The 72,089-nt window shown below is 36.3% G+C and overlaps 2 protein-coding genes across 3 annotated transcripts in view; one reads left to right on the top strand and one right to left on the bottom strand.

Moving 5' to 3' along the window:
• Mad (mothers against decapentaplegic homolog 1) overlaps positions 1-8,286 on the top strand; it is a 47,594-nt gene extending 39,308 nt beyond the window's left edge. The window contains exons 8-9 of the mRNA XM_089094174.1: positions 3,884-4,124; positions 6,456-8,286. Of these exons, the coding sequence (XP_088950300.1) occupies positions 3,884-4,124; positions 6,456-6,615 (401 nt within the window). The 3' untranslated portion in view covers positions 6,616-8,286. The remainder of the gene's footprint in view (positions 1-3,883; positions 4,125-6,455) is intronic.
• Positions 8,287-16,374: 8,088 nt separating this feature from the next.
• Mon1 (vacuolar fusion protein MON1 homolog) lies at positions 16,375-43,782 on the bottom strand. Of its 2 annotated transcripts, none has more exons than XM_089094864.1 (2): positions 43,649-43,782; positions 16,375-23,690 (listed from the first exon to the last, which is right to left on the bottom strand). In XM_089094864.1, exons 1-2 carry the CDS (start codon positions 43,692-43,694, stop codon positions 22,291-22,293), a joined length of 1,446 nt encoding a protein of 481 aa, XP_088950990.1. In that variant the 5' UTR covers positions 43,695-43,782; the 3' UTR covers positions 16,375-22,290. The 2 variants fall into 2 exon arrangements, with proteins under 2 accessions (XP_088950990.1, XP_088950992.1); XM_089094866.1 differs by having other exon boundaries at positions 43,733-43,776.
• Positions 43,783-72,089: the final 28,307 nt, after the last annotated feature.

Below are 72,089 nucleotides of genomic sequence, written 5' to 3'. Positions count from 1 at the left end.
TTTCCGTCTAACTGGTCTAACACACGGAGCAAAAATACTCCGAAGGCAGTGGCAGGGTCGCTCGCGCCTAGCCTCCCGCCGGTTGGATCTAACAACACACGCAACTCCCCAAAGACATGCGTTTCTCGTAAGCATTCACAAAATGTTTTGCTCGTTTAGCACGTCCCAAAAATAAACCCAATAATCATGATTCGTGCAGTGTCGGATTTGAACTTTAGATAATGTGATAAAAAGAAAGTAAAAAATGACGGCGTATCCGATTTTTTTGTTTTAGCGTCGGCCTTAGTTGAATCATTCACAAAAAAGGGTCGTTTGCACGATGGATGAGAGGGCGCCAGAAAATTTTGGGGGGGGGGGGGCCCGGGCCTCCCCGGCCCCCCTGGATCCGCCGCTGATTGTTGGAGCCAGAAAGAGGCCGGGGGAGGGGGGATAGGTTAATACTTTCTGCCGAACTATGTCTGTTTGCAAGATTCATCTGAAATTATTTAATCTAATAATCCTACTTCTTCTATTGATTTATAGTCACATCGGTGGCGTCAATAGGGCGTCACATCAGTGACTGAAAAATGGCTTTTTTCGGAAGTTCCATTGAAATTTTTTTTACAGAAAATTTCCCCCCCGCTCTCTAATTTCCGTAAATCGACGCCGTTGATTTGTATGAGAATGGAAAAATAGTCTCAACTGCATTTTAGAATGAAATAAGTCAAATTGGTTTCTGAAAATAATTTTTTGTGCATTAGAGTAAAGTGATAATGATACATTGAGTGTTGATCATTGTTTTTGTTGAATATATCGAATTGAAAAAATAAAAATGTTTCTGCTACAATTATTTTTGACTAAATTAGCCTATTCTTACAAGTGGCATAGCCAGATAGTGAATTTGCGGTCAGTGGCGGTTCTAGGCCTGAGCAGGGCGGGGGGCTCGCTCCCCTCCCCCAGTTTTTCTAACGTCTGACATCAACTTTTTTTTTGTATTTTGACACTTCTATGCTGTATCCCCCCCCCCCTCCGGATTACGAGGCCTAAAACTGCTACTGATTGGGCTATGCTTTCTGCAGAATCTGGTCCTTTTGTAAGACCTCTAACAAACTCAAATTGTTAAACATGAATACGTTTTAAAATGGACTTGGTCTTATTTACTTCTAAAAATAATTTTGTGTATAGTGGCGTAAAATTAATATGACATTTTCTGGTATTAATCCCTACTTTCAGCGATTAGCCTTCTGAATGTAAAAAGTTGAATTGGTGAAGAGTTCAATTCATCAAGAGAGTCAACCACCGTTTAGAGGATACATCTGAGGAGATAAATTTGAGAGAGATAAGGGTAAATCCCTGTCTCTGAGGGATAGGGATGAATACATCAGAGAGGGATAGGGATAAATCCCTGTCCCTGACGGATGAGGATAAATAAATCTGAGAGGGATAGGCATAAATCCATGTCCCTGAGGGATAGGGATAAATAAATCTGAGAGGGATAGGGATAAATCCCTGTCCCTGACGGATAGGGATAAATAAATCTGAGAGGGATAGGCATAAATTTATGTCCCTGAGGGATAGGGATAAATAAATCTGAGAGGGAGAGGGATAAATCCCCGTCCCTGAGGGATAGGGATAAATACATCAGAGAGGGATAGGGATAAATCCCTGTCCCTGAGGGATAAGGATAAATAAATCTGAGAGGAAGAGGGATAAATCCCTGTCCCTGAGGGACAGAGACAAAAAAACTGAGAGGGGTAGGGATAAATCCCTATCCCTGAGGGATAAGGATAAATAAATCCGAGGGGATAAAATAAATAAATCTGAGGAGAAAATGTGGACTGAATCAGGTTAGCAACTCAAAAGCTCAAATGTATTGTTTATTAAACGATTTAAGTACATACCACAAAAAACTCTTCTCTTAAAAACAAAAAGTTTGTTCTTGCAAAAGATTTGCAAAGACTGTTCTTGCAAAAAAAAATTGCACTAGCAACGAATGATGACAAAAGTAAGAAACAAGATAAAAAAAGTGCGATGTCTATGTTGGATAACATAGCATGTCATCCATTTTGTTAACAGATAAATTTCCTTTTTCTCTTGTATATAAATTACTTTCAGCCGCGTTTTAAATGTACTGCTTTTTCTAGCTTAAATATTATCATGAAAACACATTGGCTTATAGCATTAATATTTCTGTATGATTCACCATACTACCTGACTTGATCTTTTTTCATTGATTTTACGTTTTGGATAAATTGAGCCTAATTAAGTTTCAGACGGTCATTGATAAATGCTTCTTCGGATTGACCAGGGGCTCCTGCTCCACGAAAAAGAGGCGACTTCACCTTATTTTCATTTTGTTGTTCCAATTTCGGTTCATATTAAAATTATATTTAAGTTATGGCCTGTGTTACAATCTGGTAAGTAAAAATGAGTTATTTTCCTTATACCGCTATTGGTTATTTCTTAACCCGAATCGCGTTCAGGAAAGGAGTTAATGAGCGAGTTCTTAGTATATGTTGAAGTGTGGTATCCATATTTTCTAATCTTGGTAGCTAGTGGTTCCATACCTCTCAATAGTCTAGGCAAAAATGTCTGTTCTGGGGTGGTTTCCGTATTTAAATCTAAGTATTAAAAAGGACGTCCCAGTCATGACGCAGGATGAAAACAGCCTGCTGGTAAGTATTATAGTCCAGTTTTTTTTTTTGTTTTTTTTTTTCATTTCCTCTCTTGTTTCTTTTTTTGTGTGTGTATTGTCGATTTAACTAGTTCAATCATTGCGCACAGTTCAGTTTACTTAGCAGCGGCTATATCTTTGATTTATTAATTTTATTGTATGAAATAATAAAAATAATGTTGTTATATACAGGTTTTTAGCCACCAAAAGAGATTAAGAGTTACAAGTCACTGACAAATAAAGAGTTTACTTGTAAATCAGAAAGCTGTGACTGAAAAACTTTTTGCTCTCTTAATAACTTAAAATATCTTACAAAAGGTCCAATTGGGTTTTCGCTCTTTCTACTGGCTGAAATTTGACATTTGACATTATATACGTGAATATAACGTAGATCAAAATCATGCAAATGGCTAACAAAATATGTCGAAAATAACCCAACTTAATTAAAGCACATTTTCGATCATGGGAGTAAAGGATTGATATCTCCCTTTTTCTCGTCGTTATAATTCTAAAGCAAAATAGTTTCAATTATGCAAGGCACTTAGAATCCTGACGTAGTCAGGGGGGGGGGTCAGTCCTGTTCCCCCTGAAATATTTTTGTTTCGAATATTATAGATACTTAAAGAATTTTCAATAATGCGACTCTTTTCGTCCCGCCGCTTATTCAATGTTTGTCGTTAAATTATTTGTATATATATATATATATATATCTTAGGCTGAATGTTTTTCCATTGGGGGTGGGGTATAAAGTAAGGCGATGCGTTTTAGAAATGGTGTATATTTTGGAATGTTTTAAAATAGTTTCAGAATCTTATAGTGTTTTCTTATGGAGGTGGATCGCTAAATAATACCGAATTTTCATATAATTTCATATTGTAATATAGAATATCCTGGCATTTTGGAATTTCGCTAACCCCCTCTACGGAGAAGAGACCTGGGGATGGTTCAGGTTTTACTTGACATTTATCAATTCTTCTACGGCATTTTTACTTGTAAAAGTCTATTCTATCAGTGGGGAAGTACGCTCAATGTTTGTAAGACTGCCATATTTGTTTAGTCCCAGTATTGTAATCGTCACCATAGCTTTCATCCAACATCTGTGTGTCAATTTAGTTACTCAGTTGTATTTTTGCAAAGACATTCAATTGCAATCGGTATAATCAATCAGTTTCAGTAAATCAATCTATATAGTCAGTTATGATCCATGTAATCAGTCAGTTGTATTTTTAGGTGTACATCTCTATTATGTGGGTGGTGAAGTATACGCTGAATGTTTGTCAGACTCTGCCATATTTGTTCAGTCCCGGAATTGTAATCATCATCATGGCTTTCACCCAACAACAGTATGTAAAATACCACCCGGATGTAGTTTGAAAATATTCAACAATCAAGAATTTGCACAGCTATTGTCACAGTCTGTGAATCATGGCTTTGAAGCAGTCTATGAATTAACTAAAATGTGTACTATTAGGTAAGTTCTCCTAATGGGTAAAATGGGTAAAAAAAATTGTACCATTAGGTAATTCCGCTAGTGGGGATAGATCAAAATGTGTAAAAGATACCAAAAATACAGTTATTATTAAAAATTGTTTCTGTTTATTCTCTGATTGCTTTCAACTCTTTAAGAAGGGCACTAGAACTTTCAATTTCTCATCGAATGAACCCCTTCCCAAGTTTCTACGATCTTTCCTTCTATGTAAATTGGTCGGAGAAAAAATACATGGAAGGCTCATAACTCTTTACTATGTACCCCCAAATGGTGGTACTTTGATACCCACGGGGATACTGTCCTTTTCTTATGGTATATTGTTATTCCTACACTGGAAAGAAAATTGGAAATTAAGTGAGAAGTTCGAAAAGTAAGAGCGATTTATTCTATTCCGTTTTAGAGTTTCGGTTGCTATTAAGCCGAGTTGCTCCTTACTTACAGTTTGTTACCAGGAACTATTTGCTTGAGTGCTTTATATATGTTTCATGGGGAATGAGGCATGTAATAGCCATCTTCTAATAAAGGCTGGTCTTTTACTTCTAGCTTATTTTATGTTCAATCACTTCTGAATTAAAAACCGAAAACTTCTTCAGAATCTTCATAAAAACTTAATTTTAAATCAGGATTTAAATCAGGAAATTCCACTCCTGTTAGGAAGGAAGAACACGTACTAGAATCATGGCTTGGAAGCTGCCTATGAATTAACTAGAATATCTGCCATTAGTTAAGCTCCATTTCTTTCGGGATACTTAATCCCCTTGTATTGGGTACTGTAATTTTTTTTCTCCACTTTTTGAATTATTTAGTATTTATGGTTATTGCTCATGTTGAGTATTCTTGGCTATGCTGTAGGTGTTGTATTGGTTTTTCGTTCTTTAATGCTAAGCAATCATTTAAGGATGTAGCCTCATTCAAATATTTGTGTGTTATGGTGTCAATTTGGGAAGCAATTTTTCTCTTTTTCTTATTTTCTTTTTTCTATAATGTGTAAATCCAAGCGCCAATTTCTGGAAGTTCAAATTTTTTTTTTTTTTTTTTTTTTTTAGTCGTACTTACTCTGATTATAAAAATATTTCGAAAAAATCTTGGTTTCAGCTACCCTTACCAATTATATATTGTTAATTATCAAGGAGAAATTATTAGATTTCATTCGTTATGATGATACGAATACAATTCGCTTATAATTTCAGCACTTAAGCATTAACTAGAGGGTTGAGTTTTAAAGTGACCCTTATTTTGTTTTTCTATAATGTGTAAATCTAAGCGCCAATTTCTGGAAGTTCATCCCTTTTTTTTAAGTTACTCGTATGTAATAAGTTCCTAATTTTGTTATCTCGAGGTTTTGTGTGCGTTCCAAAATTCAAATATTAATAAGTATATAAAATGATAAACAAGCTGGCATTCTGGAGGCTGAACACATTAGTCCATTTAAGTTAAAACTTTTTTTACGTTGGTATTAATGGTTAATTGATAGCAATTGGGGGAGTGTTATTGTCCGTTTTTTTATTATTATTATTAATTTGTTAATGGCTGATATTCAGAGTTATTGCAGCCGTTCTTCATCAGGCTTTTCGAGCTTTCCCTTGGCGGTTGTGTGTATATTTTGCTGTGAATGTCCGAAATTGGTGAATGTCAACATTCACCAGTGAATGTCCGAAATACCTTTTTTCTCCTTGGATTTAATCAGCGTTGCCAGTTAAATTTTTCAATTTAATGCAAGGTTTGATGATGACGGCTTTGGTTAGCTTAGGTTTTTAACACATTTTTGATATTTATAACCAAATCTAACCTAACCTGTCATCATAATAGCTTGCATAAGACTGAAAAAGCTGACTTGCAACGCTGACTGAATCGAAGCAGATAAAAAGGAATTTTGGACATTCACCGGGGAGCGTCGACATCAACCAGATTTCAGACATTCACGGTAACATGTATACTTTATTTTGTAATTAGTAGTTAATAAAGCAGACCAAGTCATGATTTAATTGTGTTCCGTTTCTTTCTTTTCAAAACCCTAGAGGACAAGTGATTGTGATTACAGGGGCAGAGTATTATAGAGGTGCAATTTATTGGATTTTACCATAAATAGAAGCAGCTTAGTTTTTCACTGCTACCTTCCGGCGGTTTGGCTCACCATGGTTTGGTTACCTTTCCAGTTTTGGTTAGCTTTCCGTTGGTTCCCTTTTTCAGTATCGTATTCGGTTGTCGAGACTGCTGTGTTCTATTTTTCAGATGTCTTCTTTTTTTCAGAAACGGTTAGAAGCTTGTCTTTTTTTACTTCTTGTGTTTTTGCATTTTCTTCTTTCTTTTTAGGATGTCTTTTGTCAAGGGTTGGGGAGCTGAATATCACAGACAAGACGTCACTAGCACTCCTTGTTGGATTGAGATCCACCTTCATGGCCCACTTCAATGGTTAGATAAGGTTTTAACTCAAATGGGGGCTCCTCACAATCCAATCTCTTCGGTATCATGAATTAAAGCACTAAATGATTTCATAGATGATTAGTGATCATAGGTGATCCTTCGAATGTGTAAATAAGTGATTTGTGATTTCAAATGCTTCCGAGTGACCTTTCTTTTCATGTGTACTACGAGACAATCCTTTGAAAAATTATAAACTTACGACGTAATATCCTATTTTGGCATTGAAAAAAAAGTCGTCAGAACTCCACCGTGGTAAATGTCTTTGGGCACGCTCCTGGCTCAGCCCTGTGTATGCTTATTTAAAAATAAGCATTCAGTGATTTTATTTGTTATTGATTTAATCATTCTCAGATTGTGTAAATAATTGATTGACTTATGTTTTCAAATGCTTCCGTGTGACTTTTTTCTTCCATACACAGAGCCTTTCCCCCCATGCAGTCTAAAAAAATTGGGCACGGCCCTGGGTATGCCTATTTACTAATAGGCATAGAGTGATTTCATTTACGGTTGATTAAAGTGCTTTCTAGTGACTTTTTTTATTACTTGAAAAAAATGGAAACCTATCAGTAAAATTTAATCATGTCATTTCGAAATGAAAACAAATGAAAATGAAAACAGAGCTCAATTGTGGTAAGATGTCCTGTTGAGCACGGCCCTGGGTATGGTATACCTGGGTATGCCTATTTACTAATTTCATTGATGAGGGATTAAGGGATTATCTGGGTTTGTTAATAACTGATGCACGATGTGAATTTAGTTGTTTCTGGGTGAACTTTTTTAATCTACTCAGAGACAACTCCCCCCCCTTCATGCCCCCTGCAAATTTAGAAAATTACGGTCTGAAATTAATTTCTTGGCACTTCTTGAAAAAAACAAACAAGTTATCACAGCTCATTGTAAAATTTCTTGCTGGATGTCTCAAATGCTGTATGAAATTACATCTGCTTCATGTATTTTTTCATATTTTGGTTGAATGGAACCCAGTACCACTCCCTCCCCCCCTCCCAACCAGTAACAATGCTGGATTATTTTTATCAACTGATAAGCATTCTGATTTCATTAATTATTAATTAAGTGATTCTCTTGGTGTGTAAATTACTGATTCATATGTGATCTCAGATGACTTTTCAATCTGACAAATGAATTGGAATTATGTTTGGATTTAGTTAGTATCCAGTGCTTAGGTTTATTATTGGAGAATTTAGCTGCAGGCGGTAAAAAAACACTGTAGAAAGTTTAACTAGGTATTAATTTGATGCCATAGGTAAAATAGAAAGTTGTTTAGTGTTTACAGTACCTTTGTAACTGATTGCCTTTTGCTCCCTGACGCGATCTTTAATTTAGTTGAACGATCCAGTTCACTAAGGCGAAATATCTGATACTGGGCAATAGTACAACGGAACCATCAGTCGACAAAACTGACTTTATAAAACCTTAGACTGACCTAAAATCTCAAACTCAGGCTATAAAACAACCGATCAGCTTATCTCACGGCTTAGGATCCTTTTATCTTGAAGATTGCATGATTAGGAAACAGAACTTTGCCAGGACTTGGATTCTGTGGGAAGGGCTGGGTATTTTAAATCTGGAAACCCATTCTCCCTCTGAGTAACACCTTGTTGATCAATCAGGTAGAGTATTTTGTCCATCATAAAAATCGTTCAAGGGTAGAACAGAACATCAGTCGGAGCGGAATATAATATGCAATGGAAAAAATAGAATTCCCAATTTTGAAACCATGGGAAAACTGTTGATATTCGTTTTTTTTTTTTTTTTTTTTTTTTTTTTTTTTTTTGTCTAGACCCAATGATAACTCGGATGATTTTAAAATGGTAGCTGTAAACATTGTATTTTGTCCTTTGTTGCAGTTCCCTGAACTTGCTTGAATTTTGTGATAGGTGGCTCGGGGAAATGTTTTATTTTCATTCATTTTGGCTGCATTCAGTGTAAAGCCTGCTAACTGTAAAATGTTAGCTGCAAATCTTATTGTTCCCTGTTGCGATTCTCTGAACTTGCTTGAACTCCATGAAAGTCGGTCGCAGGTAAAAGTATAGGGGCAGGTAAAATTTTTATTTTCTCTATCGACAAGTTTCAGCCTACTTAATCCAAGGGTCTTAAACAATATGCTATTCAGTTTCTAAAAATCGAGACCACGCAGCTTTCCACTACTTGACCTGTGGACTTGGTCAAATTGGCCTTTGGTCATTCCAGTTGAAGGACCTACAAATTCATTATAAATATTTCGTCTTGCATTCATGACAAAGTATTATTTTGGTAATTCTTTATATTGAGCAAAGTGTATGGGTTATGTAAGAATGGAATATGGCGCTAGTGTCGAAAAAAATATCTTCAACGCGATCTAGCGTTTGGTGACATTTGGCATTTTTTTAAGCTTTGTAGTCATTTTGTTCTCAGGAGTGGAGATCAGAGAATTATTACTACGCTAATTTTACCAACTACACAAATTAAATTAATTATTCTTGTTTTTACATTAGGAAAAAATACCAAGTGTTGCCAAACGTTAGACAGCTTTTAGGGTTTTTTGTCGACACTAATGCCAGTTTCACTCTTGTGAGTTACCCATACTCTTTGGTATGGACTTGGTCAAATTTGTTTTGGGTCAGTTCAGTTGAAGGACCTACGGATTCATCAGAAAAACTTGATTTTTCATTCATAGCGGGATGCAGAGTGCTATCTTGGTAATTTTTGTTCGGACAAACTTGGAACAAATAAAATGTCAAAGAACCGGTAATTTTTTCCGGAATCTTTCAGGAATCCATAAAAATTAAATAATAGGCTAAATGCTATTTAATTGATTTAAGTTTTGAGTTGATTTAAGATTTGAATTACTTTGTATTTTCTCTCTTTCTAAAGGGTTGCACATAATTGCCTTGTTTTTAGCTTATGGATTGGTATTAGTGGTCATATTTGAAAACGGCATTGAGCAATTGTAAGTGGAAGCTGTATCACGATTCTTAAAGACCCCTTTGAAAAGGGCTTTATTTGTTGGCCTTGTGCCCTATGCCAATCACATAGGCAATGTGGCTTGGGGGAGAGGGTCTTATTCTATCCCTACTATTTCTTACATTTTTATATCATTTAGTTGTTTTTGGATATAACCCTCCTAGAAGAAATTCATATGTGCCTGTTTATGTATTAAATTTCAAGAAAAAGGAGTGGTCTTTTTTTCTTTTCTTTTTTTTTGAATTTAGTGAAAAAATAAGAGAAAAATGTAGTTGCCTACTGGTTGTCCAGGTACTGAATCTGGCAATGGTTCCGTTTCATGTTCCTAGTGTGATTTATTATAATTTCGTTTCTGTATTTTACTGTTGGCTAAGAGCTGATTTGTGCCACTGTTGTTTGACGTTACATCGTTTCGAAACAAGATTCATGCAAGTATATTACACCTGTATGATTGGAAGGTCAACAGGCCGGTTTGTTTATAGCAAGGGAGGGTCCGACCAGCCGGTTTGTTTTTTATCATAGCAATTTTAGTTGTTTTGTAAAGCGGTGTTCATATGCTTGTCTAGATGGCCTTTGATACCTAGGCACGTTCTTAACTATACATGTATATCCAGGTACTCCTTGCTCACATGTGAAACTCAGTGCTTGGCTAATGTTCAGTACTGAACAATTATGGCTTACCATCCACTTCGAGTGGTGTCAATTCACGAAAATTTAGGAGGACAAAACGTGTTTTCAAAATCAGGGAGGGAAGGGGGCAAAACTTTTTGTTTTCTTCAATTTTTCAATGAAAACACCAAAAAAGGCATTTTTTGATGAAATCACCCCCCCCCCCCCAAAAAAAAGGTATTTTCAAAATCAATGGGGATCTAGAGGGCACATGTCTTTCCCCAGTTGACGCCACCACTCAGTTCTAGAGTCTAGAACTCTGTCTAAAATTTCGTAATCCTACGAATCTGGAAGCTTCTTTTACCACTATATCTACCATATGTGCTAAAGAGGGGTCTTGACATATATGGCTGGCTAGACTTCCGTGTCTAAGCAAGTGGTTGGCCAGTTATACGCGTTTTGGTATGAAAGTCTTCTTGGACATGCATGTGAATGGTGCTTAGACCAGTTAATGGAATTTAGAAAAAATAACTTTCATTTGGCAACTAGGTAATTTTTCAAAACAGTAACATCAAATAGAGAATGATAAAAGAGTTTGATATCCATCGTGTCTGGTTTTCGTCCCTTTTTGGTGAATTTTAAGTAGATTGGAAAGCCAATTTATTGGTAATAGTCAAAACAATATTCATACTCAGTATCCTAAATAGTAATTATCACTGCGCTCTTTGAATTGCGCAATATTAATTATTTTGATTTATTTAAAAGCAAATCTTAGTACACTGCCCTAATAAGTTCAATTATTTCCAGCGCTTTTTTTTCGTTTTTTAATACTTTTGAAGTGCTTCCAAATTGGTTATTAGCACTTCTTGTGTCATTAGAAAGTTATGAATCCAACACAATAATGAGTTGTGTTAATTATATTAGCATTAACTTCTGTCTGAGGTCATTTCCGATTACAGAAACTTAAAAAAACTAATCACAATTAGAATTAATAATCCAACACTAGGGTGCATTAGAGTAGCAACCTTTGCTCGTTGCTATATTCCTATTTTACCCTTTTTGCGAAGGTGTTTTTTCGACCTAATTGAAAGTAAAACTAGAGATTTAAAAAGAATTCTAAATAATATTTGTATGAAGGTTTTAGTAATTCACTTTATGAATTATTTGGTAATGATAAATGTTTGATTTTTTTTTCTATCTCAGCAACCCACTTGAGCTCTCCTCTTATCAGATTTTCGTTACTGCACAAGAATTTAAAAGATTCTATACCCTTTGAAGATGCTTTTTGTGGTGTTTCCTAATCAGTTTACAAAGCATATTTTATGACATTAGAAAGCCCTAAATCGAATTTTGTTCATAGGGACGAGGTATACAGTGGAGCAACAAGTTTATGTATCAAATGTACTCTAGCAAAAATCTGGTAAAGATAAAGAAATTAGTTTTCCTTATTTTCTGGTAAGAAAATAAGGTAAGTAAATTTTGGTAAGTATCGAAAATCAAAGGCGTTAATGCACCACAATGTAGGAGGGGGGGAGAATGATTTTGTCGGTTCTTTAACAAAGATTTACTTCAAAAAATAGGGGAGGGGGGTTTTTTCTTTGACTTTTTTAATGGAAACGGAAAAAAAATTCAAAATGTCCCCCTTTCGAAATTGGTGGCACTGGCAGTGATTAGATTATTGTGAAATATTCACTTGAGATAATGTGTTATAAAAAAACTTATTTAACTTTAGTGTATAAAGTTATGAGTTGAATGCACAGTTCTACTCGAGAAGACCTGTTTTATCATCCATTACATCATGACCACTGCTCCGAGTAAGATATTCTTTATACAAGGCTTATTCAAAGAGTTACAAAGATTTATCAGATCACAGAACTGGTCTTCCGAGTCGAATTCGCGCTTAAAGGGCTAGGCACACGTAGCTGATTTCGGGAACCGATTTCAGCAAGGGTGTATTCCACGTCGAGTGATTTTAATTAATGATGCTAAGAGGCGGGGTGTTAGTGACGTTTTTCGGTGATTAATCATCATTTATTACGTTCTAGACAAGGAATGTACTAGGGCTTAAGAGCTTTAGGCATGTAATTAATCGTATTTAATAATTATTGTAAATTAATCGTAATTAATGATGATTAATCACCGAGAACGTCATTGAGCCCCGCCTCTTAGCATCATTAATTAAAATCACTCGACGTAGAATACATCCTTGCTGAAATCGGTTCCCGAAACCAGCTACGTGTGCCCAGCCCTTTAAATTATAGTACTGAAACTTTTAGTTAGCACAGTTTTTCATAAAGTCAGCATGCATATTGGAACGACTATATAATAACTTCTAGTATATTTTATTTTTTCTGTTTTACTTGCCCTATCTTAGCCAAAAATGTCAAGCTCATATATGTTTCCTAAAATGTAAACTTCGAAACTGGTTTTAATGCTCTATTTATGTTGGCATAACAGTGGAATTAGAAGTGATAAGAAGAATATAAGACTGCAACCATGATCTGAAAAACCTGAAGTGGAATTCAACGCTAACTGAGAGATTTTGTAGCATTAAAAAGGGTGCCATTCAAAACTAGGTCTTATGACCTTGGTTTGAAGTTTTTTTTTAAGTGGATTTTTATTTCCTTTGCAGAGGTCTTCTGGTGATAATATACTTGTGAACAGTCTCCTGTATACTCACAAATACTAGTACCTGCCTCAGATTACGAATTACCGCGCAACTTAGTGTCAACCTAAAACCCTGAGATTCTGGGCTCTTTAGTATTTTTATAAACGAAACGATTAAAATAAGTGAAGTTAGAAAAAGATCACTAACAACCACGAGAGGGCGCTTGAAATCAATTCTGGGAGAGGGAAGCCATAGGGGAGAGGTAGTCACTTATTCGAATCTATCGACAAAAACAGGGGAAAACGTGCTATTAAAATTACAAGTTTTTTTGTGATATTTAGGAAACATTTTTACAACAATAGAGTCTCAAGAGCGGGGGGGGGGAGGGGATTCTGACCACTTTTCCTAAATATGCCCCTGACAAAAATTTACGGAACGTTATAGTGTTGAATCACCGATCCGCGACAATTTTCATGGCGTAGAAAGTTTTTCGATCCCGTTATATTTTTGAGTGGAACTTGTTAAATGGTGTCATTAGCGGTAAAATCTTCATTGCATTGATTAATATAATCTAAGATGGGCATTTCAGTACAAGACAAAAACTAAAAAAAAACAACAGAATAACTGGTTTTAGACCAAATGTAATGAAATTTTGGTTTCGACGATATACCCTTAGAGGGCACCAAGATTCTTGTGGGAGGAGGGGATTTTAGTGCCTCAAACAAGACTCTTTGAGCACTACTGCTAGGTTCTTTTGGATGCTTTTGTCAGGGAGGAGGGATCTCACTTCTGTATACGGACATGCCTTTTTTATACCTCCCTCACTCTCTTCGTCACACATCGTTTGTCGCTTTTGTTGACAGAGTAAAAATATTTTCTCTTAGAAAACACACCCCGCGCAAAATCAGATAAATATCACTTTGTTGGCTTTCCTTAAGGCTACTGTGTTAATGCTATTCAATGTTATCAGTAATAAATTGCTGTGTTCTTTTTATCTTATAGAATTTACCTTTGTGTGTGTAGGATATAATGGGGCTTCCTTTTTTAATAACTAAGCAATAAGTTGTCATGGTGTAGAATCTATTTAGTTTTTGAAATGTAGCATTTACTAGTAAAGCATCCTTCTGTTGTTCTTATTTTCTCATGTGTTTTTTAAATATTATGTCTTGTGCAGTTAACAGTAATAAATTAAGTATTATGTTTAACTTTTGTTTTCGGTCCAGTTTTCTAGAAATCACCAAATATAGACGCAGGGTCGTATCCAGGATTTTTTTTTCTTCGGAGCAAGGGACTTCAAAATGATCCTTTTTGGGGTGGGGGGGGTACAAAAAAATAAAAAAAAATTGTTTATATTGATTTTTGTTACGTTTTTACGAGTCGGACAAACATTTGAGGGGGGGGGGGGTTCTAACCCACCCACCCCTCGATACTGCCTTGTGTAAACGCACTCTTATTAATTTGAAGATATTATGTATAGCCCAGGAAATGTGTTAAAAAAAACGGCCTAACCAGAGAAATTATTCTTTGAATATCCGACAAGAGAAATGATTCTTTGAATATCCGACTCAGAAAAATGCGCTGATTCCAAATATGCAGTTTGCTCATCTAGCTGTTTCACAAATATGTTTTTTTTGGGTTGAGGTGGATTTTGAGGGAGTAAAATTCATGTTTCCATATAAAGGCGTACAACAACAAAATTGATGTCTAGGACAGGGTAATAGATCACGGTGATTATGAAAATTACTTTTATTTGGACGTAAAACTAAAAATTAGGTTTTTTAAGGTTGAGGTTGATTCTGAGGAGGTGAAATGCGTGTTTCCATATAAATGCGTACAACACCAAAATTGATGTCTAGAATAGGGTACTAGATCACGGTGACTGTGAAAATCGCCTTTATTTGAACGTAAAATTAAAACTTTCATTTAATATTCCATCGGTTTCAAAAGCCTTTTGCGACCAGCGTGACCTCACAGTCCCAGCAGGCAAAATATTTCGGGCGCTTCTAAATCGATCGCTGAACTGATAAAACGGCTGGAAACTACCAATCCCGACGTTTTTGACAATTTCCAGAACGGGAGGTATGTTATCTACAGATTCAAAAAATTTTGGGCAGGTCTGTCGTCAGATTTGGTCATTGAGCAAGTCCTCATGCGCTCGTTGATAAATAACGGTAGTCTTACATCGGAAAGCGGCATGAATGAGTTGCAGAGGCTGACCAGGTTACTCTCAGCACCGGCTTGTAGCGCAATTAATTCGTCGATGTAAACTTTTGCTAATGTGCAATAAAAGACGAGCGAACAGCAAAAGAAAGTTAGAGTCGATGATTGAACACGACAACCATGACACTAAGTAAGCTCCTTCGCTTTCTTGCTGAGAAAACCTCTTTCGCAGAAGACCCGAGCTTGCAAAACGTTACTTCTAGAGTTAAGACTAATGAAAAAGTCAATGTCGACACAGCTAGATCTGTCAGAAAAGAAACCATGGATAGCATGACAGGGGGAAACGTCAACAAGTTCACATTCAAGAAATTGCCTGTCGCCGTAACGTTTGCTAATAAAGCTGCGCCAGTTATTACCGGACAGTCAGTTGCCGTTGGTCCAGTATTGATGTTTCAGCAGCTAGTGACAATTTCCGGGAATAGGGACAAGGATTTGAGTCATACTTTAAGCATGAATTGTGTTCACAGCCTCCGTCACTTTTTGGAGCAAACGGACTTCTACGATTAGCCGATAAGCCTGCCCTCACCGATGCGATGTGGCGTCTAGTTGCAGAGCAGCATCCAAAAACTGAAGATTTCATCAAAGATTTCAGTGACAAGTATGTAGTTTTTTCGATGGTGGGACACTGCTTTCAGCGAATCCCTTGGGGAAAAAACTCAACCCATGATAGTTTCAGCCAGAAGTACGTGACATGTTGCACGGAAATACGGTGTGTCAAGGACGTCTGAGGTTTTCGACGGATACGACCCAGCACCTTCAATCAAAGACATCGCCCATTTGAGACGGAAAGGGACACGATCGTACCCACAGATCAATTTTAGCAGGAATATTGTCTATTCTACAAAGAAAGAAGTGTTCCTAAGCAACTTCAAGAATAAGCAAGCAATCATAGCCATGACCATTGAGTACCTGATCAAAGATGGGTGTCAGGTATAACAAGCAGAAGGTAACGCTGATTTTCCCATTGTTCTAAATGTAGTTCGATCTGCTTATTTTATGCCTACTGTCCTGGCTGGAGACGACATAGGTCTGCTTATATTCCTGTGTTATTACGCACAGTCGGGTAGCCAAGCCATCTAATTTTACTCTGAGCCTCGAGCTGGAATCTCAAAGAATATAATTTAAGATATAAATGCAACAAAACACGAACTTGGATCTCGTATATGCAGCACAATCCTGTATGTCCACGCCTTCCTTTGGGTGCGACTGAACTTCTCGTGGCTATGGCATTGGGAAGTCAGCGGGACTACAGCTTCTGATTAAAAAAAAAAAGAGTTTACAAATCCGCTTAAAAGTTTTATGGACCCACTATCCACCAAGCACGACATTTCAGCAGCCGGGGAGAGAGTAATGATGCTTTTGTATTATAGCATGCTCCATAAATCAATTATGATTAATTGTTTTCATTCCAAAAAACTGGATATCAAGAGATCTTAATTCGTTATGATTATTACAAGTGTAGAAGGGACAACCGTGTTGTTTCCTTTTACTTTTAAATTAAAAAAAAATCAATAAGTGTTAAAGAACGAACTTAAAGCTTAAAACAAGCAGAGATAAGGAATCAGATATAAAGGGAATAGAAACTACTATAAGAGAAGAAATATTTAAAAAGAATAAGAATCAGCTAATAAATTTACAAGAGTTCCAGAAAAGAACATAATATATTGGCGGACATTATCTAAATTTCGAACTAAACAGCCAAAATGCACTTGCAAAGGGAATATTAAAAGAGCTTTCCCTGGGCTATGTTACAATCAAAGTTTTGAATAAAACATAAATTACAAATGAATACAACGCCAATAATATATTCAATATAATACATACATAAAATACATATACAATCATGCATATTGTGTTTTTTTTCAACAGGTATGATTATTCCATGGTTCGGGTATGAGGCAAACAAATTATGATAACGCCTTTGAGGTACAATCAATAATAAGAAGTTGACGAAGCCTAAACTATAAAGAAAATACAACTTTAAGTGAATGTGGCATCACGTTCACACATTAAGGCATAAGTACCAGGCCGGAATTAACACATAAATAAACATAGTTTATCAACACACTATAAAGGTAAGTTCTAACAAAAGACAGCAAATTATGTTAAACGATCAAAAGACGTTTTCCGATCCGATTTAAAGTGAAATTATTTTATACCTTCCTAGGAAATTTATCGGAATTACGAAACTCATTTGAATACCTCCCTAAAAATATTTACAATAATGAGTTTTATTGGTGTTGCTGACAATGGTTGGTCCTTCGAACAAGAAGCTTGTATTCGTTTCAGACAAAATTTAGCTGGCCGACAATTTGTCAACACTGATCCAAAACAGAACGGCCCTTTATTCGTCTGCATGACAATGGGTGACGTAACATCAAGCTAACGAATTGCAATTCAAGCATAGAGATAAGCCATGTCTTCATTATGGCTTTTTCAGGCAAAATTGGCTAAGGACCATGTCAGTGAAGATAGATCTTGGATCGCCGAATTGGACCTGACAAAGCCACTTATAATGCGCCCAACTAGCCTTTTACGCCTATAAATCCCCGTTGAAGGTCGAAGCTGCCAGAAAAAGTCCTCAATTATTTGGAAGAAGCAGAGTATTAAAGAAAACTTATTTTAAAAAAGGGGGTAATTTAAGATAGAAACTGAGTTAAATCGAATTTTGGAACGGAAAGCTGCCTTTATTGACATGGCACTTGGCCAATTTCGCCTAAAAAGGCAATAATGAAAACAGTTCTATGGACAAAAAAAATATTCTACAAAAATTTGCCGTTAACCCTGAGTTATTTCTTTAACTTTGACGTCATGGTGGTAATTTCCCAAGCCTACTGTTTGCTCTGCTTTTGTATAATCAATGACAGAATTACTAGCGATTTTGTCGATATTTTTGCTAGGCTCTTGAAGCAACGACCAACATTTCAAAGTTTAGCGTGATTTGATTAGCGTTAAAACTTAGCGAGAGAATTCAGCCTTTCTGAGTGTCTCACAAAAGCTGGCAACATTGACCATTGTACATGGTTAACAAAGTTCAGAAGATAAAGTGATTTGAAGTAGAAAAGAATATTATTTTACTTGATACAAAACTGCTCAGGAAAGTTGTAAGCAGAACTGCATATCCAAGTCGGTCCTAATAAACTTCTAATGGAGTGGAAACATTGGGAAAAAAACTTTAAGAGTCAGAAGCATCAGAATCTTTGGCCCTGGAGTCAGTGAAATTAAACGACCTCCGACTCCATTGCTTTTTATTTGACATACCAACGTTGCCATATCACCTCAACATTTGTCCTGTCGAACTGACTTTTTCTCTTGTCTAGAAACATTGGCATCACGGAACTGAAATATTGGTTTGCGTAAAACACGGAATTTTGCAGATAGGGTCTTGAGACCTCTGCTTGTAGGTTTTGAAACAGGCGAAAGTTGATGATATTTTTGACGGTACCTCTTTTTCCTAAAATTAGACGAATTTGCTTATGCTAGTAAATTTTGATGAGCATATTCAAAATTAATGATATCCAGAAATTTGGTATCAATAATGATAGCTGATTTATTTGATGCATTTGTCGTTAACAAGATTCCGTTTTGAGAGTTTCGAGTAGGGATTGCAATTGGACAATTGTAACCTAAAATAGTAAAAAAGCAACATTTTTCGGCATTTCGAACCCCTCCCCTTAAAATTTGGACTCTATGGACCGAAACACCTTGAGCTTATCTTGGAAACTACTGAAAGATCTGACTACATACCAATCTTTCAAGACTCAGTACCTGACTCATTTAAAGTGAACCTTTAGGATTAAAGGAAAATAATTGGAGCTACGCCTTTGGAGCTAAAACAACCTCTATGAATTGCTGTTTCTGCTTCTTCCTTGGGCCAGACCACCATGGTTACTTTATATTTCAAAGAGTTTTTAAATTCTTCTTAATTTGATTTTTGGTCATTGAGGAAGGGAGGTTGAAGTGGTATTCTAAGAATATTTATCCCCAAAATTTCAACCATTTATATCATTGACTTTAGTTTAAAAAAACTTTCTGGAACAAGAGTTTAACTTTGAAAATTAAAGGAAGAAAACATTATAATTTTAGGGGAACTATATCGGCATATTTATCTTCTTCAAAACCCTGTTTACAAGTATTAAAACCTGAAAAGTTATCTAAACTTTTAAAACTGAGCTTTCACCATATTTAAAAATGTGTTTACGTTGTGTCAATATAGTATTTAACTAAATAATTTCAAAACGTCTAATACAAGTGGTCTGTGGTAATTCCGAAGCTGTAATGTCATCCACAATACATAAGACCGAAAAACTGAAAAATGTACAACAAGTTTGGAAGAATAAGAAGATAAGTCTGTGAACCATGATTAGAATGAATGAACCATGATTAGAATGAATTAAAATGAATGAGAAGGTTGCAAGTGGTGTTTTCCTTCCTCACCTGAAAATTGCAATGGGCGAGAGATTATTTAATAATTTATCTATAATGTCTGCTGAGTTAAATGCCATAATCATGGCATTAGAACACCTTAAGCAAAACCAACCTTTGATTGAAAATTCGAATAATATTATCATCTATTCCGACTCTTTATGAAGCCTTGAGTTGCTGGCCTCAGCTCCTCAATATAAGTTGGACATTGACACTTATCATTGTCTCAGTATTATTGATAATCTTGCTTCAAGTGGCATAAAAACTTACTTTCAGTACATTCCTAGCCACTCTGGCATAAGTGGTAATCATCAGGTTGATGAAATAGCAAAAAATGCTATAAATATTGACCAGCCAAGTGGGAGACCAATCCCAATTAGAGATATTTACCGATGGAGGCTATCAGATATTAATTTTAATAAGATTAATCCTATCCTTTCCCCCTTTCCCAATAAGTATCTTTCCAAAATTTATCATAGAATTCGTTCTGGAACAAATGGACTAAATTTCCTTGCATTCTCATATAAGCTTTCTAATTCAAGTGGTTCAATTCCCCTGTCCCCTCTTTGCAGGCATTGTAATATGAATAATGAAACAATTGACCATTGCCTATTTGAATGTAATATGCTGACGTCTGCACAACATACCTTGCTTTGTAAACTGTTAAAATACTTCAAACACCACAAAATCCTACTATCAGCCAAGAGCCTAGCCAACTATACCTGCACACAGAGCATAGAAATCGACATCTATCAACTTATATTTGAACTCCTAGAGTCGAAAGATCTTCTGAAAGATATCTGAATATATCTAATAAATATGAGGCAATCAAGCCAGTTGCTCTGTAGCCCACAGAGTGAAGCAAAAGGAAAAGGGCTAAATAGTTTTACTGAAAAGCCCGCCTGCTGTTTTATAGAAGAAGAAGAAGAAGAATATTGGAAGCTATAGTGATCAAAGTGGTCAAGTATGGTTTTGAAATGTGGGGGCTTCGGAAGACGAAGGAGGACTTGTTTTATATTTTCCACAGGAATTGTCTACGGATTGTTTGGGCATCCGCTTGACTGACCAAACAGTAAATGACTGACCAATGTCAAACAGAAAGCTGTACAAAACATACGATTCTATCCTGCTTTTAAGGGCTGTAATGCGAAATAGGTTGAGATGGCTAGGACGCGTTTTGCGGTTGAAGAATGACGGATTGCCAAGGATCGTCTTTTCGCCGATCCACATAGAGCGAAATGAAAAGCAAGCCATTCCTAAATGGTCATCCGTAAATGGTGGGAAGAGTTTGTAAGAAAGGATTCAAAGGAAATTTGAACTTCTTGGGAGGGTGCGAGGAGGACCGTGCGCAGCTCTGTTGGCCTCAGGCCGCTTGGTGCCACCTCACTTTTAAACTATTTTTTAAGTTCTTGAACTTTACGTGGTTGTTTATGCCAGTATTAGCATAAACGACCACGTTAAGTTTAAAAACCTAAAAAAAAGTTTAAAGTCCAAAAACCAAACATAATTTTTGTTCGTCCACTGCTGAAACGGTATAAATAATTTTGACATCACCAGTTCAAATTTTCAACTCTTTCGGCAAGGGATAAAAGGAGATGCAAATTATCTGGGAAAAATGGAAATTATTGTGAATCTTGATTGGCAAAGGATTTACAAAAATACAGACTGGGTAAATTCTATGCAGTGTGACGACTTTGAGGAGGTGGGCTATAAATCTAAGGTTAACAAAAAGTGTCATGGAACGCCTTTAACTGCTGCATCCAAAGGCCGAGAGAGTGAAGCGAGTAGTGCTAATTGACAAGACTTGGGTCCAAAATGTGCACATTTTCTAGTGGCAAAGGTGCTTTGAAATAATGTTTAACCTAATGGTCAATTCTATAAAGTGTGATGGGTTTGAGGAGATTGGCTATAAATTTCAGGTTAACAAAAAAGGTCATATAACACCTTTTAAATTACCGCATCCATGGGCTCAAAGTGTGAAGCAAGTGAGATTAATATAGGCCTACCAGGCTTGGGTCCAAAATGCGCAAATTTTCTAGAGGTGAAGATGCTTTGAAACAACGTTCAACCTAATGATTAATTCTATAAAGTGTGATGGGTTTGAGGAGGTGGGCTATAAATCTCAGGTTAACAAAAAATGTCACATAACACCTTTCAAATTACCTCATCCAAGGGCTGAAAGCGCGAGGCAAGTAAGACTAATATACCAGGCTTGGGTCCAAAAGTATGCAAATTTTCTTGGGGCAAGATTGCTTTGAATCAATGTCTGCCCATGGACTTTTTGGAACTCTTATTGACCCTAGTAAAGGTGTCTGAAGTTTAAAGCCTATTTTTAGACTAGAAATCCGTTTCCATTATGTCCAAGGCAGTTTCTCGAAGGAATAAAAGATTTTTATTATTGATTGTCTTCAAATACGATTTGAATCGTATTTGAAGACTTCAATTCAATAGGATGCATAGTTGATATATTAAACTGGTATTTAACCATTAAATTTACTGTTTTATTTTGATTGAAGTGTGTTAAGGAAGGAGTTGAGTATTAAGTTAGTGGTAGCAGGGTACATGATGTTGATGCGGTCTTTTGTTTTTTAAACCCCTTCTGAGGTTAATGTTAATTATTTGTTTTTTGTGGATTTTTTTGGTTATCTCTCCTCTATATCATACTGTGGCATTTGGAGGGGATGTGTTTACCTTAAGTTTTTTAATAATTGATATTAAAATAAACAGTTACTCATTTAATTTACTTTTAATTGGATATATTCTTTTATCCCCTGCTCTGCGTCCCAGTAAAGAATAAAATATTTTTTATTCAGGGAAGAGCAATTCATTGACTTTAAAAAACTTATAAATAACTTATAGAAATATCACCTTTTGTATTTACTGAAATCGGAAACCATTTCAAAATGAGGGAGCTTGTAACTGAAAAACTTTATCTTCTTCTTTCTTAATCCACTTCAATAAGTTATTAATAGCACTGACAACCTGAGCTTTGGTAGATAACGGAATAAAAGTAGCAAGCAATTCAAAGGACTGTGTTCTCCATCCAACTGTTATTTCCTTATTGTCCCCTTTCAGCAAAAGTTTCTGATGTCTAGGGGTCGTTGTTATGTTATGATATATATTTATATAATTATTCAAAATTTCTTGCCTGTCCTCTTCAGTTCTGTAAGATAAACCATATTCTGAAATAACAGCTTGTGAAAAACTACGATTTTTATAAACAAAGTGAATTATATCAGAAGAGTCAACCCCTTTCAGAAAGTTAAGAGGTTCAGAAAAATGCTTCATAATATTTTCTATCATATTATTTTTCTCAAGTCTTTCAACAATTTTACACTTGCCTTCTGAAAGTTTATAAAACGAATCTCGATCTGTTGTTATCAAAGCTAAACAAATAGGAAAGCCTTCTTTTAAATAAGACACATAAAGATGTAGAAATCCAGAAGGGTCAAAATCAGGGAGGCAAATTGGGGTCCATGACTCAGCAGCCTTGAAACTCTCTGTTGAATTGATCAAATTTAAAATTAGATGCAAATCTGTCACTTTGAGAAGATATTTATTCATCCTAACAATAGTCACCAATTGACTATTAACCATAAGAATAGCAAAAACAACAGTTTTTGTTTTATGGAATGTGCTGGATATAGCATTGGAAATAGTATCTCTTTCAGAGCTAGGCATAGTTAAATAGACAATAGAATTTAAGAGGACTGATACATCACTTTCAATATAATTCAATAAACTGTTGATTAGTCTTTCAGAGCCTGAAAGTAGTCTTCTTAAATCATAATTACGCCTTTCATTAAATATTTTTGTCAAATGGTTTGAAGTAAGTACTGTTAGTATCTGATTGTACACATAATGCAGGTGGGCTGCTAATAGTGCTTCACTTTCAGCTCCCTTTGAAACAGCAACAAATATCAAAGGTCCCTGCTTTCGAAACACAATTAAGCAGCTTCCTGCTTTCAAAGACTCTACACAATCTCCTTCATCTTCAACAACAGAAAATATTGCCTGCATAACAGCAAATAGCGTAACAAGGGCCTCTTCCTCACCCTTTCGAGAATAAATCGGCTTCCCCGCTTCACTTAAAACAAAAACATGCTTTTTGGCATTTTTCCAGCTAACAGGGAGTGAGCTGTCTTGATAGCTGATAGAAGTATCAGCTATTTGTTGCTCAATACAGTCTTTGACAACGTCATCTGCTTCAGTCAAACTTAGCGATTCAAGTGGTTGATCTCCACCTTCTTCAAGAGGTTCTGAGCCTGTGGCTTCCTCAGTGACAGGAATATCCATAGCTAAAATAAGAGGGGAATAGATTTTTACTTAAAATAAAGCTTGTCTGCAGTCTAATCATGAGATTATATTCATTTCAAGAAGTCCATCATAAGCTCTAGTAGTTTTAATTCGCTTCTTATGTCATGTAAAGACAAAAGAAAACAAACAAAAACAGAAACGACAAAAAGTAACACTAAAATCTTAAAAACCAATCAAAAGTGAAATGTGTGAAATAAAAGGTAAATGAAATAAAAGGTAAATAGATTTTTACTTATATTAAAGCTTGTCTGCAGTCTAATCATGAGATTATATTCATTTCAAGAAGTCCATCATATTCTCTAGGCGTGTTTAATACGCTTCTTATGTCAAGTAAATACAAAAAAAAAACGGCAAAAAAAACACAACAGACACAACAAAAAGTAACAATAAAACCTTAAAAACCAATCAAAAGTGAAATGTGTCATTCATAAACAATGTAAAAAATTAAATATATTTAGCAAAATATAGACCACATAAGATCAAGGAGGCACACTTGTGCCTCTATAAAGAGGCGACCCACCACAATGTTAAGCGATTTCAGGTCCTAGAGGTCGCAGAGAGACGGCGGTAATTGCATTTTGTAGCCCAAGCTCAAACTAAGAAACTTGCAAAATTTCATCCTCCTCCGACTTTATCTTCATGGGGTAAACTGGGCCGGAAGTTTGGACCCTCCCACCACAGCCCCCCTTTAACGTTGTCCGATTGGGCTGAAATTTAGAGGTTAAGCTTTCCTAGGGCCCGGGAGCTTATCCTCGAAATTTCAGCTCAAACCGATCACTCCTTCCCTGTTTTCAAAAAACCAAATATAGCCACTTACCATTCATTTCTTTTTTTTTTTGTTAGCCACGCCTACAGGCCACAGTTGGCACCGGATCCGGTTGAATGAGGACTCATTCGAAGCAGAATTCGACCTGTTAGGGCCTTTTGATATTTTCAGACCGAAAAAATTATCCCCCGAATTTACATTTACGAAAAACCTCGTTTTCCTATATTAGCCCATGTTAATTTTTCCCTCCACAACCCCCCCTTTAACGTTGTCTGATCGGGCTGAAATTTAGAGGATAAGCTTTCCTGGGGCCTGGGAGCTTATCGTCGAAATTTCAGCTCAATCTGATCACTGTTTTCCAAAAACCACATATCAAGATTTTTGGGAATTTGCTTGCGTCGAAAATACCTTCTATTTGCTAAACAACAATTACTATTGTGTTTGTATAGTCCAGCGGCTGAGACTTCAGACTTTCAGGCGGAAAACTCGGGTTCGATTCACCATCAGAGCAACTTTTTTATATACTTTGAAAAGAAACTCAGTTTCTTTTTTAAATTATTTGAAAAAAATTACGTTTTCTAAAGAGTTAAAGAGGCTGAGTTACAAGGTCGACCCTTAAAACGTACAGGGATTAGGAGGCACAGTTGGGGGGCTGTTAAAGAGGCTGAGTCACAAGTTCGAACCTTAAAACGTACAGGGATTAGGAGGCACCCTGTACGACGTGATTTGAGTATTCAGGAATTAAAAGCCTTAACACAAGAATGTTCAAGAGCGGGGGGTTTGGGGGGCGGCAGCCCCCAACTTTAACTCCTGACACGATCAGCTAACAGTTAGTCAAGCAATAATAAGTAATAAACTGTACAAAAACGTGCAGAAATTATTTGAAAAAAACTACGTTTTCTAAAGAGTTAAAGAGGCTGAGTTACAAGGTCGAACCTTAAAACGTACAGGGATTAGGAGGCAGCGTTGGGGGGATACCACCCCCCAAACCCCCCGCTTTCGCAGCATTTAAATAAAAAAAAAAAAAAACTTTAAACTGAAAGTAAGGAGCGACATTAAAACTTAAAAAGAACAGAAATTATTCCGTATATGAAAGGGGCTGTGCCCTCCTCAACGCCTCGCTCTTTACGCTAAAGTTTTTATTGTTTAAAAAAAGAGTTGTGAGAAAGTCAAACTTTAGCGTAAAGAGCGAGGCGTTGAGGAGGGCACAGCCTCTTTCATATACGGAATAATTTCTGTTCGTTTTAAGTTTTAATGTCGCTCCTTACTTTCAGTTTAAAGAAATTTTTTTTATATTTAAAGGCTGCGAAAGCGGGGGGTTTGGGGGTGGTAGCCCCAACTGTGCCTCCTAATCCCTGTACGTTTTAAGGTTCGACCTTGTAACTCAGCCTCTTTAACTCTTTAGAAAACGTAGTTTTTTTCAAATAATAGTAAAAAGGCACAAAGGTATTTAAAGTTCTCTTGGCTTTACACTTTTCATGCATGCTCTCAATATAAAATACTTAAAAATGAGTATTTTGAGCATAAAAATATTCAATATATAAAAATACTTGGATATAGATAAGGTTCCAAGAGATATTTTAAAATGTATACTTTCAACCAAATAAATTCTAAGGAATCCCTCTTGTAATGAATTTTGAAAAAATGCACCTTTGTTTAACTAATTTACAAATTTTTAATTTGACACAGTGGCGGTCCTAGTCGCTCTTGGGCCCGGGACAAAATCCTGATTAGCACCCCCTTCCCCTGTCTCCCAAAAATTTTCAGGCCAAATTTTAACAACATTTTCATTTATTAACAAATTATTTTCAGTTTATTAATTAATTTATTTCATTTTTTATTATTATTATTTAATTATCATTTTGTTTATTTTTTAATTTGTTTTTATTAATTAATTAATAATTTAATAAATATTTTCATATATTAACTGCGCCCTCTGCTTTATTTTAACAAAAATTAAATATAAAAACTACATGATTATAACTTATAATTTGAAATTGTACTCCCCTAAAATGTTTGCGCCCAGGGCAAACTCTCTGTCCGTCCCCTGAAACCGCCTCTGATTTGACATCCTTTCTTTCAGAAGAATCTGAAATACATATTTCACGGGGAGATACAGCCGGGGTTGAAATGCTTTAAAACAGCATTTAATTTGTGTTTGGTTTATGCAAGAAAAGTATTTAAGAATACATTTCAAACACTTGAACATAAATATAATTCAATTTTTATTTCAAATCCACTGAAATCATTCAAACACATTCTCAGACCTTAAAAAAAACAATCTCAGAGAAGGCCAAAAAGTTCCTGAGCGCAAACATATTACTTCTTTGGTGAGCTGAAAATTCCTTTGTGCTACCAAAATAGCCCATTAGCCTTTTGGGAACCAAAAGCATTGCCCACACATATGAATATACCTTTGAAATGAACTAAACATAGGCAAATTAAACCATACACCATTTATATTATAACCTGACAGTACCACATTATATTGCTAATTGACCATTGACTCGCATTGACTGCAACACTGCAATCCACACGCAAAAACCGTATTTGCTATATAGGGCTATAATGAAAAAAAAGATTAATATAGTTAGGTCCTGGTTTAAACAGGACCTATGAAGGATATTAGTGTAGGATATTAGTTTGCCACAAACTGTGCTTTTTGGCAATCCAGCCAGGGTTAAACGAAAATCACTATGTCCTTAAATGGGACTGGTAAAAGGCACAGTAAAGGATTTAACAAGAAACAGGGTGGAGGAGGAGCATCCACAGCTGCTTTGGCCAAAGGCAGGTTAGTTCTGCAATGAGTTGTTTCAGATGAGATTTATCAATGAAAATGCCCAAAGATGACATCCTTCAGTGAGAATAACCCCAGAAAGACATATTTAAAAATCTAGAGGGGTGGGGGAGGGGTTAGAAGGCACAATCCAACCTAACCTATTGCCAGTCTTGGTGGGCCATTTGAGAACCAGCCACTTTTTGGATACTTTAAACTTAATACAAGTATAAGCAGTTTCCAAATATTTTCATAGATTATGGAACAGTAGCCTTTAAACATCCCAGTAAAACATACACTCATGTTTCATTTACAATAATTTATTTAATTTTGATCTTTATTTTTATTACAACAGTAAAAATAGTTCCAAAGTCAATAGAAAAAAATCTGATGATGTAGGTCTACAAAAAAATAAATAAATAAATAAAACTACCAGCACTAAAAGCATTCACCCTCGATTCCTTAAGCAGACTACCCTACAAATCTATCACTTCATGGAAGAAATTTTTAGTAAATCCCTGTCCAAAAATCTTTGCCTGAGGACTGGAGAAAAGTCAATACTTCCCCCATAGTATGAAAATATTAGACATTTAGTCTAATCTGTGTCAGATGGAAAGTTATAAAAACCATTATTAAAAATGTCCTCACAAAACATCTAGATGAAAAATAAGTAAGTAATTAGCAACATCCAGCATGGTTTCCATAGAAGTAGATTAACTGATACTGATCTTCTCTACTTCTATAATTCACATGGCAATGATCTTGGAAATGAATAACCTAGCTGACATTATTTGCTTGCCCATCCCACAGCTTTTGTTAAAGTGGACAATTTCTACCACATGGATAAACTAAAAGCAGATAAGGTGACTAATTGAATTGGGGCAGTTTCAGCCAGAAGGTATCAAAGATTGATGATTTGTGACAACAGTGACAGTAATTCTCTTCCTATGAACATTTAATCAGTAGCATCCCACAAGGAATCATTCTTGGGCCAATCTTTGTCAATATGAACATTAATGACTCCTGTAGTGTTGGGCGATATTCAATATCGATATTGAAATATCGGAGCAAATATCGATATCGAAACGACAATATCGATATCGAAAACGATATTTGAAATGCTTTGACTATTTTCGGCTTTTTCTGCTTTCTACCGGTAAACGTCCTGCAGAAAAGATCCAACATAGAAAATAGCTCCGGAAATGGCCGAGAAGAAGAACAATGATGTATTTAATCCATTGACTCTTATATGCTGATGCACAGCATATATACCTATATCCATAAGATGGCATAGCCTGTACTTAGACTCAATTAAATAAAAAAAAACAAGTTTTTTTAACTGAAAGTAAGGAGCGACATTAAAACTTAAAACGAACAGAAATTATTCCGTATATGAAAGGGGCTTTCCCCTCCTCAACGCCTCGCTCTTTGCGCTAAATTTTGACTCTGTCTCACAACATTGTTTTTTAAAACAATAAAAATTTTAGCGTAAAGAGCGAGGGGTTGAGGAGAGGAAAACCCCTTTCATATACGGAATAATTTCTGTTCGTTTTAAGTTTTAATGTCGCTCCTTACTTTCAGTTAAAAAAACTTGTTTTTTTTAGTTAATTTTTGAACGTTTTTGAATAAATGCAGGTTTTGATCTTGGCTCACAGTACATGAATAATTAAAACAAAATTTTCATATTAATTTACTTTTATTTGGTTAAATGGATTTCTCGAAACTTGTTTCATTTTATTTACGAACGTTTTTATTAGTAATAAATATACGTAACTTACGAATTAACTTACGTAACGAACTTCTATATAAATGTATTTTTAATAAGTATATTAGGGGGTTCGCCCCCTAGTCAATACCTTGCTCTTTAAGCGAAAGTTCGAATTTTGTTCCTATTCTTTAAAAATAAACTCTTAATCACAAAGGCCGTTAATTATAATAAATAGATCTTATTAAAGTACTAAAAAATCTTTGGCTTAAAGAGTGAGGTATTGACTAGGGGTGAACCCAATCATATATGTAATATTTTCTGTTCGTTTAAAGTTTTGATGTTGCTGCTGATGCATTATAAAAGCTGATTTTTTCATAAATAATTTCTGATCTTTTTTTAAATAATGCTGGGAAGTCGGGCGTCCCCTTTATAGAAATGTCCATTCCCCCATGAAAACTTCCTTCGTGGAAAGATCCGCCTATAAACCCCTCTACCCTAGGGCTGTACGCAGTACTTTGTGTCGGGGGGGGTGGGGCAATTTGTTTCGGGGGGGGGGGGGCAAATCCTTCAAACCCATTATTCTGTGAGAAAAATCGGAAAATTATGGGAAAATGAAAAAAATCGTGAGATTTCGGGGGGGCCGGGCCCGGAGGCCCCCCTCCCTGCGTACGTCCCTGCCCGACCCTCCCCCCCTCACTACCAGGAAAAATCTCCCCTGAAAACGTCTGTACTCTATACTTCCCAATAACCAATACTATATGTTAACATTGGGTAAAGTTCATAACTTTCAGCCCTCCTCCCGGGAACTTCGGGGGATTAAGTCATCCTAAAAGACATACTTATAATATTTTCTAACATACTGAACAAAATGGCTATCTACAAATTTTGATCAGGTGACTTTGGGAAAACAATGAGCGTGGGAGGGGGCCTAGTTGCCCTCCATTTTTTTTTGTCACTTTTTTTGGTCACCCACTTTTTTCGAAAATCAGCCAAATTTCCTCAGGCGCGTAACTTTTGATGGGTAGGATTAAACTTGATGAAACTTATATATTTGAAATCAGCATTAATATCCAATTCTTTTTATGTATTTATTTGTATCAAAATACCGTTTTCTAGAGTTTCGGTTACCATTGAGCCGGGTCCCAATAACCAATACTATATGTTAACATTGGGTAAAGTTCATAACTTTCAATCCTCCTCCTGGGGGTTTCGAGGGATTAAGTCATCCTAAAAGACATAGTTATCAAATTCTCGATCATGTTGAATAAAATGGCCATCTCAAAACTATGATCGGGTGACTTTGGGAAAAAATGAGCGTGGGAGGGGGCCTCGTTGCCCTCAATTTTTTTTTGTTCACTTAAAAAGGACAATAGAACTTTTAATTCCCGTTCCAATGAGCCCTCCCACGATATTCTAGGACCACTGGGTCGATACGATCACCCCTGGGAAAAAAATAAACAAAAACAAAAAAGAAACAAATAAACACGCATCTGTGATCTTTCTTCTGGCAAAAAATGGAAAATTCCACTATTTCGTAGATAGGAGCTTGAAACCTCTACAGTAGGGTTCTCTAATAGGCTTAATATGATTGTGTGATTTTCATTAAGGTTCTATCATTTTTAGAGGGTCTTTCCCTCTTTTATCGAAAATCAGCCAAATTTTTTCAGGTGCGTAACTTTTGATAGGTAAGAATAAACTTGATGAAACTTATATATTTGAAATCAAAATTAAAATCTGATTCTTTTGGTGTATCTAGTGGTATCAAACTTTCGTTTTTTAGAGTTTCGGTGACCATTGAGCCAGGTCGCTCCTTACTTACAGTTCGTTACTACGAACTGTTTGAAATACGTTTAATTAGGGTGGACTTTCACATGTTGCTGAGGACATCCAAAGGGCTTGACTGTATAAATGCCTTTTAGACTTATAGGCCTTGCTCAGATCGCACTCGTCACGATCGTCACATATCTGGACCCACGTATGTTTCCCCTGAAAATCTTCTCCAAGTTGAGAGTAAAATAGAGAGACATGGGTTTGGCCTTTCTGGCTGCTGAATCTGTATCGATAGATGCAAGTGCCATGACAGTCCCCGTGATTCAGCTACAACAGAATCAAGCTAGTTAGGGTACTAGATGGCGAAGTTTCAGGAGTCAGTGCAATGCATACTTTGCCTGCAGCCGAATCTATAAAGGTTCTGAAGATTCTCAATGGGTAGTCTTTAGTCATAAGAAAAATGTTCCATTTAAGTCGTCGAAGTCTTGTAATATGGATCTCATAAATATGTATACGAGGTAATCTTGAAATTAATGTCTGTGCCGCCGCCAGTGTCCCATCTGAGAGTGCTTTCCAAGGCTGATCAGTTAACCAAACAGTTCGTGGTAACAACCAGTAAGTAAGGAGCGACTCGGCCCTAGAAACCAAAACTCTAAAAATGTGATTTTGATAACAATATATATGTTACCGTGAATGTCCGCAAATTGGTGAATGTCGACATTCACCGGTGAATGTTCGAAATACCTTTTTTTTCCTCCTTGGATTTTGTCAGCGTTGCCAGTCAAATTTTCAATTTAATTCAAGGTCTGATGATGACAGGTTAGGTTAGAATAGATTAGGTTCGGTTAGGTGAGGTTAGGTTAGGTTAGATTAGGTTTTTAACCCATTTATTATATTTAGAACCAAATTTAACCTAAGCTAATCTAGCGTAACCTAACATAAAGTAACATAATCTAACGTAACCTAACTTTAACTTTTACCATGATAGCTTGCATAAGACTGAAAAGCTGCCTCGCAAAGCTAATTGAATCCAAGCAGAGAAAAAGGAATTACGAACATTCACCGGTGAATGTCGACATTAACTAGATTTCAGACATTCACGGTAACTCATTACATCAAAAGAATTGAATTTTTATGCTTATTTCAAATATATAAAGTTTATTAAATTTAATGTACCCATCAAAAGCTACGAGCCTAAGAAAATATGCGTGATTTTCGAGAAAAGGGAGAAACACCTCCGAAAAGTCAAGGAATCTTAATGAAAAGCGCACCATCAAATTCAGCATACCACGGAACCCTACTTAAATGGTTTCAACCTCCCATCTGCCAGAATGTGGAATTTTGTATTCTGTCAGAAGAAAGATCACGGATGCATGTTCATTTGTTTTTGTTTTTTGTGGGGGGTTTTTCGCCAGGGTGATGGTATCAAACCAATGGTCCAAAAATATCGTATGAGGGCTCGTTCGAACGAATTTTAAAAGTTATAGTACCCTTTAAAAGTGACCAAAAATACTGGAGGGCACCTAGCTGCCCTCCTACGCACTTTTTCCCCCTAAGTCATCCAAACAAAATTTTGAGATATTCAATTTGTTTACCATAGCTGAAAGATCAAATAAGTGTGCCTCTGGACAGGGTTGTATCCAGTATTTTTTCGGGGGGGGGGGGGGGGCTACAAAGGGATTTTTTTCTTTGGTGGGGGATACAAAAATTATATTCATTTTTTTACGTTTTTACGAGTCGGGCAAACATTTCGAGGGGAGGGGCGTCAAACCCCCTACCCCCTCCCCCTGGATACGGCCTTGCCTCTGGAGATGACATGACCCCCCAAAATCTGGGGGAAGGGCTGTAAGTTATGGATTTTGCCTATTGTTTACGCAAGGTGTTTGTATTTGTTAGTAAACAGACATTTTTGGAGAGGGGAAATTTTTTGTGGGGGAGTTTTCCATGGGCAGGGAAGTTTCCGGGGATGAACTTACAAGAAGAAATTTTACACGGGAAAATTTGTCAGAGGTCCTATACGAAATTTGTTCTACTTTCTCTTTGCCGAATCTATTTTTCATATAGAGATGTTCCGGAAAAATTGTCATGCCCCCCCCCCCACAGTACCTGGGGAATGGCTATAAGTTATGAATTTTGCCTATTGTTTACATACACTTGTTTACCTATTGTTTACAACAAGAAAGCTTTCGGTGGTACTGAAGCTTTAGATAGCTTTTGTCCATCTTCACCTAGAATTTGGGGACCAGTCGACCCAGCTCTAATGGGTACCTGGAGAAATCTGGGGATGGTGAACAGAAAGGGTGTGGCAAAGCACAGGATAGCTGGCCCCCAGCCCCCCTTCCATTTCACTTCCTGGCTGAAGGGCCATGAAACAGAGATCAGCACCACCAGTAGGGACAGTAAAGTCGAAATCCGTATTATTTTTTATTCTTTTACCTAGAATTTGGCACGAGTTCTGCTTCATCCCAACATAAAATTGACAACAAAGCCCTGGAGAACGCCCAGTAGAGGGCTACTATTTATTTATTTATAACCCACAAATGAACATAGATAGTGACACGGTAAAATAATAAAAATAGAAAAGAAAAAAAAACTAACACAACAATATCATAAAGAACATATCATAATCAAACTGTATTAACAGTTCATAACAGACCAACAATATCATGATCGACATGACACACAATAAAAAAAAACCAGCACATCACAAAACAATAAACAACAATATTATTGCTATGAGCAAAAACTATTTAACCAGTATCATACTGGAAAAAACAAACTAGGGGGTCAGTAATAAGAAATAACACTATTAGAATTCACAATCATATTGGATGCCACACTGGCCAGTTAAGTGCAAGCATCAATAACACCATAGGGAGATAAAATATTTCTATTTTTGAAGCGGCCAGTTAAATACATCAGATATTTACAATATCCAAAGTAATCACTTCTAAGCCTCTGTAAATCCTTTTTCCTCAGTAGATGGTGGAATCCAGATAAGAAACTTACTCCTGGAGAACAAAAACTATTATAAAGCCAAGCTAGACCCTTGCGGTTATAATGCCCTCTATTCAGAGATATCCTACAATGACACACGAATATTTCTCAATGCATTAGAAACCAACTCAGAACAGGTTTTCGAAATTTAAAGAAACAGTATAAGAAGACTGACTTAAATTTTTAAACCATGAAGTACATACAGGAGGAAAAACGGAACAATGCGATCATAACTAGAAAGCTGTTGGACTCCAATGACATGGATCCTATTTTCACCCCTTCTTTTGCTAGCCACACGAAAGGACACTCCCAAAAGATGAATCTCCTCTGGTGTCAGATGAGAGAGCAACACAGCTTTTTTGTTATCTACACTCTCCCTTCTGGAATATAAACTCTCTGAATCTACTCCCCGGTCAAGAATTCAAATGCAATTTGCACTTGGAGGCTGGCAAGCCACCCCTCCCCACCCCTTTACCACTCATTGTGTAAAGCTTATTTTACTAGTTTTGGAAACTTTATTTGTATAGCCTATTTTCAACTAAATTCTTTTAAAAATTTTGTCACTTATATTACAAAAAACTAAATAATAATAATAATGGTAACAATCCACCAGCTCAATAGTTTTTCTCTTCCTTGTTATTTAAACCCCTTGTCTTATTTACCTGCTCTTTGTGTTTTTACTAACCAGTTTAATTTTTTTATAAATTATACTAGTTTTAGTTATTTTTTGTCTTTTTGACATAATGGCATATGTTGGCTATCTGTCTTTTTTTTTTTTCTTTTTTTACTTATCTATAATTTTTTTTTTTCTTTACTGGTTTGTGAAATGCTCAAACTTGCTTTGAGTGTGAAATGCACAATCAGCCAATCTTGGCTTGTTATAGTCAGTTTTTGGAGATAAATCTTGTCTTATGTTACACTATATAACCCCACAAATACACAGGGAATAAAATATAAAAAAACGATTGTTGGATAAAGTACCTGAAAAACAAAAACAACTCTAAGAGGTTTGCTAAGGCTCAAAATAGACAGTAAAATCTTACTTAACAAATATTAACGAAATTTTGCAATCTTAACTATCTTAACAAATCTTAACAATCTTAAAAATCTTACAAGTTTTAAGCCCAAGCTTTCAGACAATAGTCACTAATTGATGATAAGCTTAAATTTTATAGTCACTGTCCGAACCAAGCAGCTAAGGCAAACAAGGTCATTGGTTTGGTCAAGCATTCAGTAACAAGTCCCCAACCAAGAGTTATCAAGAAGCTTTACACAGCCCGTGTTTGTCCCCATCTTGAGTTTGGCATGTTGGTTGCCAGCCCGCACTTTAAGTGTGACATGGAGAAACTTGAGAAGATCCAACGTAGAGCAACCAAGCTCCCTTTTGCCAGAAAACAAATCTCCTACAAGCTACAACTAGAAAAGCTTGACCTGCCTACCCTAACGTACCATAGGAAGAGAGGAGATGTCACCCTTTCATTTAAGCTGATGACCACTGACACCATCAAGCCTGTTTTCGAACACAGTGAATACACCAGAACACGAGGAAATTCCATAAAACTGTGTCAAAAATTTAGCAGAAAGCGTGAGAAGTTCAACTTCTTCACCAATCACGAAGTTCCACGGTGGAATTTGCTCAGCAAATCTATGGTGTTGGCCAGATCAGTTGATAGCTTCAAGATTGGAGTTGACCGTGATTGGAGCCGCAAGTCATTGAAGACGCAGTGGGACGAGCCAGCATCATCGAGCAGGGTCTATTAGGTGCCACCCGCCCCCTTTTGCCCCCAAATACGCCCAGTCACCAATACATCTAGTGACACCCAACAAGGAAACCAAACTGCCCTGTATATATGGAAATAGTGATGATCCACTCATGAACTGTGATATGCAATTGTGTTAACTGTCCTCTTGTTATGAACTTTGTTAACTGTCCTGTATATATGTAAAAAGTGATAATCCACTCACAAACTTTGACATGAAGATTATCGAGTCAACGTTACCTGGCGACATCTACAGGTTCTTCAACCTTAGTTGCTAGAAGATGCGATTTAAGGTAAGAGAAAAAGCAACCTAAATAAGTTTGCCAATTATATATCCAGTCCAAATCACCAAAGAATATCAATAAATATTCGACAATCATCTAATTGGTGTGAGGTAAGATACCCATAAAACATCACAGAAATACCAAATAAATAATTTGTATCTGTTTTTAACATTAAATCTGACAGATCTTTGCCAGCTAGCCTCTATTATAAGATATTAAACTTCAATGTTGGCTTCACCATATATATTCCTGAACCAATTAAGACTCTGGACACTAACAAGTCTTGTGGTCCTGCTAATTTCCACCCAAGTTTGTTGGAAGAACCTTCAAAAGAAATTTCTTTCCCCTTGCTCTGTATTTCCTAAAAATCTCTTCGGCTTAAGAAGATTCCCTCAGAATACATATAACACCAATTTTCAAGAAAGCTAAACACACAAAGGCAGATAAATACGATAAGTCTAACATCTGCAGTTGCCAAGACTCTAGAGCAGAGACTCAAGTCTCTAGAACATTTCTGCCAGAGGGCTACATTAACTGTCAAACAGCAGTTAGGGCTAATTAAACACTAAAGGTCCAAATGATAAAGAATCAAAACATAGATGTTGCTTTTAATTATGTATTTCATATTATTATATTTATAATATTAATTTTACTTAAAATTATTTAATTGTACATCAATCCACTGCACATGAACATATGTATTAGCGGGAGTGGGGGAATTGGATGCCAAAATAGTAGATATTTCTGCAGGAACATTGATTGTGGAATCTGTTTCCCATTACACATCTGCTTCCCTTCTCCAGCAAGCCAAAATTTATGTGAATCCTGTTCTTTCCTCTGTCAAAAGCCAAGCATCTGAAGTTAGCCCGGTCCAAGTTATAGGCTAAGCAGCAGTTTGTTTTTCAATTCATTGAATATATCCTCTCCAATAGCTGTGCCATAAATGCTATATGTGGAAGCCAACTCTTCCGTTAGATGGTGCTATATCATTCCATTGACTTCAAAAAGTCAATAAAATGATGTAACACCATTTTTTTGTGGATTCAAATGCCTCCAAGGGCCAAACAAGAGGGCCTCGTGGGCTGCACCAGGGCACAGGCCACAGTTTGGAGACCTTGCTCTAGAGTGTATTGTAAATGCCAACCTCTTTCCCCCTCTTTTTAACTTCTGATTACAGCTTATAAAGGTTTAAAGCAACAAGTTCCTAACCAATAAAGTTGTCATCTCACGGAACTCTCTCAGTGAGAAAAAGGTGACCTCCACCAGTGTGGATGTGTTCAAATCTTCAGTGGATAGGGAGTAGCCCAACAAACTATGGTGCACTATTTAGAACACCACAGATGGGTCAGTTAACTAACATCGCTGAATCCGTCCTGGCTAAGTGGACGTGCGCTGGGTTGAGGAATCTTTGTCCAAGGGGCATGGGTTCGATCCCTGGCGTGACCAGTTATTTGGTTTGGGACGCGGGTCAGTGGTGTGACTCTGTAAGCTTAGCCAGAGTTGACCCAGCTCTAAATGGGTACCTGGAGAAACCTGGGGAAGGTAAGCAGGAAAGGTGTGCGAAAGCACAGGATGGCTGGCCCCCAGCCCCCCATTGCACTTCCTGGCTGAAGGGCCACGAAACGGAGATCAGCACCGCCGGTTTGGACCTTAAGGGTCTAGTGCCGTCATACATACTACATCACTGAATCTGGTGGATTTAGTGAAATGAGTGAAATTAAGGCACTCTGCCTTGAACAGAGACTTACCTATCAAAAGTTAAGAAAAGTTTACGTTTTCGAGAGTTTGGACTCTATGAAATATTTTAGTCCCTTTAGTGCTATAGGACCAAATCTCCTTTTGCTCAGTGACTGACAATTAATCTGTATTTTTGGTTTTCTAGAACTTGTTAATAGTCTGCACAAAGCAGACCTAAGCTAGCAAGAGGAAATCTTCATTGGTTAAGGAGGTTCATTTTAAAGTATCTGAGAAGACAAGCATGCAACAGCATAGGGTTAAACAAAGTTACTAAACTTTAAATGGTACTGCTAATTTTTCTTTTTGACACTAACACTGGTCGTCACTCTTATTACTTACAAATGTTCTTTGCATATAACAACATTAAAATTACAATTAGTTTTTTTTTCTTTGTACATAACCCTGGCGCCAGCAATAATGTTGTACTAGCAATGAAACCAATATAGGATTCATCCTATCATTAGTAAGTGTGAGTTAAGGTAATTTAAAATTTATTGTCCCACTCTGCAACAAAGTTTGGATTTTGTTTGAAAAATGTTGTTTTTTTCTTTTTTGGATGGCTTTTTGATTGATGGGTTGTAGTGTTTGTACTACAACCCTGTTGTAGTACCACCAATACTGTTTCTACAACAGTGTTTGTGCAAATAATAAAAGATCATTATTTGGTACTGTATATGAAGATATTTGTAATTCAATGTCATGCCTCCATGGTAGTTGGCAATTTTACTCTCTCTAGCCTCTCATTATACAATAGGTTTTGGAAATCAAATTGAGACTTGGTTGCATATCTCTAAACTCCTACAATCAATTTGTATTTTGTTTGAAAATGCTGTTAGAGAGGCTATAAAAGCAGGTTAAAAGTTCTCATTGGCCTACCCCTAAATGAAGGTTTCATGAGGCACAAGCATTGTAGGTTAGCTACATGAACAAAACTTCAGCAAGTTTCAGGAATAAGCATTGGAACATTCAAAAGTGAACAAGTTTTGTTCAGAGAACTTCAGAGATTTTATTGGAGCTTTCAAAAGTGAATGAAAGTTTGATTATATATTTTTGTAACAAAGGAATCAGGTGCCAAAACAGAAAACATATTCATTTGATTTCCCATTCAAGGCTTGGTTTAGTTTTAGATGAAAAGCTTCTGCTACCTTGGAAAGTAGTTGAGCTAAGTAAATAAAACTTTCAGGAATAGGTCCAGAGCCAGCAAACTTTTGCTATGTTTAGATTCATATAAATATAACTTCTGTTATTCTTCAGAAACTTAAGCTTTATCAGGGGTCTTTCCTAAATTTAAGAAATGGATTTATAGATTCCTAAAAACTTATATAGATTTCCAACACTATTTAACATCTTTATCAATGATGCTCCTTCTACTATCAACAGTAAGTTAATACTCAATGTGGACAACTCAAAGCTTCTTAAGCCAGCCTTGTCATGTGAAGATCACACCCTTCTACTTCTTGAATTCAATGTTGCCAAGTGCCATGCAGGGGCAGATCTAGAGCGAAATCTTGGGGGAGGCCCAATGTGACAAGGGCGCCAACGAGCAAAATCTGGGGGGAGCAATGTGACAAAGGTGCCAATAATTGATCAAATCCCCCCACACCCCCTTGGATCTGCCAGTGGTATCATGTCATTTATTTCAACAAAAACAAAATCCTTGTTGCTCTAATTTTCTCTCATGCTACCCAATCTCTTCTATCAATGATAAGCAAGATCTTGGAATTACTATTGACAATGAATTAAAATTCAGTACCCATGCTAAGAAGTCTGGTGCTAGTTCAACTCTGGGGCTGATCAAGCATACCTTTCCATTTGCTCTCCCAAAGTTATTAGTCTTCTGCACAAAAGAACTAGTTCAACCCAAGCTCAAAGTTGCAATGTCTCTAGCCTCTCTGTATTTTCAAAAAGACAAAGTTTTGGAAGACATGCACAGACAAGCCACCAAAATGATATCTGGCATACAGGAACTTTCTCACCCTGCAAGATTAACTAAATTGAAACTCTCAACACTTGTGAACAGGAGAAACAGAGTTGATGCCATTCTAACCTTCAAGCTAATGAAGGTCAACACACTCCCAGCCTTATTTCCTAATGTTGGTCCTAATTCAAGAACCAGAGGTCATTGGCTGAAACTTGTTAATCAGTCTACCCTAACCAGAGTCTGCACTCAATTCTTTTCCACAAGAATTAAAAATGATTAGAACAAACTCTCTGGAGATACAGGTAACTCCTGAATCTGTCAACAATTTCAAATGTAGAATGGATGCTGACTGGTCCTTGACAGAGTGTAAACTTGACTGGGAAGCTACTGATCATCCAACTGCACCTGGTCAATAAACAACAATCAAAACAACTTCAAACATCAACTCTGGAGCTTCAAAACAGAAAATCCTTAGATTGCTCCAAGCTACAATTTAAGGTATAAATTGGGATTAAGGAAAGGTATGATGGCTGAAACACTTTTCTTGTGCCTTATTTGAGCCAAATATCTATTTTACAGGATTTCACTTTTACAATACAAAGATTAGGTCATCAAAGTAAGGAAGAATGGGAGTAGGCCGATGTGTTTCAAAACACTTTCTCAGGAGACCATTAATGCTCTGGATGCATTCCTAAGAGTTTTATCTAGGTCAACTGTTCTCCAAGGTAGGAAAAACCTTTAGACTAAACTAGAATTTTACAAGGTATAAGCCTAGAATTGGCACTATTAAGAAGGAAACATGTTAAGAAAACAACTCTTAGTTCATAATATGTGGAATAATTAAAATTAAGGTAAAATTCTACTTTGGCTACTTTTGGCTATCTTGGAAAGGGGTTAGGTTAGGAAAATGTCCTGGGAAGGTATTTTGAAGTACATCCACTCCTTCTCTCTCTAGAGGGTCCTGACCTTTGATGACCTTGAAAAATCTGTGTATTATAAAAGTAAAATCATGCAGAATATATATTTTACTAAATAAAGTACAACTAGACTCTTTTCAGCTTTACAACTTTGCTCAATCCCAATTTATAAGGTTTTAAAGATACGCAAATACATTTACTGAATTAAAAAAAACAAAAAAAACGTTGATATGGCTTAAAATTCTGCTCAAATAACAGGAATTACATTTTCAAAACTAAAGCCAGAGAAATCAAAACAGATATCTGAAAATTAAGGTAAAATAATGTTTTGTCAAAATTCATCAAAATGTACCTGTCATGTAGGCAAATTTCAGGACCCTCTAGAGGAAGAAGTGGAGGTAGGTACTTCAAAATACCTTCCTGGGGCATACTTTATCCTGGTAGACCCATCCCTGAAAGTTTCATTTTCCTAACCTAACTGTTTTCCAAGATAGCCAAAAGTACAGTAACTAAAGTAGAATTTTACCAAAGTTAACAGATATCAACTACAGTTCCACTATAACTTAACCCTTCCCCCTAATTTGCAAACATATAGCAAAAAAAATGTATTTCTCATGTGTTTTTCTGTTTCTTGATATCACTACTGTTGAATCAATTTACAGGTAAAAGGGTTGAAACAGAGTGACACATGGCAAAATATATGAGAAATATATAATTTAGGCCATATATTTTGACATTAGGGAGGGGAGGATAAATTATAGTAGAATTGCCATAAAAATATGTCAACTATAATCTTCTGCAAATTATGAAGTAAGACTTTTTTTTAATGTTTCCTTCTCAACAACCCCAATTCTATGCCATGCCCTATGTTTTTTGGTAAATTTTTTGCAGTTCATATTATTGACTTACAAAGTAAACATACCACTTGATGCCTTTTTTATGGATATCCAGTAGGCATCAAGACACAGCTAATTGTAGAAAAAGCCAAGACAGATAGTCCAAGTAATTGAGAGGGAAATCTGAGATAAGCCCTTTTTAGGATTGTATAAATATGATGTTAGAAGGAGATTGGATAGTAACATTCTATATAAGCTTATAAAGTAATTTTTTCCAATAGTCAAAGGGTGGAATTCTCTTTTTCAATAGGCTTTCATCCTGGCCTTTTTATTATAGGCTGGGCTAATTGAAACTGTGAGTGCATACATCTCTAAGAATAGAAGGGTAAATTAGTCAAATCTCCAAATAATGGTAAAATTTCAGTTTAGCAGCACTTCTCAAAAAACATGGTAGGCTAATACAATAAAAATAACAATGTTCTTCATGCTCTTTTTCAATATATTGGTTGTTATCCTGACAACAAAGCAACCCTCCCTCACTGATGATCCCATCAATATAAACAAAACTAAAAGAAAATTCCAAAAAGTGGATGACAATTTGCTAGATGTTTTCCATAGAAATTGCCGACAGATTGTTCTGGGTACCTGGCTGACTAACCATATTTCAACCAGTAGGATGTACAAAAATGTGGTTCAATCCTGCTTTCTAAGGCTATAATGAAAGAAAAGTTGAGATGACTAGGGCACATTCTGCAGATGAAGGATGACAAATTGCCACAGATTTTCCTTTTTGGCCAACTGTCTAGGGCTAAAAGGAAAGCAGGTTGTCCTTTGCCTGGGGTGAGAGGATGTCATAAAGAAAGATTTAAAGGAAATGGGAACTTCCTGGGAGGGGAGAAGTTACTAGTTGGAAAATGAATTGTTTTCTGGGGCAATGTTTGTTTCCAGCTACTTGGCAAAATTAAGTGTTGCTGGACAAAAGTTATAGTCAACTAGTTGGAAAAATAAAGTTTTGCTGGGGAGAAGTTACTAGTCAACTAGTTGGAAAATGAATTGTTTTCTAGGGCAATGTTTGTTTCCAACTAGTTGGCAAAATGAAGTTTTGCTGCGGAGAAATTATTAGTCAACTAGTTGGAAAATGAAATTTTTGCTGGGGCAACATTTATTGTCAACTAGTTGGCAAATTTAAGTGTTCCTGGAGAGAAGTTATTAGTCAACTATTTGGAAAAGAAAAGTTTTGCTGGGGCAACATTTATTGTCAACTAGTTGGCAAAAATAGATTTCTCCTATACAGATGGGCCAAATTTTCCAACTAGATGACTAAAATGGTTTTAATTATAAGGAGATTGGATAGTACCATTCTATATAAGCTTATAAAGTAGGTAATTTTTTCCAATAGTCAAAGGATTAAGTCTCCTTTTTTATGCTCTTTCCAAATAATCCTTTTTGTTACAAATGAATTTTACCCTGCCCCTATAGGCTATATATCAATTCAGGGTATATATTTGTACATTAGGGGGATGGGGGTAAATTTTATTTCTGATGTAAATGAGTTAAGTTTAAACTTTACCCAGTAAATTTTTACCAAATCATGTTATTGACTTACAAATAAAGTGAATATCCTACTTGATGCCTTTTTTATGCTCTTTCCAAATATAATAATCATTTTTGTCAGAAATGATATTTCACCCCCACCCCTATATATACCAATTCAGGATATATATTTGCACATTAGGGGGGTGGGGGCAAATTTCACACTTACCTCCCATTTACATCCAAAATAAAATTTACCCCCACCCCCCTAATGTGCAAATTTATACCCTGAATTTGTATATATAGGGGTGGGGGTGAAATTCATTTCCGACAAAAATAATTATTATATTTGGAAAGAGCATAAAAAAAGGCACTGAGTGGTTTGTTTACTCTATTCATAAGTCAATAATATGATTTGGTAAAATTTACCCTTTACCCCCCCCCCCCCCCCTAATGTGCAAATATGCTCTGAATTGGTATATACAGGGGTGGGGTCAAATCCATTTGTGACAAAAATGATTATTGTATTTGTAAAGAGCATAAAAAGGCATTGACTGGTATGTTCATTTTATTTGTAAGTCAATAATATGAACTGCAAAAAATTTACCTGTTTCCCCAAAGTTGAAAGTTAGGCCTATCCCATGAAATTTTCTAAGCCTTAAATATATAGCCTAAAGAATAAAGGCTTAGCCGACTATAAGAGCCTGAAAACACCTTTCTGGAGCATAACTAAAGGCATTGAGTGGTATATTCACTTTATTTGTAAGTCAATAATATGATTTGGTAAAAATTTACCCTCAGCTCAACTAGGGTATATTTTGCAGTAGGCTAGTTAAGATAGGAAAAGTCACTCAGCTAAAATTCTACCTAGGCCTCATTCCAAATAGCCTAAACTTATCCCTATCATTAAAATTACATATAGCATAGGACATACCCAAAAGTAAATAAGCTAAGGCGATATTAGAGGTCAATTTTAGCATACAAAATCAATCCACAACAGTTTGCAACGACTTTTTACATTTAAATTTTCTGTGTCTGAAATTAATTTGCCTATAATGGTGACCTCTCTTTTAACGGCAAGGAAGTGCCAGTCGCAAAAGATCAACGGAAAGTGAAGCTGGCATATAATACACGATAGTGTAAATCATAGTGGCCCCGACTGACTGACTATAGGCCTGTTTTTTCACTCATCAATGTGCTAAGATCTTACATCTTTTGTCAGAAAACGCTTAAAAGTGAAATCTTTGAACAAAGATCTTACATCTTTGGTCGTTTTTGTGAAAACGTCTTTCATCATTCTGCTCTGATCAGCGGTCTGAGAACAATGATGAGTAGATCATCAAAGTTCTCTCATCATTGTTCTATATGGCAAAACAGTGGCGGTTTTCACACTTTTTGCTAACATCAGTGAGCTGTAAGATCTTAGAACAAAGATGAGTTAAAAAACGATAATCTTTGCAGAAAGATGTAAGATCTTATATGTAAGATCTTAGTGCTAAGAAACGGGCCTTATATCTCAAACAGTAGGCTGTACACAAAAGTGTGGTTCAATCCCGCTCTCTACGGCTATAATTAGAAAAAAAGTCGAGATGACTAGGGTACGTTCAGCGGATGAAGGATGACAGATTTTCTCTGTCGGTCAACCATCTAAAGCGGTATTCACGAGCGTGTCTAGCTAGAATCCCATGTCTAGATACGTGTCTAGCCAGAATTCAACGTCTAGGCAACGACCGTTCACAAGTAAAATTCGGCGCTAAGCTAGACACGCTAGACAAGGCGCTTGGCTAGACATTGGGTTCTAGACTCTAGAACGTAATGTCCAGGATTTTCGATTACAGCTAACAGAATTTGTCAAGTTCCCCTATTTTCATCATTTACAGTTACATTTTTAAACTGAAATTTAATTTTTGTTTTCTCATTAATTGTTTTTTTTCCTTTTAGGCAAATATGCAACACCAGACATAATAGTTAAGCACACTAAGGCAATTGTTTCGCTCATCTCATCCATTATCTTGTGACAGTAAAAATAGGGATTACAATTTTGAAAGTTTTGCCCGCATGAGCTCTCTGGATTGGCTAGAAATGACAATTTTACACTAAATTTGTAGTTTTAGCTAAGCACGGAATTTTACTTGTGAACGGTCGTTGCGTGCCCAGACATTGAATTCTGGCTAGACACGTGTCTAGACACGGGATTCTAGCTAGACACGCTTGTGAACGCCGCTTAAAGCCAAACGAAAAGCAGGTCGTCCCGGTTGGGGTGGGAGGATCTTGTAAGGAAATATTTAAGGGAAGTGGGATCTTTTTGGGAGGGCGTTAAGAGGGAGGTTTCGAATAGATTGAGATGCAGGAGAAGTGTGCGTAGCTGTGTTGGCCTCAAGCGGCTTGGTGCTGCAGTGAGTTGTTTGTAGTAGTAGTAGTAGTCATTGTCTTGCCAAGTTTTCAAAAATGCTGTTAATTCCTTGAAGCAATTTTTAATAGCATAAAAGAGAAAAGTTAAAACTGGAAGTTTTATTATATTCATGAGCGTAATATTTGAATTTAGTGCCAAAATGACTAGCCAGAAACACTTTCCACTTGCGTTCTGGATTCGCTCTCCAAGTCTAGCTAATTCTTCTTTTCTCGCAAATGGTTTTGCAGCTTTCCGCTACACTACTCGCGAAAAGTAGAAAGATACTATTGAAAGCTTAGCCGGCTTTGCTTACTACCTCGCAAAAAAGGACTTGAAGCAAAGCAAGGGCGCTGGCAGAAATTTTTCCAGGGGTGGGCCAGACTTCAAAATAGCAGTGGTGGCTGGGTGACAGTTTAGGTGGTTTAGGGCACCAAACTACGACTTTAATCCGAAGAGGACGAATTTGTAATCAATTTAAAATTCTGAGACGCTAATTGACGTATCAATAACTATATTTCAGGCTTCCCAGTTGCAAAAGAAGTAAGTCCAAATGGTGGCAGTACTGGATTCAACCAAGTTGATTCCCTTTATTTAAAATGGAATTAGGCTACGTTCAGTGATCTGTAATTGCGTATCAGCTATAATGAAGGGGGGGGGTCATTATTTAGGTGAGGGTAGGGTAGATTCCTGCAAAAGTACATTTTAAAGGACAAACTGCTTACTCTTCCTGAGGCTTTAGATAAATGTTGAAAGAGGTAGGGTGGAGTAGGAATTAATTAAAGTGTTTCTCTATACAGCTAAAATGTTATATTTCCATATCTAAAAGCACATAGATGGGAAAGGCAAAACAGGTCATCATCAGCCCCGCTAGGAAATTTCTTTGGGGTGGCAAATACTGCTAGGAACTTAGTTTTCAGCAATTTTAAATGGTAATATTTTCTTTTTCTATTTATACGAAGTACTTCATTGTATTTAAACGAATGTATGTAATGTATTTATCGATAAGAAAATCCTATTGTAGAGGTTGTGATGGCTTCAGTTATGTAGAATTAAATAAAAAAGCAAGTTTTTTCAACTGACAGTAAGGAGCAACATTAAAACTTAAAACGAACAGAAGTTATCACTTATTTTAGGGGTAACATAATTTATCACTTAATTTACCTTGGTCTTTACGCCAAACTTCGAATTCTGTTCCAATTCTTTAAGAATGACCCTGAATCACAAATGCCGTTTAATTAAAATAGATGGCTCTCTTGAAAGTATTAAAAAAATTTTAGCGTAAATAGCGAGGAATGGACTAGGGGGTGAACCCCCTCATATACGTAATAATTTCTGTTCGTCTTAAGTTTTAATGTTGCTTCTTACTTTCAGTAGAAAAAAACTTGTTTTTTTTTATTTAATTTCTGATCGTTTTTTAAATAATGCTGGGAAATCCGGCGCCCGCTTCATAGAAATGGCCCTTCCCCCTTGCAGACTTCCACCATGGAAGGATCCTCCCACGTAACTCCCTCCTCTGACCCCCACCCCCCCCATAAAAAAATCCCTCCTGAAAACGTCTCTTTACTTCCCAAAAACCAATACTATATGTAAACAATGGGCAAAGTTCATAATTTGCAACCCTTCCTCCGGGGACTATGCAGGATTTAGTCATCCTCAAAGACATATTTATGACAGTTTCGACTATTCTGAACAAAATAGAAATCTCAAAATTTTTATCGGGTAACTTTGAGAAAAATTGTGCGTGAGAGGGGGCCTAATAGCCCTCCAATTTTTCGATCACTTAAAAAGGGCGCTAGAACTTTTGATTTTCGTTTGAATGAGACCTCTCGCGATATTCTAGAACCACTGGATCGGTACGATCACCCCTGGTAAAAAAAAAACAAACAAACAAATAAACATGCATCCGTGATCTTTCTTCTGGCAAAAAATATAAAATTCTGCATTTTTGCAGGTAGTAGCTTGAAACCTCTACAGTAGGGTTTTCTGATACGCTAAATATGATGGTTTGATTTTCATTAATATTATGTCACTTTTAGGGTGTGTTTACTCCTTTTTTCGAAAATAAGGCAAGTTTTTTCAGGCTCATAGCTTTTGATGGGTAAGACTAAACTCGATGAAACTTATATATTTGAGATCAGCTTAAAAAAATCTGATTTTTTTAAATGTATCTACTGGTATCAAACTTTCGTTTCTTAGAGTTTTGGTTACTATTGAGCCGGGTTGACAAACTGTTTGATATCAAAAGTCTCAGAGAATCTCCATCAATACAAGCAATAATACTCCTTTTCATCCAACCAAAATTCTTTAGCAGTAATATTAACAAGGACATTTTACCAAAATTACTATTCATCACCAATTTTTTAAGTATATTCAAATTTCATCCAAAATTGACATTGCAAATTTAAACATAGGACGGTAAAACACATTTTAAAAGCGATTAACCAGAGATTTAAGGGACTGGTACCTCAAATTCTATCTTAGTTAGATCTGGGTATGATGTGGAAAACAATAAGAAATTAAATAAAAAAAGAACTTTTCAACTGAAAGCAAGGAACAGATTTGGAACATATTTGAACAGAATATTCTTTGTATGAAGGGGGCTATCTGCTCCTTAGCTCCCTAATCTTTACTGTGAAGTTTGGCTTTTTTCCAAAATTTTTAGAAAATATGTAATTGGAAAAAAAATTTCAAAACACTAAAAAACTTTTGTTTAATGAACAATGTGTTTAGAAGGGGACTGTCCCCTTAATATACAGAGCAATATTTATTTTAAGTTTTAAACTTGCTCCTTACTTTAATTGAAAAACCTTTTCTATTTGTTTAATTACATTTCATGAAACTGTAAAGTTTTACGAATACATTACTTTTGGTAGCGCAAAAAAAAAAAAAACTATCAATATTTCAATGATCTCTATTTGGATTTTGATGGATAATCAAACAGTTCGTGGTAACGAACTGTAGAATAAGGAGCGACCCAGCTCAATAGTAGCCGAAACTCTAAAAGACCGGAATTTTGATACCAATAGATATATCAAAAGAATTGGCTTATTATGCTGATTCCAAATATATAAGTTTCATTAAATTTAGTCTTGCCCATCAAGAGCTACGAGCCTGAGAAAATTCGTCTGATTTTCAAACAAAGGGGAAAAGACCCCCTAGGAGTCATAGCATTTTAATGAAAAACAAATCAACAGATTCAGCGTATTAAAAAACCCTACTGTAGAGGTTTCAAGCTCATATCTGCAAAAATGTGGAATTTTGTAATTTTTGCCAGAAGAAAGATCACATATGCGTGTTTATTTAGTGTTTTTTCGAGGGGGGATCGTATCGACCTAGTGGGCCTAGAACGTTACGAGTTGGTTCGTTCTAGTCCTAATGCTCTTTTTATGTGAACAAAAAATTGGAGGGCAACTAGGCCCCTTGCCACGTTACTTTTTTCTCAAAATCGTCCGATCAAAATTTTGAGATAGTGTTATTGTTCAGCATAGTTGAAAGGCCCAATGACTATGTCTTTGGGACATAAAATGGTCCCCCTAAAGCCCCTGGGGAAAGGTTTTTAAGTTATAAAATATTCCCATTGTTTTATTTTTATTTGAAAGTATGCATATATTTTTCTGGTGGGAAAGGAGGACGAATTTTCTGCTGGGAGAATTTTCCATGGAGAGGGAGGTTTCCAGGGGGTGAACTTTTAGGGAAAATTTTACACTGGGTGAATTTCCCACAATTCCTATACGAAATTTCTCTATATGTCTTGCTTTCTCTTTACCGATTCAATTTTACGCGTGGAGATGTTAAGGGTAATTGTCCGGGGTAAATTTTTGCCAGAATTGAATTGACCAGAGGATATTTCTATGGGGAGGGGGACTTTTCCGTAGAGGTGGAGCCAGGTAGCCTGGCGTTATTTAGAAAACCATCAGAAATTAAACAAAAAAACTAGTTTTTTCAACTGGAAGTAAGGAGCAACATTAAAACTTAAAACGAACAGAAATTATTACCGTAAATGAGGGGGTTGCTCCCTCCTCAAAACCTCGCTCCTTACGCTAAAGTTTAAATTTTTTACGAATTCTTCAAAAACGACTCCTGAAACAAAAGGGTCGTTTAATTAGAAAAATAAGTAACTTTTTTTAAAGTGCCAAAAAAATGTAGCGGGAAGGGTGAAGTGTTGAGGAGGGGGCAGCCCCCCTCATATACGGAATAATTTCTGTTAGTTTTAAGTTTTAATGTTGCTCCTTATTCTCAGTTGAAAAAACCTGTTTTTTTTCTTTATTTCATGAAGCTTGGAGACTAATATTTTCTAAAGGCAATGGAAAAAGTATGTCAATTAAAGTAAAAGTATATAAAAATGAAAAAGGTAAGTAATTACAAAAAATACACCAAATAATAGCCTACTTACAAAGACTAAGATAAAAACTCCCAGAGTTCAGTTTTGTTAAGCAATGCCGAAGCGTTGGACGGATATTTTTTTAACAATTTCGACAGTTTTGAACTTGGTTATCAAACACCAAAATATTTTATGACGTTAGACTAAAATGTAACGTATAGAAAAGGTAACGCATTATCAAAGTAGTTTGTTCGAAGTAAAACATTAAAACTAAGATTAAGAAAATCAGATAACATTTTTTAAGTCAATATTTTTAATTTAATTTGGAATATCAAAAACCAATATGTTTGACACCTTTATACTTCATGGCTGTAAAAGATTAAATCTTTTTCAGAATGACAACTAGATAAATACAATCACTCATGGAAAAAAAATAATAATAAAACACACAAAACGTGTCCGGTCAGGGAGAAAATATAGAAATTCCCAGCATTCCGTTCAGGGGAAACATTTCTGATTATAGTGGCTTCATATATCAGCTCATGGGTACTCTGTCAATGCAAGCAGAGGTCGACGGCATATTCTTATCGACATTGCCTCTTATTAAGTTGTTTTCCTTGTGTTTTCAGTAAGTATCCGGACTTTCTTGTGTACATATAGCTCCATTAATTATTAATAATTTAATTCAAATTCAGGATCATCATAAAAAACTAGTTTTTGATTTAATGTTGTCAATAATTAGGCTCTTATGCTTTCGTTATTGACAAGGATCGTTATTTATTCACCATTCATTACTATGAAGAATTTGATTTTTTTTTTGGCTCCAACCAAACCATATAGAAAAAATTGTTGTGGGAAGTCGAAAGGGGTCACTCAGTCACAAATTAGAATTTTTATTTTCCTTATTAATGGTCAAAATCTATTGGCAGGCAAACAATGGGGCAACGCATATTTTTTTCATGGCTTTTTCCCTGTTCTGCTCTCCTTCCTTTGATTTACTATAATTACTTTATAGTCCCGAATTTCCTGGGGGAATATGGCCCCCTACCAGTGCCGATGAAGCAAAGTCTGCATTTGCCATTTAGATGAAGTTTACCAAGTGAACGTGATATGGTGTGATTTTTCATGGCCATAACAATGACCATTGTAGTTTTTACTCGTGCAAATAATAGGATGATTTTCCAACAGAACAGGTAGCATATTAGTAGGGATGCATCAGAAGGCGCTGGACGAACAACTGGACGAACAACTGGGACGAACAACACGTACAAGATGACAGCCAATCAGAGGATTAGAATCCGTGGACGAACAAGATCACGTGGCTCTTTCTAGACCAATCAGGGAGTCAGAAATACTAACGGGAAGTAACGCAACTGATAAAAGGAAGAATTTTTGATATAGTTGTTATTAGTGTGAGAATAGAATTCAAGGAGTGGGAACAGTTTGACATTATTCATATATTTTTTTATTGAGATATATTTACAATAATGAGTGGAATGTTTACACTATTAGAAGTTCATAGAAGAGTTGGTAGCAGTAGCAATAATACAAGAGCACCAAACATTGCGGTAGAAATCACGAGAGGATCACGGCTTTGTCTTGAATGGGATGAAGCATATGCAAGATATATGCTATCATTGAATAAATTTAAAATGGAAGACCAATTATGCTTCGCTGCAAAAGCCGATATAGCACATTTGGATTGACTTTAAAGTGCTTTAAATACAATAATGAAGCAAATAGAGGACAATAAGCTATATCGATAATTGTATATGTGCAATATATTATTGTTGTTGTAATTATGATCCCGCACAATAAAATTGTTTCGAAATCGAAAATGTCCCCTTTCTTTTTGTTAGATTTTTCATAGGTTATCGAATATTATTGAAGTAGAACGAATCATGGTTAGTCTAGAGTCAGCAGTGAGAGTGTTAGGATTGAAAAATGAATAAATTTTAGAAAGAGAGAATTAGGTCGAATCTTGTGATTATGAAAAAACATTTGATTCTGGATGACGATTTTCTCGAGTTATCTCTTCAACGGAAGATATTTTCTCAGAGAACACTTGATAATATAATGAAAACTGATTCTCTACCATAGGACTATTGTATGAAGCTTTTACGATGTGACTCAAATGCTTTTACTATATTTATTGATATATTAATTGAAACAAAACAGAATAATATCGTGGATATACTTTTGAAAACATTGCCATAGATTCTATGTAGGTGGCTCCCCCTTCGAAAGAGGTTATGTAACGTCACAGAGTTACTCCTCTCCCAACCCCCTCTGAATTTATGGAACGTGGATCAGTTTCTTTTAGCTGTGAGAGAGTTGATATCGAAAACCAAAGAATGTTCTATACATGTCCACTATGTATGTACACTCTTGGCAGTTGGTCATCATGTGAGATTTGTACAATTATTGATGAATATAAGGAAAAGTTCAAATTATGCAATCCATGCAAATTACATAGAGCATATGCAGTACAAATTAAAGGCTGTAATTCATGTCTTGAAGAGATTTGTGACTCTCACCCTAGAGGGCAACTATGCTCCAATTGCAACTATGACAAATGCACAGTTTATATAATTAGCAGTAAGTTTACCGCAGATGATTTTTGGCTCTTCATTCTCGGTGCGAACAAAAAGCTCCTCCCACTTATTTGTGCACTTATGGATTAGTGTATTCACGTCAATCAATGAGAAATGATTAGATAGTGAATTATTCGTAATTGCGAAACCAGAATAAAACTTGGTAAGCCTGCCAAGTGGTTTACTACTGGCCCATCTCATAGGTATAGTCTAAATTATGCACAAATTATGACAATCAATTATTTATATGCGGTGGACTCAGCTGATTGAGTCCATGTTGAGTCCATGTCCATGTTGAGTCCATGATATATATATATATATATATATATATATATATATATATATATATATATATATATATATATATATATATATATATATATATATATATATCGGCGCGTACAAACAGCTCCTCTCATTTGATCTGCCATCAGCGGTCCAATTACCCTGGAACATGTATTTTGGCAGAAACTTTCTCAAAATGCCTTTGAAACCAACTTGAGACTTCGAAACCTATTTTTAATCCCTAAAAACATCTAATAATAACATTGCACTACTAGTTACCGATTTTCATGTATTTATTGGAATAAATTAATTTAAAACTAGTTTCTTCAAAATTTGTGTTCCAACGTTGAAGCCAAGTTTCGCGTTCAAGAGAGATCTGACTTGTCTACAAGTAAAAAGATCTAATGTCGCGTATGTTTATAGGTTCTCTGGAGCACTTGCACCTCGGTCCGGGTTTTTATAATGGGTGAGATAGGGAAAGATCATACTGCTAATTATATAAACTCTGGACAAATGTGATCAGTGGGGAGAATACTTATCCTGGTATGATTGGAAAGAACCCTAAACCTGATTTTAGTTTAGTTCTACGAGACTGGTATCGTCGTGGTTTTAAATTATTTAGGGAGGAATAATCAGGTCTACGATTCAACTGTTGGAGAAACAATACAATTTGGTTTCTACGTCATCGTTGTGACAACACTGGCTATTATGACTATAAACCTAGTGATTTTTATTTGGCAGTTACCGAAAGGGATTCACCATGTGAAAACACTTTATGTGATATTGATTCAAATAGACAGATTGAAACACGTGAATTTCACAATATAAATGCAAATAGTATCATTGACTATACAAAGAGATACGACACGAGTTAAGTTACATCGTACTGTAGAAAATGTGACCCTGACTTTGCAGCCAATCAAGATCAATATACAGTGAAATCAAATGATCTACCAGCATTAGTGGTCCTCGACAGTTGCCTATACACAGAAGAAGAAATCCAAAGTGTAGAATAAACACTTTGTTGTATATATACATTTTTTTTATTGTTAATAAACAAATTCACATATATTTTTAAGCACTTTACTCGTAGAGCCCTAAAATCAATATTATACAGGTCTGAGAGGATATTTTCCACCATAAGGTCGTTCAGACGTGGATTGTCTACGTAAATGTTGAGAAACTGCTTGTAAGTATAGCCGCGACATCTGAACACGAAATATAGTAGCACAAGGAAACCGTAACTTTTAGTCGTCAGATCCTGCACTCTCTTCCGATTTTGAATAATAGTTTTCCCACTGCTTTCAATATAGTTGTTGATATGTAGAGTGTAGAATGTATAGGGTAGGCCGACAGGACAAAAAAATTCAATCGTCTTCATTGTTTGAAAGATGCACACCAGTGGCCAGTATTCACAGTCAACGGACTGCTATTAACAATGATTAGGGTATTGTTTGCACTTTGAATTTTTCCAAGGAAGTCCGAGGGTAGACAATAGGATCTGTATTAGGACATGCAGGGGGTCCATATTAAATACATTGATTATTTGACTGGTATTCATGGTGCAAGGTCTAGTAGAACACTGCCTTCGGGAGTGATTTACCAATAGGTTTCAAATTGATTTAATGGGATTAGTGCAATACTCTCAGGTAATGGGTTGGCAAATGTACACTCTAAACGCACACTCCCCATTCGTACTATGCTCATATCCTTAATGCCAGACAGGTCTAGTACAATGATACCATGTGTTTTAGCGAACATTCCTTCGGTTATACCATTTTCAAATAGTTGTGAATCATGATTTAGGGTTTGTATTGTCAACTCATGCAATGTCCTATAGGATATATCAAAAGATTGATTGTAGAGTGGGATTCCATTTACTTTGCAGACAAGATATGAAAGCCCAAAAATCTCAAATTTTTGTGGGCAGCCAGTCCAGGATGCTATTGCACTAGCTTTTTACAAATACCAATGCAAATTTTGATGGAATTTCGCCATAGATAAAGGATGAGTCTGTGAAGGTATGTGAGCCTGTGGTAATATGACGTTAACTAGAGAGCGCTTTAGGAACCCTTAACGATGTTTTGGTCGCACTAAATCTTAGTTTTTCTATAACTGTTGTAACGGAACTCATAACAAACAGTCTTCGTACATGTTACTCTACTTAAATGAGAGAAAGAGCTACCTCTGGAATGACAACAAGTTTCATTCGCAAGTTGAAATTAGATGGAACAAGCGTCAATTTTATATCCACTTTAATATTTGGTGGTACCCATTGGGGTATATTAAATATTTCATGATATATTTTTCCAACTAGATGTAATTCACTAGTTCTAGCATTTTTAAGTGCATCTGTACTATCATTATCTGTAATATATTCATATCCATTGGAGGTGCCTCTCAATTCCTTGTATGACTTGGGTGTCATCAACATGAACAGCATATAGCTTGTATAATTCGAAAGATTGTTGCTTGTACTCGCCAATGTGCCATTTATGTAGACACTGATTTGACGAAATAAATTATGTAATATACAATTATAGTAGGATAATCCATCAGCACGAACTGGCATTCCATTGTTGGATTTCCGGACTTTCATTTGTAAATCTATAAATGTTGAAGACATATCCATAAAGTAGTCTTCATTGGAATAAATTTGAAAGTGGATATTATCGGAGAACGGTTGTTGTGGATAGAACTGTTCATAGTAACCATGTTTTACACTCACATCGACATCTTCTGCATTGAATAGATTTAAAGATGAAGTGATTGAAGGTTGGGAACCTTTATGCGGTACATATGCCATTGTTCAGTCTATGAAAAGAAATCCAGTTCCGATCTAACAATTCTCTTCCTGGGGCTTCTTCTTCTGTTTACTGTACGTGTCGTCTTTTTCCTTCTTTTCTTTGACAGGAGTAATGTCTTTCGTTTCTGACCTGAGTAGAGACTGATGAGTGGTGCATTGTTTCTCGCCCTGTTTAAACCTTTTCCATTTTGTTGAGATTTCAATTGCTCGCCAGGGTTCGTGCACTGGACCTAAGATTTTCCGAAACCCTTTTTTTAAATCATTGCCAGAGCTCCAATCGTACAGTGTAGAGGATGCAAAATCTGTCGCAGCCGGTACAATGTATTTTCTAGCTGGAGGTAGTGCAGAGCGAAACAGCTTAGCAAACAAACTGCCAAGACCATAGCCAGATATTGATGAACGACCTTTGAAATAGTCAATTCCATTACCCAGCTGTCTTGGGCCAAGAGTATTAACATAGCAGTCAATATCAGGAGAAATGAATACCACTTTTCTATTAGACATCTTGTTCTTGAACACCGACAACAATGGGTTGAAAATGGCCTGTAATCACAGCCAAACATTTTGATATTGCCAGAGGATCGCCTAATTCAGTTCTTAGTGTTAACTGGCAGATTTCCAAATAGGAAGTGTTTACGGGAATATACTAAAGATGCTTTATATTGTAATGATGAATATGTTCTTGATTGGTTTTTCGTTCAAGAACTCGTAGGAGGGGGACATTACTATTGCCAACTCTGGATGTCTCAACAAATGAAGCATAGAAAAAATATACAAATGTCCGAGGAGAAGGCTGGCGGGTAGTCAGAAAAAATAGAATTAGTGTGTCCAGCACTTTTACCAATGATTATATTGAGTTTAAAGCCAAGAACATCTTTTAGATTATCATTGAGAATAACCTTTTCATCGGCAATGGGTGAACTAATGTAGATCTTGCCCTCTACCTTTGAATAGTTGAAATGAAAGGCTCCTTTTTTACGAGCGGAAACTCCTTTATTGATAGAACGACATAAATCATTCATACAGGTGAGTTCTCCATATAGTAATTCAACATAAGGATAATCCATCTAATTGATCATTTGAATTTTATGTCGTTCACTATCGGGTTGTGGCGGCCAATCATAGGGCGTAATTTTTATATCATATTTGCGATCTTTTCTCAGGATAACATATGTATTTTTGAGAATACAGTCGACAAGAGCCACTTCATAAGCGCCGTCAAATTTGATAGTGGGAGAGAGTTTCGTCCAAAAATCACTTGTTTTATTCAAATCATTGTAGAGAGGATCGGAGACATTGGACATGAATGACACATAGAAATCATTGAGCATTGTTAGTGTCTTCAACTGAAATCCAAGAATCAAAATCAGAGTTGTATCTTAGCCATCGAACAAGCAACTGTCTCTTGCCCCTGCGAGTACGGCTCTTTAATGTCTTTTCAATTTGATAAATTTCCCTACTGTTTCTAACTTTCTGTAGTTCATAATTATAAATACCGCCGAGGATCTCATCATCTTTGGTGTCTCACACCCGATATGTCGTGGGTTTAGTGCCTAGGAATTTGGACACTTTAAAAAGTTCAGTGCTCCATAGATAATTCACCTTTTCAAAAATATTGGTGGTTCTATTAATTCGAACAGTATCGCCAACATTGAATTTCTTCTTCACATTTTTAGTTGTTGTTTTTTCACTGGAATATTGCTTAAGAAAAGTGTCAAATGTATTTCCAATGCAATGAACTTCCTAAGGGCTAATATTGGACAGTGATTGATGTAATCGTTGGTTATATATTTGCATTATTTTATCTAAATCATGAATAAAAGCAGCAGTATTTTTCAGCGGGCAATATCTCGAAATCAATAGACGAATCGTTCTTATCAATCGTTCGGCTAATATAGCCTTTATCGGACTGTGACTATGATATAGCTTTGTATTATATTTCAATAGAACCTTTTGTACATGAAGATTAGCAAATTCGCTACCGCGGTCACTTTGAATTTTTCTCTAGCAATCTTGCTCAAGAATACTTTCTAAAGCCTGAGCAACTTCAACACCTCTCTTTGATCGCAATGGAATGGCATATGCATAGCGGGTAAAGACGCTGATTGCCACTAGAGTATATTTGTGGGGTGTATTGCGACGTCTTTGAATCACATCTAGAGTTAAAAGATCAGTTTGCATTATATGCAGAGGGAAAAAGGCTTTAGTTTGTCGATATTGTTTGCCAAGAAGCCTACGATTCCGATGCAGAGTGTAACTCGATCATTTTCTAGATACTCTTTTGCATTTTTAATAAGCTGCCACCTACGTCAGAGGCAACTTTAGAAAGTGATGTGGGGGAACTTAGACTCCCTGCTTCACCAATATTTTCATAGACATGTTTTAAAACCTCATCCATTTTGAACGCAAACACGTAGTGTAATATCCACTCCCCTTTTGCACACTGGAGGGTGGTGCTTGTGACGGTGAGTTGATATCAATACATCTTCCCTTTTGTCTAGCCGTCATCATTGGTGTTATCAAATCATTGCTGCTACTAGGAGTGCTAGTATTTCCCAAGATTGATTTAAGATCTTCTTCTTCTTATTTAAATGCTGTTGGCATTGTTAGAGGACTGACACCTCTACTATATTCTCTTAATTTCCTTAGAATTTGCTTATTGCCAACAAGACTTTTGGGGAAGTTTGATGTATTTAGAAAGGTGTATAGATTATTGTTTAATGATAAAAGTCCTTTACGATTTGTAACCATATCACAAATTAAATCAAGTAGACTATAACTTTTTCCCTGAACTATACATTGTTTCCCAGTGCTATCGACTTGTTAATCGTATGCTATCGTATGTTAATACTCTTTTACTCTGTTCTCAATAGGTCAATGGCAATATTTTTCCAATTGATGTCATTATGGAATCAATTCTTTCTCCTTTGATTGTGTTTTTGCTGCTGCAGAATCCTGATGAGATGTTTCCTGTTTGGGGGGTGGGGATCTGTGACGGTGGATCTCTTAAGATAAGGTCTATGTTTGTCCACACAACGCATTGCATCTTGAAGTAAAACTAGCTTTTTATCATCGGCAGTATTTTCATCATTAATGAATTTGCTTAGATTGTCTTCAAAGTGTTCAACTGGTGAAAGGACAAGTTCTATTGAGTAAATTTATAGGGTGTAGCCATCTAGAGAAAACTGTTTACAATTCCTGGGATTATTGGAAGTAAAAGTGTAAAAAACTACCGCCCGCTTGAAGGAGACGTTTACTTTTAAAAATTTTCCTTTGTTTTTTCAAGCCAAGGCACGTACAGTGGAACGATGTTGCTTTGTCTGTTGTCTAAGACCTTCTGGCAAGTGCACATTGCCCTCAGTTAAATTTAAACAAAGTTCAGATATTAGATTGATAAATCCTTTGTCAACATCATGTTTGAGTATGGCTTGCCTGAGTGGGGGTTTTGAAGTGCCTAGAACGGAAAATAAGTGTCTATTTTCATTTAGTTTCTTCAAGGTCATGATGGCAACTAATAGCCTTTTCTACTCTTCACCGGAAGATATACAGTAATTTCTTTGTCGAAAATATCTTTTACTACACGCAAATCCTCGGGTGTATTCTGATTAAGATCCAACAAAATTTACCCGTAGGGCTTATTTGTCGCCTGACTGTACGCTGAAAGTAGAAATTTGGGGGCACCTGGATATATTTGCTTATTGAGAGTTATTAGAGAACTTGAATCACGAACAACTCGGTAGGTAATATAGATGGTGCAGTTCAAAGCAAGGGTCCTCATACACTTGCCCTGATGAAACCGATTGTGTAGAACTAGGGTTATGGAAATGTGTTATGATGAGAGCGAACAGTAAACAGTTGTAGCATTTCCTGTGAAAACTGTTCAATCGAGTCAGTTAAATCATCAATAATCAGCCATGGGTTTGACTCAATACTATTGAAAACGTCAAGTCCCCGTATGAAATGTATTGGCATGGATGTATCAGTGGCAATAGCTTTTATTTGATCATAGGACTCCTGCCAAATACTATAGCAATAGTAAATTTTCTTTGGTTTTTCCAAGAACATTTTAATACAATTTTTAATTATTTTAGCTAAAAATGTCGTTTTCCTCGTCATTGACGGGCCACAGAGAAGCGACCTGAAAGGTGTTTTAAATTGATACATACTGCTGCTGCTGTTGACAACAGTTGGACTGCAACTAACCGTAAGCCATACTTGTCTAATGAGAAAATAATAATAATTTTCCCTTAGATCTACCTAGTACGCTATTCAATAGCAACAACAAAAAAAATTTTTTTTTATTAACAACAATTTTTGTACAGCAATAGCGACAATAGCAGAACAACAACAACAATAACAATATTTTTCATTGATTGTCAAAAAAATTAAAATAACTTTAAATACAGCAATAGCAGCAGCACAGTAAAACATTTTGTAAACTAATATGAGAAAACACTATTTTAAACATTTAAAAGATGAGAATACCCCCCCCCCCCCCCAAGGCCCTCCCGCAGGGCCGATGGCCGGGCTGGGGCCGAAGACTGGCCGCTGTGGAGAGAAAAAAAACTCTGTATACAATAGCTGAAGTAAAAGTTAAATGATTACGATGACGATGACAATGGAATGAAAATTATATTGAGAAATTGTCCCCCACCCACCAAGTACTTTTTTTTTAATTTAAGTTAATTTATCCAGACCGAGTTGGTTTCGATAGTCCACACATTCAACTCGATCTGAAATTCTATAGTGGGCATGGCGGAGTATCCTTACACCATTCTGGAGAACATAGACCTTGTTGGATACGCAAGACATGGTATTTTTTTCCACTGTAACAGTATAGTTCTTATATTGTAGAGAGCGAATTGCCAGCACTTTGGCTCTTGGCACTAGACAACTGCCCACACAGTTTCTATTGACGCTAATGTCGAAATTATTTTTTACAAAGTGTGTAGACACCCCTTTGCACGCCTGTTTTACATCCTTGCCGTGTGTTTCCAAACAGTATACTTTTGGACCGGGGAACACCCTATTGGATATTAAATCACTCCGCGTCTCCAACTTTAACGTTAATAGTTGATTAGGGGCCTGGCATTTCGCTAACTCTGGGTAGATGCTCTCATTCCAATTCGTGAAATCCATCCGCGGGCCAATGTGCACCCCATTTTCCATATCATTCAACAAATCCCCAGTTTTGACTTTTAACAACAGAGAATCTGTGTCCCCATAGTAAACTTGAACCTCCTCCTCCCTTGGCCATATACCTTACACACAATTTAAAAGAATGACAACATAAATTTCTTGGAAATTTCAAGAACTGAACTCCCTCCCCCGCGATATTCTTATTCAGAACAACATTTCTTTTTTTTCGGTGTAGCAGAACCAAATTCGGCTCTATGCTCGTGAATGTTGTAAAGTTGGGGTCGGCGATAATTCGTGCACATTTTTTTGGGCAAGTTACGACGTCGCAACGTGATCTGTTTCGTACGCTTTCACACATTTTTCCAAAAACTGAATTTAAAATGAGTTTATACATTTCTTTTTGAACTTTACTTTTTGCCAGTGAAGGTTTTCTGATAAGAATGTCAATAAACGTTTTCAAGTAGGGTTTCTGATCAAATTGCAGAGCTCTGTGCATCTTTGTGACCCTGAAACTATTGGTCACCATCCACCGCAATAGGACGTGGTGAACAACAATATTCTGTTTAGGGTCCAAATCTGCAATTAGTTTCTGCTTGGAGGGGGTCCAATGCATGCCCATATCCTCGACCAAAGACCGATTGTATGGAATCAAAGACTTCTTGGTCAAAGGTCTATTCACGCACGGAAAAACAAAATCTTTTACAGTGTCATGGAGTTCCAATGGTATGTGTCCGTCAATTTCAAAAGACCATCCTTGGGGACCATTTTCCACGACAGTGTGAATGTCGGGGAAATCTAGGGCACAAGGATTTTCAAGCCATTTTTAATTGCCACATGGTAAACTATAGTGGACATTTCCGAGGGGTACAGTGAGTTCATGTCAAGAAAAACAGCATTGGACTTTACACCATCAGCAGAGTTCTGCCCACTTGGATCCGTTGTTAAGACACGATTCCCATGAAAACATATCCCGCCCTCATAGATCTTTCTAGAAACAAGTGTTGATCCACATCGGTGATCAAACCTATTTCTTCCCTAGTGATTTGTGGAATTAAGTCCATGACGAGGTGCGGTGTTGAAAAATAATAGCCAATTTCTAGTCCAAATTCTGAATGAATTTGGTCTGTGTTTTTGCAGACAATGTCTAATAGAGTTAGCACATCGCTTGCCAAGTGCATTCTACAATAATCCCAACCCCTTTTCCAACCACCCTTAGCTCATACCCTCTTAGCAAATTCATAGTCCTCGACAGTGCATTCACTATTGGTAAGTGAATTGTAGAATGCTTCAATAGGAGGGAGTTTCTCCTCACTTAACCTTGCGCCAGAGCAGTAATAGTCATATGCATATATGCCGTTAGAAGTCAGTAAGTCATTTATTTCAATGTCTGGAAAGCGCTGTTTAAGCATAGAGAAACTATCGAAATTGTCACTTTTCTGCGCTTGAATTAGTTGACTCAGAGCCTTGGGGAAAAGCTATATGAATCTAAAAAACGGATTTTATTCCGTCTGCCCATTATCCACTGCCTGCCATTTGAATTCTAAAAGCAACAGCTTCTCAGCAGATTTGGGATAATATTGTAGGTAAATGAGTTATTTACCCATGGACTATCTGTCCACACTCCCTCCATTTGTGTACGTGTCAAAGGCGGTAAAATAAATTTCAAATCATAATTTGAATTGTGAATGAAAACCAGTATAAAAAGCTGCAGGCTTACATTCACAATGCACGATTGGTGTGCTACCCCACGAAAATTACTACCCCCTGAAGTTATTTCCTGCCACAAGTGATCGTTGTCCTTGACTTTCTCCTTCGCTCCACCCCCTTAGTCTTTTTCCCCCTAGTCCCTTTCCCCTTAGTCCCCTCTTCAAATTACCCCTTACATACCCAGCATATTTTCTTATTTTTAATGGCAAGGCAATCCTCTGCTGATAGTATCATCGGGTAGTGTGTATTTCTCAAACGGGAAATAGCCCCATTTGCAGTGACAATTAATTTAGTAAATGCTTTGATCATGCAATTATTCTCGTCCGACGTCTCGATTATTTCTAACAATTGCATGGTGTTAGAGCTGTCTCTTTGTGCGTGGGCATAGAAAACTGCGATGGCTTGATGTTCTTTGATACGATTTGGAAATTATAGGTCGTTCACATCCATAAGCTTAGATCTACAGTCTAAACTTATTTTATCGCTTTACATAAGCGTATTCTGGAAATTTTTAAATCGTAAAATTGCCCGGTCACCGGAAACTGTCCGGTGTCTTTTGCAATGTTTCATGTGATTTTGTAACTTTAATTCGGTCCAAAATCTAGACAGGCACATTGGGCAGTAGTATCGTGTCCCCTTATTCTTTCCCTCCAAAAGAACTCTGCTAATATCTGTAATGGGATTGAAATGGCCAATTGAATTAGGTTCAATAGGAGGTGTGAAACACAACCGAACCCCGTGTTTCACAGATTCAATAGATGGTGCTCTTACTGGAAATATTACACCCTTTTTATGAGAACGCACACCCTCTTGAAATTCCGTTTCGTACTGTAGCACTGTAACACCAATATTTAAATGCGCGTTGGCCTGTTCAAAAATATTTATCGCCCTGAGTGTTACAGGAAATTTTCTGCTAAACAAAAGAAATCTACTGGGGTAAAATCAGACCCTTCCTTCCCTTGCACGGCCCAGTATTCCAAATTTTTCTTTGTAGCTTTATCTTTCAGAGGTCGGAAAGCTGATATGAGAAATGCGTACATGAAACATTTTTGGCCTGTTTCGAAACAGATTCGTTGAACGCCCTTGCATCCTTCTAAATCAGGATTATATTTTAAGACTATAGATCTCGCAGACGCCCCTTCAGCCACCCCTTTTAAAATAAAATCTTTTTTAAATTTAAATACATTTATACTTAAATTTTCAACAAATAAAACTATGGAACCACTACCATTCTCATTATAATTGTCGAGATGAGAGACATTATTGTCGACCCATTACATAAAAGCACTATCATAATTTTCAAAATGAGGATACACAACCAACATTTCGGTGTGAACATAGTGATCATAGACCTCACCGTGACTCTCGTTTAAATAAAATATTTTAAAACAATTAAGGCCTTAATGGAGTCCCGCCCCCCCCCACAGTTGAATTTGTTTTTTTAGAAGTGCACGAAACTTGTCTGCATATTCATGAATAATATATATGGGGCCAGTTACAAAATTCCCCGCCATTAGTGTATTAAAGGGATCGCCAAAGGTTGCAATGAAAACGTCTATTGTATGCAGAATTAAATTTGTTTGCTGAAATTCAGGTAGCGATGAGAATTGTGTATCATTACCCCTCCCCCGTGCATATCATCACTACCTAAACCCCCTCCCCCTTGTATATCATTATCCAAACCCTCTCCCCCACTTTTTTCAACAATAGGGTTGGTTTGTGGAGTGAAATTCCCCAGTTCACTTAATATAGCCTCTAATGCGTTAGGACTATGCAAATCCATCCAATCTAATTCATTTTCATGATCAATTAAATTAGATTGAACCAGGGCTATATTCATTAAATCTTAGAGAGAAGGATTCTCATTTCACTCACGAGTAAAAGTGTCTAAAATTTACATGGTATTTCAGCGCAACCAAGGTAGATCACCCTCTGAACTAACTGTATTGCCTTGTTCAACTATACAAGCGTCTACATCTACAGAATTACTATCAACATTGAAATATTTTTCTAAAAAACTATCCATCCATTCCGTGTCATTGATAATGGTAGCATGTGTACCATATAAATTATCACTACCTTCATAAAACCCCTTGAAAAATTTACTGTATCGTTCAAGATCATTATCGTCAACATCCGATGTTTCAATCCAAAAAACTCTATTGGCGGTTCAATTTGAATAGTTTCATCAATGCGATCATATGATACGTGACTTGTTTCTTCAGGTGGGGGGAGGGTAGTGATGAAACCGGTGTAACCTATAAAGAAAACAACCACTTAATTTCAATGGGTATAAATCACCCTATTTTTATGAGAGTTGAAAAATGTTTGCAAGAACAAAATGCTATTAAAAAGTTAAGCAATAATCCAGAGAGTTATGCAGTCATGTTATCAAGATTATAAAAATCCAGAAATTAGCTGGAACCCAGATCTTTCTTATTTCTTTCTCTAATGACATGTTACTGCTTCTACAGGCGAAAAAGTGTATCCTATATTTTTCTCCTCTGAATTTAACTGATCTAACATCATGTTTCTTTTCTGTCTCATATCTGTATGCTTAAAGGGATAACCTATCCCTTTCAGTCCATCTCCTGTCATGGGGCACAACTCATTCTGATAGAAAGGGTTTCTTATGATGTCCGTAGAGACAAGATGAACCATTCGTTAATAAAACAGTTTTTACGTTTACTTGAGAAACAGCAGTATTGTCATTTTGCTTCAGAATTATATCATGGTATATATATATATATATATATATATATATATATATATATATATATATATATATATATATATATATATATATATATATATATATATATATATATATATATATATATATATATATATATATATATATATATATATATATATATATACAATTATTTGAATTGCAATACTCAGAGGACCCACACAAGCGATACTTTTAGAGTTCAGTTGATTTTTTTTTATTCATTAGTTTGTAACAAATTGCTTTACTATTTACATTGGATAGCTGAATAACAGGTGATTTAGTCTACGTAAAATCAGTTAATTACATGTTGTTGAAGTGAATGTGGTTATAAAACGGGAATAATTTAGATGGGGTATGATTGCAGAATCATAGCTCTTGAGGGGGGTGTTACCATAAGTCAAACGAGATGTGACATGCACATATCACTTTTACATTTAAAGTTATATAATGTGTTACTCAGATGTCAAAGTATAATGCTAATATTCATTCAGTCTACGCAAAATCAGTAAATAGCTTGTTGTTGTTGAAGCGAAGGGTTATAAAACGGAAATAACAATAAATTTAAACTCACGTTAATAACAGCTTTCGAGGTCTTTCACATTCCTGAATGCAGGGTCGTACATTAGGGGTGATGACATTCTCTCCCTTAATAGATGGTAGGGCATATTTAATAACCCTAGGTCGTAAATGGTTTGCATCCTCAATCCGTGTCTACTTTTCGGGGGGGGGGAGGAGACATTCTTCAAAATTGTCCTTAAAAAGAAATTAAATTATAGTTTCCTTAAAAAAAAGAAATCATTTTTACAACTTTTGGCAGAATTTTATCTTTGAAACTAGCTAAAAGGTGCTAATTCTTATACCACATCCCCTAATGTGAAAATGTATAGACCAAATTTGTTTCTTAACTATTATATTTTCATCCTATTTTATTTCATATTAGCCGAACTTGACTTCTTTCGTGTGTCATATAATGCATAAGTATCTTGTTTCCTTCGGAAAAGCCTATAGAACAGAAAGGCACAAAACAAAGTTCATAATATAGCATAAAATCCTGTAAGTATCTTAGAAATTATGCTTCTAAAAACCAGGGCTAATGAAAAAACCAGGAATTTGGGGTGGGGGGGGGTGGGGTTGGGGTAATTTGTCAAATTTACACTAAAAGTTACTAATTCTTATACCACCTCCCCTAATGTAAAAATATATAGACCAAATTTGATTCTAAACTAATATATTTTCATCCTATTTTATTTCATATTAGCCGAACTTGTCTTCTTTCGTGTGTCATATAATGCATAGTATCATGTTTCCTTCAGAAAGGCATATAGGACAGAAAGGCACAAAAAAAACCATAATATAGCATAGAATCCTGTAAATATCTTAGAAATTATACTTCTAAAAACCAGGGCTAATGAAAAAACAGAGAAGGCTAAAACCCGGAATTATGGGGGCGGGGGGAAATTGTCAAATTTAGATAGTTATGTAGGCTACAAACTCACAGCATAACTTTCGAAATGTTATAAGCTCAAGAAACAGAGGGTATTTAGATATATAGACTTGATAACACAGTTCCAGCATATAGGCTTAACATTAGATGGAAAAAGATCGTTAACATACACACATCAGGTAGGCCTAAAATTTATACGAAAAGACAGTTTCAAAAGCTAGCCTAGTAGAAAATATATGAAATCAGATGAAAAAAATGCTAGCCGGTTTTACACTTAACATAGACTTCATGCAACCCCACCCCGCTCTAATTTGTAAATATATACCCTGAATTTGAATATATGGGAGGGGGGGGGGGACTAAAATTCATTTCCGACAAAAAAAATGATTTTATTTGGAAGGAGCAGAGAAAAAATGCATCACGTGCTATATCCACTTAAGTCAATAATATGTTTTGGTAAAAAAAAAATTACCACCTAAATATCTCAATTAATTATTTATAAACAGAAATCACGTTGTAAATTTGCATAGCAAAAACTTCTAAATCCATCGTATTTGATGCTTGCTCCATAATGCTATGAAACGTACTTTTACTTTAGCCTCGAAACGCGAACAATATGAGGAATGTCTCAAGGTGGAATTGTGTTAAACTGAAATTACGTAAATTCAAAAGAAATCTGGTCTGATGTCACTTCCCGTTAGTATTTCTAGCTCATCTTGTTCGTACACAGACTGTAGGCCTCTGATTAGTCTAGAAACAGGCACGTGATCTTGTTCGTGCACGGATTCTAATCCGCTGATTGACTGTCATCTTGTACGTGTTGTTCGTCCCAGTTGTTCGTCCAGTTGTTCGTCCAGCGCCTTCTGATGCATCCTTACTCATATTCTACAGAATTTGCTACCTGAAAAGTAGTGTGGTCTAAGAAATTATTTATGTAGCATCATCAAAGCAGTATCAAAGCAGTACATTAAGTAAGCAAGTATGCAGCTTCACGAGTCTTATATTGAAAATACTTTAACACACTGGGAAAATCTCTCGAACCTACAAGTATGCCTAAAAAACGCTCAAAATGAGATCTAGCCAGGAAAGCAGAGACTCCCATTGACGGGAGGGGGTCCTCTTAGATTTATTCCCTCCCACACGTTGAATAATACAGTTTGTGGCAGTTTTGTTGAAAAAAATCTGAAAAAGAAAAACTTGCATCCCCCATACGTTTTCGTAATTGATGCTACTGCTAGACTAAAACCTTAGTTCAAAATTTGGCCTGAAATGCGCTCATATTGAATAAATATAACCAATTTTACCCTAAAAATATTACGTATGTCTAGTCCCTTAGGCACCATAGTGTGAAAACTACAGTATATCAGCTTTTTATTTTCAGACCAGTCAACAAAGTTTTTCACAAAAATTCATTTTTTTGTATGTTTGGGCCCCTTTTACTTGTGCTTACTTACTTACTTGTATTTGTAGCAGGGCTCAAGCATCTCCGCTCTCCCTGGCGTCCAGTAGGTTCGTCATTGTAGTAAGCCAAGAGTCTCGGTCGTTTGCGAGTCACAATCAATTCGAGCCAGGACTTTTCTCCATCTTCGTCCATATTTCTTGAAGCCACCGATTGGGTCTAGGTCAGCCTTGATGCAGGCGAGCCATGTTTTCTTTTGTCTCCCGTGTCACTTTTTCCATCCCGAAAGAGGTGCACATCTGAGGGCTTTATTGACAAAGGTGTGGCGTGGGTGGCGAAGTATATGGCCGAACCATCGGAGTCTTCTTTGTTTAATTATGGTGGCCAAATCAGGATGCTGATGGCAAATTTTGCGGAGTTCGTCATTGCTGACACGATCAAGGAGTTTAATGCCAATGATTCTCCTTAGACAGGAATGGTCAAATACATTGAGGGCTTGGATGTCGGATGCTTTCATAGCCTATGTCTCACAGCCGTATAGTAGGACAGACCGAACAAGGACCTGGTAAATCCTTATTCTTGTCTTCAGAAAACCATTTTTATGGTTCCATAGAGAGTGATTTAGCTCGGTGAAGACTCCAGTTGCTGAAGTGATTTTTGACTGTATTTCTGATGTGGATCCTCCTGTTGGGTCTACCAGAGAGCTTAGGTACTTGAATTCATATCTTGTCTATGGGCGACTGTTCTAGTAAAATTGGGGGGTGGGGGTCTTGAGATGATATACCAGAAGCCATGATTTTTGTCGTCGGGAAGCTTATTTTCAGGCTTACCAGAGAGGATTCTTCAGCTACCTTCGGTAGCATAGATTGGGCTTCTGAACGAGATTCAGCTAACAAGCAAATATCGTCAGCGTAGTCCAAATCGGTGATCGCAAAATTGGGACTTGCTTCAATGTCTGAAAAGGTCGTCATTGCTCTGGTCATAATCTACTCGATCACGAAATTAAATAAGACGGGGGACAATATACATCCCGGTCGGACACCAAAATCAAGTTGGAACGCCTAGGAGAGTTTTCCACCGATCTGAATTTAGGCTCGCGTATGCTGGTAGTAAGGTTGGATAAATCTGACTATCTTGCCTGGTACTCCATCCTCTGTTATGGCCTTCCAGATTCAATCCCTTAGAACTTAATCAAAAGCTTTAACAAAGTCTACGAATAGAGATACTGTTGGTTTCTGGTGTTTTGCCCTGTGTTCAAGGGTTTGTCTCAAGACGAATAGCTGGTTAAATGTTCCCATGCCTGGGCAGATTCCCGCTTGATTGGTCCTTGTCTGTTCGGTGCCCTGGATATGAAAACTATTATATAGCACTATGGCAAATATTTTGGCAGCAATGCAGACGAGAGAAATCCCGCTATAATTGCTGCATTTTGTCTCTTGCCCTTTTTTGAAGACTTGAAGGATGATAGAGTCTCCCAAATCCTGTGGAACCGTTTCTTCTTCCCATATACGATAGGTTAGTTTATGAAGCCCTCTGACAAGTGATGTCCCTCCAAACTTGTAAAGTTCAGCGGGAATGGCATCAGGACCAGGGGCTTTATTGCCATTAAGGCATTTGATTGCTTGTTGGACTTCATTTAAGGTGGGGGAGCCACGTTCACGTCATTGTAAATACTGCTGGGTGAGTTTGGTTCCTGCAGGTCTTCAGGACTAGGACTTGGATTATGGCAACGCTGAATATCATCCATTGCTGTGGAGAGTTGGTGCTGGTTAAGTAGTTTGTCAAAGTGCTTCTTCCAGCGATTTATTATTTCGGTATTACTCGAGAGTAACTTGCCGTTTTCATCTTCGACGGTTTGCTAGTAGGCCTATGTGATTTACTCCTGATACAGGGGGTACAAACTTAAATTAAATAATACTATTTGCACAGGATTTAAAATTGTTGAAAAACTTTCTCCGACATACAAATAGCAACCCAAACTATGGATTCTTATAGAAAAAACCTGAGTAAGAGCTCCACTGAGCCAAAAATGAGCAGAAATAAAGTCAAATAACCTCCCAAGCGTAAAACTGCCACAAATTACCATCAATAAGTAAATGAAACCCAAAACGAACAGAAATTACGATAAATAACCGATTCAAACTCAAAACCAGCAAAAATTAACATGAGCAGGGCTGATAACCCCCATGTTTTCTCAAGACCCGAACACAATTTTACGGAAAACAAAATACATTTGAAATGGTTTTCCTTTCTTTGATTTAATAAATAAAAAAATGTTAAAACTTTAAGGAATAAATATCAGTATATGTACATTAAACTGACAATCCACGGTCATTTGTTTTTTGTTTTTTTCAATAAAGTGCAATTTATGTTCTGGTGTTGAGGAGGAATGGGGGTCTTCAGCCCTGTTCATGTTAATTTTTGCTCATGTTTAGTTTCATTTATTTATTGATGGTAATTTGTGGTAGTTTTACGATTATACGGTAATTTGACTTTATTTCTGCTTATTCTTTGCTTAGTGGAGCTCTTTCTTTTCCTTCGAAACCTTGTTTTGCAGAAAAAGTTTTTTAAATTATTTGTATGTAAGAGATGAGTACAGATCGAGTGTGGAAAGGATAAAAAATTCTGCACGCGTAGAAACTGCATCTCAGATGTGGAAACACAGTCCAGTAATTCAGATTAGTATATAACATGAAAACGTTTAGGCGATTTACGGAAAGAGCTATGTTTGAATTTAGCTTTTTTATATTTAATTTGAACTGTACTCAATAACAACGTTTGTATCTTGATTTATAACTTCCTAATTATTACAATCCTATCAAAATATCCATCGCCCTTGCCGCAGTATCAACTTGCCCTATATTGATGTCAACTTGCCCCGATGTGGAGTAAGTTCATACATTTTGAGATGTCCAGTAAAATAAAATTCCTATATTTTTATTGCTTAGTTTATAACAAAATGAAAAGAAAATATATTTTTGTAACATAATGCCTGACGTTTATGAATATGTTTTTTTTGTTTTTTTTTTTATGGGGAAATAATGCCAAGCATGGACTGGTAAAAAAACATAATGTTAAAACTGTCTCAACTAGCCCCACTCTGCCCTGTTGGTGAGTGGCTCGCTTTTGGAATTATTTTTTTTTTGTCATTTAGAGTTTTTAATTCTGTTAATTTTCATTTTATCTGTTGTTGATTTTGTCCACACTGTTAGATTTTTTAAATTCTTCCTATTTAGCTTTTATTACTTTTTACTTTTCCCGTCGTCTGTTTTTGCCTTTCCATTTTTATCCGGTTTATTGCGTTCGCATTTTCGCCCAAGAAACGTTAACATATTCCCTTGAGACTTTTTTCTGTAGCGGCCGATAAAGGGAATCCTTTGCCCTTATAAAATATTCGTCTTGTTTCTTTCAGTATTTTCGTTGGCCTCATAAAAAGTCCTTTCCCGATATTCTTTTCTTTGCTTTTTTATTCTTTGTTTACTTTTATACTATTGCTTGCTTATTTGGAATAAGGAGTTCTGTCCATTTTCGCATTTTCGATTAAAAATTTTGTATGTGGGGATTTTTCGTAGAGGGGGGGAGGCATCCTGGGGAATTTTTCGGAAGGAGTTTCTCGAGGGTAAATGTTCTGTGGGGGAATTTCCGGGCGTATTTTACTCGGGGGGATTGCTCTGGGAGGGGGAGATTTCCGCAGGAGGAATATTTCTGAGGGGGGAGTGCCCAACACTCTCAAATCAGCAACAAATGGCAATTGTTCATCACTAGACAGTTTTTTTCAAAGCGTATTTTAAGAACGTTTGGCTACTATTGGCTGGAGTTTGCTCTTTATTAGGTTGCAGCTTCTGCTTCAAACATAACTAGTGACTTAAATACCGGCTTTGGTGAAATTCTAGAATTATTTATGAAACATGTACTTACTGTATTTTAATTCAGGGTTTTCATATTTGTATTTCCCTTGTAATAAATAAATAAGAAATCCTTGAAGACTACCTGAAATGAATTTATACCATTTTTTAAAGTATAGGCCATATAGTGTATTCAATGTTAGGACGCTCATATTGTAATTTGATTCCAAAATTCTTAATTAATGCCCTCAAAAATACTTAAATACCAAAATTAGTGGAATCAATAATCAGTTGTTAAAAAAACGTATCAAATTTTGTTTTTTAACGAATGCGATCTCTGAACGACCACGAATCGAGAGAGTAGCTACATGTCTGCGTTCATAAATTTGAGGAAAAACTGAGTCTTATAACTCAGATTTGGCCTCCTAAGCCGTTGGAGGCTAAGCTGTCTGCTGTGGCTTCATGGCTCATTTTGCCCCCAGGGGTAATTTTTGGAACTTTCAACAATCCTGATTAATATGACCGTCTTGAAATTCTTATTTAGTTTTATATTGGGTATAGGGGATATGAAAGGCGTTGGATTGCTTCTGACTTTTTTTGGCTTTTAAAACGGGCTCTTGAACTCGAAAAATTGCCATCAAATTAGCGCTTTTCCAACTTTCTACAAAGCATCCATTCTATCTAGTCAGGGTCGAAAAAAAAGCCACAC

This window comes from Artemia sp. Qi Xiang Cuo, chromosome 9 (assembly GCF_049724085.1).
Source record: "Artemia sp. Qi Xiang Cuo chromosome 9, ASM4972408v1, whole genome shotgun sequence".
NCBI lineage: Eukaryota > Metazoa > Arthropoda > Branchiopoda > Anostraca > Artemiidae > Artemia > Artemia sp. Qi Xiang Cuo.
The sequence above is the reverse complement of the archived record's forward strand: the minus strand, read 5'-3'. Positions and strand labels throughout refer to the sequence as shown.

What these genes read in the sequence shown, in the direction of transcription:
- Mon1 (XM_089094864.1), bottom strand. Translation starts at nt 43,694, where the DNA reads ATGCTAAAATTGACCTCTAATATCGCCTTAGCTTATTTACTTTTGG. An exon ending in CTTAGCTTATTTACTTTTGG is followed by an intron (nt 23,691 to 43,648) that starts GTATGTCCTATG and finishes CTCTTATTTTAG; the next exon opens with CTATGGATATTCCTGTCACT.